General features: G+C 34.3%; 1 protein-coding gene across 1 annotated transcript; it reads left to right on the forward strand.

Moving 5' to 3' along the window:
- Window positions 1-14208: 14208 nt before the first annotated feature.
- On the forward strand, window positions 14209-26438 carry LOC129217646 (uncharacterized). The gene is made up of 3 exons (XM_054851975.1): window positions 14209-14348; window positions 21620-21902; window positions 25713-26438. Exons 1-3 carry the CDS (start codon window positions 14340-14342, stop codon window positions 26054-26056), a joined length of 636 nt encoding a protein of 211 aa, XP_054707950.1. The 5' UTR covers window positions 14209-14339; the 3' UTR covers window positions 26057-26438.
- The last annotated feature ends 45651 nt before the right edge of the window (window positions 26439-72089 follow it).

A 72089-nucleotide genomic window follows, 5' to 3' on the forward strand; every position in this document is an offset into this window, starting at 1 on the left:
CAAATCAAAATAATAATAATAATAATATTTTTGTGACATATTATTTTTTTTTTCTTTTCAATCTTTTTTTTTTTTTTTTTTGCAAAACTATTTTTTTTTTTTTTCAAAAATTTTCAAACTTACAAAATAAAATTTTTTCAGCTGAATCTTTAAACGAAATGATTTAATTAAATTTAAAACTCAATATCACTTTACTCTTAGTATTAATAACCAATAGCACTTAACCATTTACTCTTCGCACTCTAAGTATTAATTAACACACATGCATTACACATAATAATAATAATGTTTAAGATACTTACAAATCATCCACTCAAGCTTTCAAATATCCATCTAGCATGTTATTGTTCATTCGTGTGAGGGAACTTGTAATAAAACTTTACTCATCAACCGAAATTATAAGCGAAAATATCACATTTTTAGCACTTAATATAATCCTACAATTAACAAATTGGTTTTAACTTTGAATTTAAGAAAAATAAAAACTATTACACACTTAGTAACATATCTATCGATGTATATTATTTCATGACAAATCACAAATAGGTGAGGATCTTTTATCGATCATGTGACCAACTAAGTTAAGAAAGAGCTTTCTTATCTCATATGAGAATTTATAAGTCTTTAATATTTCTCTTTAATGTAAGTGTATTGATACGTACGAGTTTGTGTATGTGAATATAACTGTGTATTGTTTTCAAACCATTGACATGTTTAAGCTTTACGGTTCTAATTTTGACTTTCCACTTAGCATTAGTCGAAGTCCTTCGCATGTATTAAACTATAGAAATATCACAAAAATTATATTTTCATTCAGTCTTAATTACAAAACCATACAATAAGATGAAGACAACACCGATAGTATAAAGATTACTTACAATAAAGTGCATATAAAAAATATATGTAAGAGTGATTTCAAAGTATAATCCATCAACCATATTCAACAACTCAATCAAAACACAAGTCTCTTTTAAAATGATAAGCACAATTTATTCGCACACACAGTAAAAGACAATTAAAAAAACTTTTATCTTTAAGTAAAACTCTTCAAAACTTTCAAGCGTATTTTTAACATCGATTGCATCAAATAAATCAGACACATGACATTTTAAACATGGACTTAAGAGTATTGTGACTCTTAATCCTATGAGAGTTAAGAATGACTAAGGCTGGTGAAAATCATTCTGAAACTTTGAAGCCTGAAGATGAACAGATGGGATGCAACGAACATGAAAATGAACACTGAGGCTTCTCCACAGCCTGATGATATGATACACTTGGGTGATTGTATTTTCACTTTAGGTGAATACTTTTCGGAAACGTACACGCGTGCATATTAGAAGATATACGTGTGGGAAAGATGGTATTCTTCGACCAACTAAGGATGGTATTTCCTTAGAACCAGATGTGTGGAGATCACTTATTTCAAGCCTACGTAAAAATATAAATCAAAAATTAATCGAAGACCGTGATTTCGCTTTTGTTATAAAAAAGGAGAGTCGAGTGCGAATGGTAACATCTGTGTTAGTGTGCAAAGATTGTTCAAACTGAAACGAGAAGTGTTCCAGTTGATGCCTGATAGAGTTCTACTTTTGGAAAGCCAGATTGACAAATTGTGCTACGCGTCCCCTTGTATCTCACGTAGTGTCAAAGACAAACTTATGACTTATACTCTAAAAGAGTACATCCTTTCGGAAATTGAGAAAAAATATCCCTGTGATTGTCGATGTGATAAAATCAGCACATATACATCACAAGAAGTTAGTAAACTGGCTGATTCTCTACGTAAGTGACTATTTGATGAGCTCATATGCAACATAAACTACCTTTCTAAAAAAGAATGTGTGGATTGTAAAAATGGATTCATTTTTTACATGAGAGTGCATAAATGTGAATCATTAACAAGGGGTCGAAAGTTCGACACTTTTTTCGAACAGGCTCTTTTTAATGTTAATTGGGAAAACTTGACTCGTGACTTGGTTACTTTGAATGTTGATAGTCCATGTTTAAAATGTCATGTGTCTGATTTATTTGATGCAATCGATGTTAAAAATACGCTTGAAAGTTTTGAAGAGTTTTACTTAAAGATAAAAGTTTTTTTAATTGTCTTTTACTGTGTGTGTGAATAAATTGTGCTTATCATTTTAAAAGAGACTTGTGTTTTGATTGAGTTGTTGAATATGGTTGATGGATTATACTTTGAAATCACTCTTACATATATTTTTTATATGCACTTTATTGTAAGTAATCTTTATACTATCGGTGTTGTCTTCATCTTATTGTATGGTTTTGTAATTAAGACTGAATGAAAATATAATTTTTGTGATATTTCTATAGTTTAATACATGCGAAGGACTTCGACTAATGCTAAGTGGAAAGTCAAAATTAGAACCGTAAAGCTTAAACATGTCAATGGTTTGAAAACAATACACAGTTATATTCACATACACAAACTCGTACGTATCAATACACTTACATTAAAGAGAAATATTAAAGACTTATAAATTCTCATATGAGATAAGAAAGCTCTTTCTTAACTTAGTTGGTCACATGATCGATAAAAGATCCTCACCTATTTGTGATTTGTCATGAAATAATATACATCGATAGATATGTTACTAAGTGTGTAATAGTTTTTATTTTTCTTAAATTCAAAGTTAAAACCAATTTGTTAATTGTAGGATTATATTAAGTGCTAAAAATGTGATATTTTCGCTTATAATTTCGGTTGATGAGTAAAGTTTTATTACAAGTTCCCTCACACGAATGAACAATAACATGCTAGATGGATATTTGAAAGCTTGAGTGGATGATTTGTAAGTATCTTAAACATTATTATTATTATGTGTAATGCATGTGTGTTAATTAATACTTAGAGTGCGAAGAGTAAATGGTTAAGTGCTATTGGTTATTAATACTAAGAGTAAAGTGATATTGAGTTTTAAATTTAATTAAATCATTTCGCTTAAAGATTCAGCTGAAAAAATTTTATTTTGTAAGTTTGAAAATTTTTGAAAAAAAAAAAAATAGTTTTGCGAAAAAAAAAAGATTGAAAAGAAAAAAAAATAATATGTCACAAAAATATTATTATTATTATTATTTTGATTTGAAAAAAATACTTTTGCGGAAAAATTTATTGTTGTAAGATTAAAAATTTATTTTTATATGATTGAAAAAAAAATTGATTTTTTTTTAATTAGTGGAAAAATATTACAAGTTTGAGAAATTATTTCTTAAAAACATTTTATATGATTAAAGAAAACAAAAATTTTTGATTTCATTTTCTAAGTAGAAAAATATTACAAGTTTGAAAAAATACTGTTTTGAATCAAAAATCTGTTTTTGAAAGAAATATTCTTACAAGCTGGAAATTTTTTTTATAAGTTTGAAATGAAAAAGAAATTAATTCGAAATTACGAATTAAAATCTAAAATTTTGTTTGGAAAACCTGACATCAGGCTATTGTCGATCTATGTGCTTGATATTTGAGAAACGTGAACTAATTTTAATTGGTCAGAAACAGTGACATCACTTACAAGACGTGCTTGCTAAGGGGTGAATCATACTCGCACGTGGGGTTTGTTATCTGTTATCGGTAAAGGGTAGATAGAAATATTGATAAAGTCATTTCCTCAATTCGCACCGGTGTGTGTGGACCATCCGAAGTGCTGTAGGATTACGGTAGTTTTTTTCAACAGCCGAGTTGATTTGCGATTTCACGGCATGCCTTCTGCAAATCGACGATGGGCAAACAGCCGTATGCAGCGATTTCAAATAAAACATGCGTGTAGTTGTAATTTGTGAGATTGAGTTATAATTAACAATCCACTTATTACAATTTCATTCACTGTTTTTAAATAACTTCGCGATAGCTGGTACTTGAGGGATTTCACCCCAAAAAGGTTAGTCTTTTGTACTTAATTTTAGTCAGTATTTAGCTTTAACTTAATTTGTCAAATTTTAGATTAAGTTTCTTAATTTAACGTATAGCTGTCCATTTGAATGTATCGTTCGAAAAGGATAAAGACTAAAATAAATGGTATCGATTTTGTTAAAGAAATTAGTTGTTAAAGTAAAATATTATTGGGAAAATGAAATAGTCAAAGTGATTCTAATTCGTGAAGGTTGAAAATTTTGTTTTATTCTAACAAGAGTGCTTGTATGAAAAAAAAATAATAATAAAGTAAACCACTATGCGATAAAATGACTAAGTTAAATACTAATCAAAAAATAATTAATAGAGTTGATTAAATAAAATGTGATAAATTAAATGAAACTCTTGAAAAGCATATAAAGTGATGAAATGTAACTTGAGTGCGAAATTTGCTTACTGGAAAAAAATTAAATAAGTTGATTTTTTTAAAATCGTGAAAATTTGTTAATGATAAGTGTTAATTACTACTAAGAGTAAATTGATTGCAAGTTTTTAAATTAACTTAGTTGGATGAAAATTGTAGACTTGATAATGTTTCGAAAAATTTGTGTGTTCGATTCCTGTTACTAATTGTGAAAAATTTCTAAGTTTAAAAATAACGGAAAAAAAAACGATAAAGTAAAAACAAGCAAGAAAATGATTAAGTTAAATACTAAGCGATAAAATGACTAAGTTTAATACTAATCAAAAATAATTAAATAAAATGTGATAAATTCAATAAAACTCTTGAAAAGCATATGTAGTGATAAAATATAACTTGAGTGCGAAATTTGCTTACTGGAAAAAAATTAAATAAGTTGATTTTTAAAATCCATGAAAATTTCTTAATGATAAGTGTTTATTAATGCTAAGAGTAAATTGATTCCAAGTTTTGAAATGAATTTCAGTAGAAGTTATTTTTCGGTAAGTCTATTTTTAAAATTTGCTGACATGAAGTTTTGATACTCGACTTATAATTTTAACATTTCTTGGGTTCTTCATTGATGTTTAACATTTTTGTGTGATGTGTTTTATTTTACCGTAGGTAAAAATAATTAAATAAAAGTGAAATTTATAAATTGTAATGAAAATTCTGTTAATGAAATTAGTTGGTTGTAAAGTAATATTTTGGAAAAGCTGTAATAAATGATAAATAGTAAAACGCAGTAAGTAAAATAGTAAAGTATGGTAAAGTAAAATAAAATAGTCAGAGGGGATTTAATTCATGAAAGTTGAAAATTTTGTTTTATTCCATCAAGAGTGTTTGCATGAAAAAAAATAAAGAAAGGAAAATATGATTAACTTAAATATCGATGATAAAAAATAATTATTAGAGTTAATTAAATGAAATGCGATAAATTAAGTGAAACTCATGAAAAGCATATGTAGTGATAAAATATAACTTGAGTGGGAAATTTGGTTACAGTAAAAAATTATTTAAGAAGATAATTTTTAAAATTCATGAAAATATTTGATAGTGATAAGTGTTAATTAATACGAAAAGTAAATTGATTGTAGATTTTGGAAAATTAAATGGATAAATGTATAAAAATAATAACGTATGTGATAATGTAAAATATTAACAATGAAAAAGAATCAAAGACGATTAAATGAATCTAAATCGTAAATGAGTTGCTATTTTAGTAAACTCAAACTAGAGTGAAAAGCATTTTAGTAGGAACATGTTAAAATCTCTTGTGCTAAGAAAAATAAATAACTTTTAAGCATAATTTTGTAACTGGAATAAATGTATGATAAAATGATTAAGTTAAGTATTAATGAAAAAGTAAGTATTAGAGTTAATTAAATGGAATGTGATAAATTCAATGAAACTCTTGAAAGGTATATGCAGTGTTGGAATGTAACTTGAGTGCGCAATTTGCTTACTAGAAAAAATTAATTAAGTTGATTTTTTAAAATCCGTGAAAATTCGTTAATGATAAGTGATAATTACTACTACGAGTAAATTGATTGCAAGTTTGACATGATTGCAAAAATTGAAGACATGATAACGTTTCGAAAAATTTGAAGGTTCGATTCCTGTCACTACTTGTGAAAAATTTCTAAGTTTAAAAATATCAGGGCAAAAAAACGATAAAGTAAAAACAAGCGAGAAAATGATCAAACCCTAAAATATACTTAAAAAAAATCGAAATCACGAAAAAATAATCTAAGTCTGAAATGCTTGAAATTAGTTAAAGACTAAAAAGTTAAGAAAATAGTTAAAGACTGAAAATAACTGAAAAACGCTAAAATAGTGAAAAAAAAAAGTAATCAAAGTTCTAAATGACAGGAAAAAACGTTAAAGTTCAAAATGTGTGAAAGTATATTTAAGTTAATTATTTCTTCGAAAATTTAACAAGTAAGAAAAAATATTTTGTTGTATGAAAGTCAAAAAAAAAAAAAAAAATAGTTAAGAAAATTATTTCTTCGAAATTTTTACAAGTTAGAAAAATTATTTGATAATTTGACAAAGAAAAAAGAAATTAGTTAGGAAAATTTAACAAGTTAGAAAAAATAAAAATGATAAAGTTTGAAATGCATTAAAAAGAAAATCAAAATTTAAAATATATTTCAAGTCCACAAAGCATTGAAATAAATCTAAAATCTCGAATGGGTTGTATTTAAATAAATCTTTACTTAAGTGAAAAACATTGTTATTATGAAAAATAATAATAATGCCGATAGTTTCAATTATGAGCTGAAATTTAGTTAATGATATGTCTTGATTAGTACTAAAGAGTAAATTAATTGATGGTTTTAAAATTAATTAAATTGTAATATTCGTTGTCATGGTACAGATTCACATTAAGACTAAAAGAGGGAAATATAGCATAGTGGTTAGCATACGTTTTTGCTAACTCAAAGTTTGGGTGTTCGATTCCCGACACTCTGTAAAATAAAAATAATTAAATTCGCAGAAATATTCTAAGTCCGGAAAAAAATATTCAAAGTCCCGATAGATGGCGCCACGAACGTTCTTAAAAGTAAAAATCGAAAAGTAAAAACATAGCAACAAGTGTTGCCAACCGAAAACTGGTGTTGCCATCCAAAAAGTAAAAAACGACAAAGTCCAAAAACGCGGCCGTGCGAAAACGCGGTCGTGCGAAAACGTGGTCATGCGAAAACCATCGTATAAGGTTAGAAGAAAAAACGACAAAGTCCAGTATGTTTGTAAATAAATAAAAAAAAAAGGCGCGAAAATATTCAAAAACGTGGGAAAAAACCCCGTAACCTTCTAGGAGTCCTCGCGGCGGCCCTGGGAGGCGGCTATCAGGAGGAAGATCAACCCAAGGTCAGAGGCGGTGGGGAGGGGGTGGAGGGGAGGTCAGAGGGGGAGTGGGAGGCGGTGTTACCACCGCCACCGCCTCTTGTTGCAGAACTCTCCTTATCTCCCTACTGGTGTGAACTAATCAAGATAGTGTTCCATGAAACCTGTAAAAAGTCTCCCAAAAAGTGCGCTACAAATTGTTCTAAAAGAAGGGGCGTGTGTCAGTGCTCAAAAAATGTTTTAAAATCTTTCCCAAAAGGTTTTAAAAAGTGTGATTAATCAAACAAGTGTTCGGAAAATTGCTTTAGGAGTGGTTTAATAACTGTCCCAAAAAATGTGCTACAAAGTTATCTAAAAAAGGGGGACAAGTAGTGTTCGCGTTTGAAAAGTCTTCAAAACGTGCTCAAAAAGTATCTGAAGATTCACAGTGTACATTGTGACGAAATGATTGTGACGACAAACATTGACGAAAGCCCATGAATGCTAGTGATACACAGATGTAAAGAGAAATACACCATTTTTTTTCCAGTCACAAGTGCTACATTGTGTGGTTCTTTTGTTACACTATAAACGTCTAATCTGTAATCTACTTCGCTACACACACGCCATGCGCTTTCTTTTTATTGGACTACGTCAAGCAAACGTAACTCCTGATGCTAAAGCCGAAAACGCTACAAAAATTTCTAAACCACATTATTGCAGCATTACGAACTATTGAAGGTGTGATACAGTAAAACCTGTAAAGTTGACCATCCTTGTAAGTGGACCACCTGTCTAAGTTAACCGCTTTTTTCAGGCACAGAATTAGATCTTATCATATAATTCAACCTCTATAAGTTGACCATCTGCTTAAGTTGATCACTAAAATAGTGTACCGCAAGTGGTCACACACACACAACTTACATAAGTTTCACTGTATTTCAAAATGTGTGGAGCTCACCGGATTACTGGTTAGATGTTCTAACGTGCTAAGTACAAAATTCGTATCTGCATTTTCTTGTCAAAATTGAGTTATTGTTGCCAGGTGGTTCTTTGTCTCACATTTTACCCAAATGCAATGTTTTATGGTCATTTGTCAGTGGGAAATATTATTTAAAAAATTCTGAAAAAGATTCATATGAAACAAATGCGCGGAGACACACAACTTTTAAACGGGAGTTTCCCATTTTGAATTCAGCTGCAGATACAGGGAAACCTGTGTAAGTTGACCCCTTGTGATACACTACTTTAGTGGTCAACTTATAGAGGTTGAATTAGATGATATAGATCTAATTCTCTGCCTGAAAATAGCGGTTAACTTAGACAGGTGGAAAATTTACAAGGGTGGTAACTTTACAGGTTTTACTGTACCACTTTTGCGCTTAGCACGGCAATGTTGTCATATAACGAAAGGCTTCAACATTGAGCATTTGTAATTGAATATTTTGCACAAAGCCCCAACATTTCACAGATGTGTTTGGACTTAATTGAAGAAAAAAAAAATGGTATCTTTCTCCTTAAATTCATGTATATCTTTTATTGCAATATGTCTAGTAGTTTATAAATTTCACTGACCAAGTCCATCAGTTTGTGCTCAAGATTCGTTGTCTTGACGTCGACGTCTGAGATGTATTGATTCATGATCCGTCCGTATCGGAAGTAAAAATACATCAAGCACACAGAAACCAAGCCGCATTCCTAAACATAACTAACATAGAACAAAACATCTTGTTGACTGGAAAAATTTGAACTAACTCAAAACAGCTGCATTAAATTATGTTTAACTAATAAGCTTCTAAATAATTTATGTTTTCTTCACGTTTTTAGATTTCTCAAACGAAGCTTAAGCTCGAAAAACTGGCCTCTGAAAAAATAGTTCATTTGTTTATGAAGTTTGTTATTTGTTTCATAGTCTTTTTTTTCCCCGATTAAGAAGGATGAAGTAATTAAAAAAGATAAATGATTTTGATCGACGACATAAATATCGACGACTGCATCCATTTACTGCAGCTAATAGGCGCGGTGATGATTTGTCGTGCTACTGATCTGCATCGCAACATCATTTGTAAGCCCTGCCTGATCGAAATGCTAGTTTTCCACGAAAACCTACATGAAATATCCTCTAACGTCTATTAATTTCTGAATTATATTGCCACCAGAATTTCAGTTCTTTTTACTAACCTAATACCAGTTTCAGAACAGTAATTTCTCAATCAGAACAGTCCGTTGGGAAAGAGTTCCTCCTGCGTGCTTTTGCAAAGTAATTGCTTTTAGACATGCGTAGTTTGACCACCTTTCCATTGTAATCTGTCCTTCTTCGAACATGAAAACAAGCTAATTTTATTCGTAGAGCCCTGTAGAGAACAATCTAAAACCGTGTATGATCGTAAAGTAACATTATCTCGATACTTTTAACCGAAACGTTTTCATTTTTCTATCCTTAAAAATTACCCGCATATAGATACTCTCAACACCCAAGTGAACATAGATACATATCTTATTAACAAGAGGTGATTTTGACGAGTGACATTAAAACTGGTTGAGGAACATATTTCAACCTAAGCTCCAGGCTGTTTTCTGTGACTAGTTGAACCTCGTATTTGCAATGAACAGACAACCCAATCTGCAGAAAATCGTGACACTTGTTTGGGATCGCATTCATTACTCATGAGCGACAGCTTGCAGATGGAAACGTCAACCTGGGACCAGCCCACAAAGAAAACTGACGACTTCGTGGAACTAAATCATTCAGAATATGGTTTCGATACCAGATTCGACACTGGGCAAAAGCGAATGTTCTCGAAAAGGAGGGGGGCATCGGGGTCATCATGTCTGGCACAGAAGAAGGTCGCGCCCCACTTTCACTTGCAGGGGCCGAAAGGGCAACAAGGGCGGCACGCCCTATTCGGACACGTTCTGCATCTGATACGGCAAAGACATACCTCATTCAGTCGAACGCCATCGTCTGACAACTTTTAGGAAAATTGTTTTTTCAAGAATTCTAGTTTTAAGCGTGTAATTAAATCTAGTTGAGCTAATAACTATGTAGAACTCTGTTTCCAAATAAGAAAAACTGTGTGCAATCAGAATATCTTATATTTGATAAATAATATTTTGATTCACAAATGCAAGGGAATACGTTAATTATCCAGAGGAAGTACACCAAGTTATAAATTATAACTTGGATTTCTTCAAAATAGAGCAAAATAAGTAAAATATTTGCGATTGATTGTTATCCTTAAAACATGGTTAGGTTATTAGTTGATTTAATCCTTAGTCGTTGATAGAAAGCTAAGTGCTTTTGGTTGAAAAGTATAACAATATATTTGTGTTTATTAATGCCTAAAAAATATGGTTATGATTTAGCGTATTTAAATAATTTCCAAACTCAAAATATTCCAAGGTCTTAGCGGTGAATTTACCATTTCGTGATTTAGTTTGGACAAATGAGAAAGCAAGTCATAAAAAACCCTGATACAAATAACGTTAACGATGAGAAAAAATTGCAAAATATGGCATACATTTGTTTCGGGTCTAGGAGGACCCCTTTCTCAAATGTTATAGGACGAAGGGATCAGAAAAGAAGTAACTCTTCGAATCACAGATATTTCCTCTTTATGTTAACAGTCCACTTCTTTTTTCCCCTTAAATGCTGTCAAAAAGTTTCTTTACACCAAGCTAAAGGTCTTTCACAACTTCAGCACGCAAAACACTCATGTTTTACACAACAACTATAAATACCCATATATCATTAGAGCTTTGAGATGATTTACGGGGGGGGGGGGGGATTGCTCAAGAGAGAGAAAGAAAGAGAAATATGTGGAAACGATGCTCTAGAAATCAAACGAACCTGACATGAGAATTAAAAATATTCATATTTTCTGCTAAAATAATTAAGGAATGAAGCTTCTTCTTAGGAATTAATTTTTTTCAGCTTAATTTTCAATGACCTAGATCCGTCTAAAGAATAATGTTTATCTAGCCATTGAAATCTGTGTATTAGTAGAACGTTTTGTTTTCCAACTACAGAAATATCATTGATTCAGCAGGGGTGCCCCCCTCCCCAAAGTTCAATGGCGCAAAGTAACTCCCCCCCCAAAAAAAAAATCTCAACCTTTTCCCCTTTTTTTGTTTTTTTATCTCTGTATCTCTTTTTCTTTAATATTATTTATTTATTTTTTTTAAATATTTTTTACTTATTTCTTTGTTTTTAATTATATTATTTTATTAAAAAAGTTTTGTGCTACGCCAATGACATACGCACACACACACACACAAACTAAATAAATAAATGAAGTAAAATACTAACAAAATAAAATAAAATAAAAAATTCAATTTAAAAATAAAATAAATAAATAAATTTCAATAAGTAAAATTTAAAAAGATAAAAAATCCCCCCCCCCCAAAATTGATGGCGCAACTTGCGCCATTATCCCCTCCCCCCTCCTGTGGGCACCCCTGACTGATTCATACTTAAAGAGAAAAAATTGAGTAGGAGTCAACTTAAATTCGTAAATTTCGATTTGGTGACGTCATTCTCCAGTTGAAGTTAAGGTTGGGTCACACATATCCGAAAACCTTCAGAAAACTTATGCAGTGAAACCTGAGCAAGTTAACTACTTACAGCTCAGTACTTTAGTTCTCAACTTAGACAGGTGGCCAATTTATAGAGGTGTATATAAATATGGTACAGGACTAATTTGATGCTTAACAAAAGCGATCAACTCACAAGAGACACAATCTTTACAACGCTGTGCCTCGTACATAAGTCACGTACTACGTAAGTCTCATAGTCGGGGTCCAATTTCCGAATAGGCAGAGTAGGCAACTGACTAGGGCGGCAAATTTTGCTTTAACCACACATTTTTTTAATGATTTTTTTATTCTTGAAAGTAAAATATTAGCATTCTTTCAATTTTTGCAGAGACATTTTTTTCTTTAAATTTAATGATTACTTTCATACATCTTCTGAAAATCAAATGTTTTTCAATCATGGTTATTGGTCAGGGTAAAATAGTAAGTGAAGACGAAACGCGGGTGTCGATTTCTGAAACTGTCGTTGCGTTTACGCAGAAGTCGTAACAAGATTGGAGTTTGACTAAGATTTTTAGTGCCATACTAAAGTTTATTCAGCACTGGTTTCTTGAGTGACTGACATTTATTTTCTTTTTTACATTATTAATATTTTTAAATTGTTTTCTGTTAATATTAAGTCTTGGAGGCAAATGAAAATGAGTGACGAGTGAAAAAGGCTGAATGATTTTAAATAAAGGAAACATGCTAAATTAAACCCCTGGTGACCTCTCACCAGGGAACCCCTGAATATGAAACGTCATCATTTCTTCATAAGCTTGACAGTTTAAATTTCGGGAATACTTTTTGGGTGTTTTTGAGTTTTTGCTTCTATTAGGGGGAGGGTGCAGCAGATTTCAAATTTGCCTAGGGGCGACTTGGAGTTAAATTCGGCCCTGCACATAGTCACTACTTTACAGAAGAGGGAAAAACGGTCGCTTGATACTCGTGCTCATTTAACACTGGTAAGTTATTGAAAAGGTTGTTGTTTTTTTTTCTTTTTTTTCTTTTAGAATTACGTTTGTGTGGCTCGATGCAGGATAGGATTCTTCATACAATTTACTGACAAACGGAAAATCGCAATTCTTGGACTTACGCTACTCTGACTCTAAGGTACTGAACTATAGATAAAAAATGCATAAATTGCTTGGTCTTACGACAGAGACACACACTTTGCGTAAGTAGAGTGATAAAACAATATAGCATCAGTTTCCAGTAGAAGAAAAAGGTGCAAGTGTACACTGCAAACTTTCAAAAACTGGATATATTCCGTTAGTAAGCAAAGGGTTAAAGTCTTATTGCTTCAGTTCAGATAGAAATAACTTTGCTCTTTCGACTGCAACTATGAAAGTGGAGTAGTTTTAAGCATTAAATTATGTCCTGATAGTAGGCAGAGGACTTAAACCACACAGCATCAATTTCTGAAAGCTACATACAGAAGTGAAAAGTTTCCTATGCATACAGCGCATCTTCAAAAAGCAATTATATCCCGACAGTGAGCAACGGCCTAAAACCCCTATAGCATCAGTGTTGTGCAGCTAGTGAAACGCAAAAAGTGACCTAAGTAAACGGAATAACTTCAAAACCCACTTATGTCCCGATAGTAGTCAATGAGTTGAAGCTGTACTGCATTAGAGTTGTATAGTTACTGTTAGAAGCAAAACGTGGCTTAAGCGAACGGAATAATTTCAAAACTTTATTATGACTCGATAGTAATCAATGGACTGAAACCTCATAGCATCAGTTTCCAGCCGAAATCGTCGGTAGCGAAAAGTTGCCTCTGCAAACGATACATCTTCAAAAACTAATCATGCTCCGATAATAGACAAAGAGCTAAAACCTTACAGTATTCTATTGCTGCAGTCAGAAGCAAAAATGGGCCTTAGCAAATAGAATAATTTCAAAAACTGATTATGTCCCTATTGCTGGGAAAAGATTATCACACCTCAGAGCCTCAGTTTCTGATGGTTGCTGTCAGAAGAGTTGTGTATTCAAACGGTACAATTTCAACAGCTGATACTAATTGCCACTTAGGATTCTCGAATATCTCTTTCTAATTGACTTTTCCAACGTCGTGATTCTCAGTGTCAGTTTTCTTCTTCCATTATGAAACCAACAACCCCACTTCCTCAGGGCAACCCACAGATCGTCCTTGGGTAATGGATATAGAACATACGGGGTTGCAAATCGGCTCAAAATTCTACCTTGGCACACATCGAATCTTCGCAATCAACACCGGCAAAACTCTCTGGTGTACAATTCCATCCCAAGCTCACGGCCACCGTTTAAATCGGGAAAAAAATAATGACCTATGTTAAGAGTTAAATGTCGCCACGACGGCCATTACGAGCCAATCATGGTGTGCTTTCCTTCTTGATTTCAAGAAAGGTCAAACCACAGTTCTTGGGTCAGAGCGCCAAGCGGGCGTTGTGTGACGCCAACGGGGTCAGTGGATGGATGGGGGGATGGGGAGGGAAGAGAAACTGAGACGGCCACTGTTCCCAGAGGGCGTCACCGTCTGGTATTCTAATTCCCTATATCTTGACTACACATGATCAAAATTTTGTTCAGATAAATCAGTCTTCTCTACCTGCAGAGAGAAACATGAATAAAGTAAGTGTTTTGCCCTTTTCGAATATTGAACATTATTAATACCTATTTTGGAGAGTCACGCTTTGCTGAAATTTTATATTGGCCCAGTCAAAGCCCCCCTAGAGTCTATATTTAATAATTACTATTATTTTCTATTTCTATGTATCTAATTTAATAAACTACCTATGGTAGTAATCGTTTTCTTTAAATATTATATACATATATATATATATAGGTCATACCAGACACGTAGGTTGTATGAGTATGTATATTTTTATATATACATATACCAGTACACTCTATGTATATGTGCATGAATCAGAAAAAGATAATTTATATTAACTCTCATTATAAGCCTTGTTCACATAATTTTCAATTTATGCTGAATATTCATTTTCATTCAATTTTGATTTCACAAAAAGTTACCCTAGAATTAGTTTATTTATTGACGTAACTAATAAACTTCAACGCCTCCCCCCCCACACCTATAGAAGAACATTTGAGTGTTATGGAAGAATTACGGTGTCCCATTAGAAGAAACAACACAGATCAAGGGTTTAATGATATTACTTTTACAGTAATTCGGTAACATAAAAAAAATTGTGATTTTTACAAACTGAAAATTTTTCACGTTTCTGCATCTTCAAATTTTTACTTACTTCTGATTATAATCATTTTGCTCTCAAATTGTTCGCTGTTACTGAGTTACAAAGAGGAACTGACTCTAAATCGGTAACGGCCAGGGCTGCCGAGTCAGAAATTGGGGTAAATTAATTGAAATCGGGGGTCAAAATTCCAACAGCCGGAGTTGGTCATTTTCAAACAAAGTCCGCAACTCTACCAGAACTTGCGAAATTGGAGTCTGACTGTTTTGGTTTATAGGAGTCACAATTGGAGTTAAAGGCTCCAAAATTCTCGAAGTCGCTCGTCCCCCCCCCCCCCCGATTCAGCTGCCCTGGTAATGACTCTTGTTTTATTCATTTAGTGCTTTAGTTAGGGGGCATGATGGGACGCTGTAATATTTGGTTTTTTATTGTAAAAATATTGCAAATGCAATGAAAATTGCTTTCAAACCCACTTTTCTTTTGGTGAGGTCCCCAAAACCTCAAGATGAGTTCCTCCAAATATATATATTTTTTCAACTACAGTAGCTGCCGCTTATATGAATAAGTTTGTTCTAAACAGTTTTCCTCCGTAAAGCGGCTGATTCAATAAAGCGGCTAATTCAATAAAGGTGGATTTTGTTTGGTTTTTGACGATTTGATTCATTAAAGCGGCTAATTCAATAAAGCTGGATTTTGTTTGGTGTTTGACGATTTGATTCATTAAAGCGGCTGATTCAATAAAGCGGCTAATTCAATTAAGCTGGATTTTGTTTGGTTTTTGACGATTTGATTCATTAAAGCGGCTATATCAATAAAGCTGGGTTTTGTTTGGTTTTTGACGATTTGATTCATTAAAGCGGCTGATTCAATAAAGCGGCTAATTCAATAAAGTTGGATTTTGTTCAAGTTTTTTCGATTTGATTCAATAAAGCGGCTGATTCAATTAACCTTTGATTCAATTAACCGGCGTTCACGGTACAACACTTCTAAAAATATTTTTCCGCATATATAATTTTGTTCCCTAAAGTAACTGAAAATCATTCACTCTGTTAAAAAAATTACAATGTACTAATTTTTAAAAGCTTTTTTTCAAAATGAAAGTGATTCACTCCAGTGAATCTTCAAACTTTATCATTTTTAGTTTGTTCCCTATCTTAATTATTGTGTCCCACTAGGACTGACAGGTCGGAAATCATTAATAGCTCTATTGACATGCACTTCCGAAAACTATTTTCCTGTATTTTAAAATAAATAACGGAACATAACCTTTTCTTTTTGTCAAATCACAATTTTATTAGAAACCTATTTTCAAAATCAAAGTGATTCACTCAATTTTATCTCACAGCTTACCTGTTCTGTAACTTAAAACCTATTTTTGAAATTGAAGTGATTTAATGTCTGAACTTGTTTAAGAACTAAAACAATTGATACAACAATGCTTTTGCTTTTTACTGTGAAATGCGCAAGGAGAAATATATGTTTGAACAATGTGATTAAAAAAAAGTTTGAACATTAATAAATTTATAGTGAAAGGTTATCGTTTTATTATCAACTGTGGCATGAATCTTAGTTAAGACAAACAATTAACTCCTGCTATTGCTTAAAATTTCTAAAAGTTTCCGACATTTAATATGAATAAATGTAAAATAAGAAACAATTCGTAAAAAATGGTCCAAGAATTGACAGAACTCTAGTTCGCTACTTGTGTACGTTTTCCACCAAATTTCCACATTCAAAACTACTTGTCTTCAAAGGCCTACTCTGTAAAAAGTATGCTCTGAAAGAAAAGATAAAATAGCTTAGTTTAAAAAGTTCCTAATAGAAAACCCATTAACGGTTGAAATTTACTGAAAAGTAAACCCTAACATTTTGAAAAACTGAATTTTATCTAAATTTTTCATTATTGATTTGTGTGAATCAATCTCAAACGTCAAAAGGGTATCTTTGACGGAAGTTAAGTTTTCCTTTGCTCTCAAACTAACTCACTCCTTTTAGCATTTCTTTGACTCCCACAAAATGCAAAGATAATAAATTTTTTTTAGCTGTTATTAGATGCACGAGAAATACGCAAAATTATACAATTACGGTAATTTTTCTACACGGATTAATAGTAAACCACATAATATTCTCAGTGTGATTTTTTTTTCTTCTTACACCACCTTTAATAACTACTACTGACCTTTTGACTGACTGCCATAATATATGTAACAGAATCACAAGTTCCCTCTACTTTTCCTTTCTTTTCTTCTCAAGCTTGCTTATTTTAAACTAGCCCCAATTTCTACAAGTTTTTTTTTACTAACTTTTTGGTCACCAGCTATAAAGTGCTATATTTTAACTCTTTTTAGAAACACGTAAATCATACTAAACTAGATACTCGGGCTAACATCTCATCATGGATAATTTGCCAACCGGATAATCAGAAGTGTTTAGAATAATTGTCTTTTCTCCCTAAACTAGCTTCAATCATTAACATTACTTTTTTGGCTAACTGCTATTGAATATGCAATACGATGCCTCAAAAATATTACTTAAAAGTGGAATTTTTAAACCTTAAGATCTTTTTCGAAATTTACAACATAGTCAGGTACACCACGAACCAAATTTTTTGGGAGTGGGAATATTCTCAATTTACAAAATGAACTGATAATTTATCCGAATGATAAAAAAAAAAATAATAACAATAAGTAAATGAATGAAACAAATAAATGTAAGCATGCATACCTAATCTAAAGAGAAAAGACATTAGGTATTATTAAATAAATATTTAAAAAATTGCATTATTGTCTTATTTTCTCCAAATTTTTCAAATCGTCAGTAAAATTTTGCCGAATGAGACCCATTTTGGGAGGTCACAGTGACCTCCCATCGGTGCGCCCCTAAATACTGTTATTCAAGATGAAAGTTAAAGATATGTTAAAATGATGGAACAGGAATGAAATAAACTAAATCAGTGAAAATCCCTTTCTCTCCCGAAATACTGATCAGTGTAGAATAAAGAATTTATTTTCTCCAATTTACGAGTAATATTGTTTTGACAAAATAAGAAATAACAAAGTCAAACAGTTCAAATTGCAGATTACTGCAGACACGTGTTTCAGCGTTACAAGGAACACTTTTTTCAATCCAAAAGAAATGAACTTATGCATGAGCTCATTTCTTTTGCATTGAAAAAGGCGTTCCTTGTAACGCCGAAACACGTGTCTGCAGAAATATGCAGTTTGTGCTTCGGGACTTTGTTATTTCTTATTTTACTTTTTATGCACAAATATATATTTATTTAAGTTATTTGATAGAGATATCAAGGGCGCAGAGGTTAAGAACGTTAATGTTTATTCAACATTTTTTTCCGCACAGGAAAACTAAATATGAGAACAAATTAATATTAAATTTATTTACGTAGTCTTTCAAGCACCATTACAACCATGTAATACAATAACCAATAAAAGTTTACTGTACCACGAAGTAACATGCGAGTTAATTGCAAGTACCGAAACCACTACTCCATGGTTTGATGCATGGTGATGACCAGATGCATATCTTCAACTTTCTAGCCCAGCTGCAAAGTGTCATCTGCAGACAGCACTGACAAACTGTGGACGAAATGAAAAAAAAAATAAATAAATAAAAAAGTATAAACCACTAATAAGAACATTTTTGCATGAAAAATAAAAAGTAGTTTGCTGTCATCATTTTTTACTTCCTTTTACAAAAAAGGAAGTATTGTATTCACGAAAAGATTTTCACTCAAAAATTGAACTTAATTTCCATTTTGCTCACCCCCGAATGAATATTAAGTTTTTTTTTCGATTCGACCACACGTGGATAAGTGCCTAAGAACGTATAGACACGCGAAATAGACATAATGACGATTCCCGAGTTAATTACAACGAATTTTCTCGTGACGTCTGTATGTATGTATGTGCGTATGTATGTTGCTTAACTCAAGAACGGTAAGCCCTAGAAAATTGAAATTTGGTACATAAACTCCTAGCGGGGTCTAGTTATGCACCTCCTCTTTTGGTTGCATTCAGATGTTTCTAAAGGGGTCTTTTGCCCCTTTTTTTGGGGGGGAGTCATTGTTAATTTTGATGTAAACTCAAATGGTGTTATTATTTGGTGAGCACTTCGCGATACATCGCCAGTTTTTTGGTAGCCAAGCTTTGTCGCTAACTTGGCGACAAATTTGGTGGATTTTTTTTTAAAAATCCGTTTTAATTTGGCCACTATTGGTGATATTTAGAGAGTAAATTATTGAATCACATTAAAATTGCCAGTAATGGGGAAATGACGTTAAATTGGAGTAAAAGGAAGTCATGTGATGCACACATCAGCTCGTTTCAGATTGAAAATCAAAACGTATTCCAATGAATTTTCTTAAATCATCGATTTAACTTCTTTTAAATAAATCTCTTCACCAGCGACTTATGAAACAAGCTTGCACAAAACATGTGAGAAAAATGCGCTAAATGACAAAACACTTATGCAATAGCTTCTTTTTTCTGAAACAAAATCTAAACCCCCCGTTATGTCAATAAATTTTCTTTAATCATCAATTTAGTTTTTTTTTATTTTTATTTCTTCACCAGTGATTTATGAAACATGCTTGCAAACCACTTGTTAGAAAAATGTGCTGAATGACAAAAGAGTTATGCAATAGGATCATTTCTCAGAAGCAAAATTTAAACCCGTTATGTCAACGAATTTTCTTAAATCATCGATTTAATTTCTTTTAAATATACTTCATCACCGGTGACTTATAAAACAAGCTTGATGACCGCTTGTGAGAAATTTGCGGTATGACAAAAGAGCTGTGCAATAGCGTCATGTCTCAGAAGCAAAAGAGTCGATGTATGTTCATTGTATGTCGATGTTTTCATCAGTAACTGAAAAATTGGAGTCGAACTATTTTTCTGACTTTTCCAGATTTTGACCCGCCTTATTCCAAAAATTTCATAAGCCGCAATAGGATCATCGTCAAACAGGAGCCATCAATTAGAGGATGTCAACAAGTTTTCTTGCCTTTTATTTTTGTTTTGTTTTGAGCACCTTATTCAAGAAATTTCTTGCAACATAAAATAGGACTACTTTCGGAGAGAATAAAAATTTGCGACGTGGGAACAATCACCACAGAAACAGCACTCTGAGACATTTTAATAGTGTAGCTCGAAGTTACTCAGAGTGAATCGTCAGCATGATATTGCCTAGGCATTTTATAGCAGTAAATGGATTTTTTTTTTTTTTTTTTTTTTTTGCAACTTCTGTCATTTATTGTATTTTTGCTTAATTGTGCAAGCTTACTTGTTTGATCTCTACTAAAAATAAAACACACACACACACACAAAAAAAATTAATATTTCCCTATCATTAATGGAATCCAAAGCGTGTTCCTTCAAATATCTCAAGAACTCACTTCTGCAGATACTGCGCTTTAGCTTCCCACGGCAGAATAAACCAGAAGAATATTTTTCAATTCTGCACAAAAAAATATAATTTAACCTGATCCACTTATTTACACTATAGCCAATAATTTAGTATAGATATACAATGATAACTATACAACATCTTAAGTTTTACTTTTTTTTATTGCTAAACGTGCCTTATCTATTACACTTCTACAAAAGTTGTACTTTTGTTAAAACATAGTAGTTGTTGAAACATAGTAGCTTGCATGAGAAGGCAGGGAGAAGCAAGTTCCATTGAATGCAAGTATTTTACCTCCCCGAAATTTGTGAATGCGAATAAAAAAATGAAATAAGCCAATGATAATTGTTTTAATCATTATATTTGCTTCAACATACTTCCTACCTTTTTGCATAAAATTCTAGCATTGCCAAACACCAGAGATGTGGTGGTTTCTTTTCATGACACATATGCCGGGGATCGAACCCGGCGAAAGAAAGGCTTCCAGCCCTTCCGGCTGAGTGAAAGACAGCCATCCCAACCACTAGATTGAATGGGGACTTTTGTAAACGGTTACCTGTTGAATCTTAATAAGTCATTCGAGAAAACTCTCCTAACTTTACTACATATAATTTTATTTTGAACGTATTCTTATTAGAACATAAGAAATTAAATAACCAAATTCAAATGGGTTTGAAGTAATCTAGGATCTAGGTGGGGTTGGCATGTTATGCCGATCACTTTCACATCAATAGGAGAACAACCACTGTTAGCTCTTGTCAAGTTTTTGAATATGAAGTTATAATTTTGGGAAAAGAGCACTTCCGGTCTTTTTTCCATCATTGCTTGATATTTTGACTTTATGTCCGCTAACTCTGCAAATACTGATTCAAAGGGATATGTGGATGAAAACTGTACAAAAACAAAAACAACGATAATGTTGAGAATATTTTCAAGTGACTTCCAAGATTGAGTAAATTATAGTTACTTTTACTTTTTTGTGTTAAGTTCAATCTTCTTCTGAAATTCTACGCCTTCCTGAGGAGGCATGCCCCCAGATTGGAAATTACTGCCCTAAGCAACGTTTATCGAGCAGTTTCTCTGAGACTGTAAGACACATCAGAATGCGAACCGAACAAAACCGAGCTTTTGCAATATTTTATAATTCACTCGTGAGTGAATTTATCGAAAATACTTTTTTCATACTACTACCTTTTTTTTCGACTACTGCTGATTTGACAAGAATAACAGGTTCCAATTGACTTACAGTATTTCCTTTTGCAGATACTGAGATTAACTTCGCTCTTCAGCGTCTTGACGCTGTCCCTGTGCGCTCTTGCTCCCAACAACAGGTACGCTGGACCACCCCACTCCAGAAATTCCTTGGGACACAGAGCAGGACCACCTTCTTACGGAAGTCCCGTTTATGCCCCACATTCCAGCCCAGTAGCCCCACCTCAACATTACGGCGGAGCTAGACACTACGGAAATAGTGCTCATAGTGCTCCTCGTCACTCCGGACCCGTCAACTACGGACCAGCACCCCGCTACGGAGCCCCCAGTCACGGTGAGTACCAATGGATTTTTGTTGACTTTTGATCGAAACATATATTATTTAAAGTTTTTAATATCTGTTAATGCTTTGACTTCTAACTAAACACATAAAGCCGGCTAGAAAAGTATCCGACCTTTGGCCGAAGCAAAATCAATGGCAAATTTGGCGTGCTGGGGACCTAATATCAATTCCTTTTTGGACTCCTCACACTTCTCCCGATGTTGCTGCCATTTATGGAAACATTCTGAGAAGGCTGGAAACATTTCCTCGAAAGATTGAATATAATTTGATACAACTAGAAATTTGTTTCTGGTGAATGATTGAATATTGCAAAATTGAAAAGGATAGTTAAAGGTTATATTTATTAGATTGTAAAAAATTCAAACTCACCGAGAGAATTTTGTAAAGTAAAACTTCCGGCGTGGAAAGATAGTCCGCTTTGTAAATGAACATTTAAGGTTTTCCCTTTCTGAAACTCACTTGGGCGCCTCGATTAGAGGCAACGGGAGGTTGACCTTCCAAAACTGTCTTTATTCGGAAAAATTTGGAGTTCTATTCGGCGAAATTAGGAGTTCCATTCGGCAAATTGAATTTCCGCCCTCCCAAAAAAAATAAGTTTGGAGTGTCCCTGGAAACTCCTAGCATCGTTGAACACAGTAGCATTTACTACATGACATGGAAACATATTTATTGATATATGTGTAATTGTTAAAAGAAACCTGAGAGAGCCTTTATTGTTTTGTTTCAGACTTATTTGGCGGGATTAAATAAAAAGTCATGCATCAACTCAATAAACGAACAGATCTAACCAGTGAACAAACCCAAAGTTTTCTAGTCCTTTTCTTTTTGAAATTTATAAAAGGAAATTACTATTGTCAATTCATAAGGAAATCTTCGACCAACTTTTTTCTAATACACGAACCCAACTCAAACTCAAAACAACCCCAACTTGAAACTCAAAGTTTTCTAGTCCTTTTTCTTTCATAAATTGTATAAAAGGATTACTGTTGTAACTTCACATGGGAATCTTCTTGCAAACTTGTTTTATAATACACGTAATTATTCATTCACTGGTCTGGCCGTCATATCTTTGAAATGCCATGTTTCATAGGGAATCCTGAAGGTTTATTTTCCAACTAATGCACTTTTATTTTTACATCGATCGGAAATACGTGTCTCGAAATTGATGACGTTCCAAAACGAAAATAATAATAATCATCCAAATTACCAATCAAATCTAACTTAAATTTATTTAGCACAATAATCCTTAATCATTATGCCAGGAAAGATTTGTTGTGTTCGATATAAAGATTTACTAAGATAAGCTTCTTAAACTGTTGATTAGTTTCTTAAGCATTACGTAGTATTGTTTGTTTGCTACCATAGCTCATTTGGGTAATCAATAATCAACACAAACTGGCAATTGCGCAGAGAACAATAACATCAAAATAAGCGCATGCAAAATAATCTTTCATTATTTACCAAAATTAAATAACGCCCTTTAGATTATTGCATTCACTAACGAAGGATGATCGATCAATCGATATCAACTTTGAGCGCAATAGACTACTGGTGAAACTAAGTAAGATTAATTATGATTGAACACTTGATTGATTATGATAATCTTCCTGAAGTTTGATGAGCTCTGAAAGTTGTTCCTAAAACTTTTCCATAGAATGGTTTTCTCAAGGCTTATCGAGAGAACTGTCCTGCCTCTTGATAGTTTGCAGCTTCTTGAATCTTGGTAGGTTTGCATCGTTACGCCTGAAATATTGCCTGGAAAATGGTCAGTGATGGCAAGCTTCCCATAGTTCATCATCAGGACTATCAAGCACACCGTTTTGTCACGAACTCATAAAAAAATAATCCCAGAACTAGTCGCAGAGTAGGTTTACCAATTGATTACTAAAGACCATTTGCTGTTAGGTTGCCTGGCAAACGGTCAACGACGGCAAGCCTCCCATGATTCATCACCAGAACTATCAAGCACAGCGTATTGTCACTAACTCATAAACAGCAATCCCAGAGCTTGTCACAGAATGGATCCACCAAGTGCTAATTGAAGGCCATTCGGTGTAAGGCATGGTGGACGATTGCATATTTTTAAGCAAATCATAATTTTAGACCAATATATCAAAATGATTTTAAACTAGAGTATTTTCCATTTGAAACATATAACTGGGATATGTTACATATTTGCATTTTCAAGAGACAACTGATTGAGATAGTGTAGTTACCATCAGTCATTGAGAGAATTATTCGTTATAAAAACAATTTCTTCTGAATAAAATTTAAAAACAAAAGAAAGTAGTTTAGCTTTTACGTGGTTGTAGAAAATCATAACAAAAGTGATAACATTAACTCTAAGTAACTTGTGTTATTAAGCAGTAAGTTACCACCCTTGAGCAAGCGCTAACGCCCCAGAACTACATGCAATGTACCAGACAATCCGAATATCGCATCCTGAGACTGCAGTTTCATTCTCATTAGAAATCCACAGTCGAGAATTAACCCAGTTATTCACTATTTCTGACTGAGGAGTTCTAATTAAAACGAAACTGCAGTATCAGCATGTGATAACCAAGCTGTTTGGAATATTGCATGTATTTGTGTTATTAATCCACATTGTTGAAAATTGGCACATCAAATGATTCAACAACGTAGTTTTTTTTTTATTTTTAAATATTGTACTTCTTTCTTAAATCTTAACAAGTAACCTAAAATGTTAGAAACCATGCTATAACTGATAAAGACATCAAGTCTCAAAGATTTACGTATGAGAATCAAAAATATAATGTAGCATAGAAACCTGCACCAATACTTTGTTCAAAAGAGATACAAATATCTTACTATCCTGATATGAGATAACTTTGCGCTAGGTGAACCTTTCATCAAACGCTGATACCGAATAAAATGCGTACATTATTCTAGCTAGAAAGTTGTGCTAATAATTACATAGCATATATGCTGTATCTATTACAGCAGTTATTAAACGTAGGAAGAATTTCTTAGCTAGTTAAAGTAGCGGTAGAACTCTGTGGCAACTTTGAAATGTTGTCGTTCAAGAACTTGTACAGTGCTTTTTATAGCAAATGTGTAATATGAGGTAGTTTTCAAAAAAAAAAAAAGCATATGATCTATTAACTTTTTGAATTTCAGAATAGCCATAGGTCGAAACTCCCGAAACTGGGGGTGTCGCATAGGCACCGAATATCATGGATCCCAAGATAACCCAATGCATTTGAAAATGGCACAGTGAGTAGGCAATGCGAGCTACAGGATCAGGCAAATATCTAAATCCACGACGGCTAGAGTCGTAACTGCTTTTGAGCTGTTTCTGAAGGACGAGAGGGACCCTGGCTGTCAGCCCCTGAGAAACCCGAAAAGGGCAGTGCATGGAGGGTTCCTCGTTGTGTACCCCCTTGAAAGCTAATAAGCTTGAACTCAGAGAGTGTGGACAGAATTAGGAAGTAACAGTTGATGTGACGGACAATTGGGTCAATGAGAAAAATACGTAGCTGCGCTGATCGTAGCTTCACTTTTACTTAAAATTTTCAGTGCCACATGGAAAAGGTAGGATAGCTTTCACTTCTGAGTGAGCAGCAAAAAGGGGTAGGATGATTTTACACAAGATTAGCAATTCAGTAATGAAATAAGAGAGGACAAAGGGACAGCAAAGAACTTGAAATTCAGATGCATTCTTGAATTTCTAGGCGTATTGAAAATGGCTGCTCGTTCGGAGGCATAAAGATTTAAGATTCTCGGTGTTATTTGTGCTGATCAAACAGGGCTCATTTGAATTATAATCAATTTTCTCCTTAGGTGCTCCAGCTCCTCACTACGGAGGCCTTCACCAACGATCCGCTCCTGCCTACCAACCTCACTTGGAACAGCCGCGTTCTTATTCCGCCCCTGCACCCTACCGTCAACAGCCAGAGAGTCAACCCCAAGTTAATGGCCGAGAAATGAAGTACACCATCCGGGACCCTCATAACCGGGGAACCACTCACGTGACCGAAACCCACGTAGTCAGCAATAGACAGATGCATGGAGCTGAGGCAGAAGCAGCCATGAAGAAACTCATGGGCTCCATGGGACCCGCCTCCTATGGCAGTGATTCTTCCTTCCAAAACTTCGTCAAAGATATGGGATTGCCTTTCTACTGAAAGTCACGCCCTATTATTTCAAGCCACGCCCAACATTCGGACCTGTATCCCTTCTAGTACTAGTGACTAATAGTACTTCTCAAAGTGCTATTAGTCAGAGGAGGACAGATTTATTTATTTCTCTACACATATATAGCGTTGAAGAAATAGTTCGGCATTACGGAATACCAAGAACAATTTTATTTATTTGTAGTACACATTTTTTAATATAATTGTAGGTATAGTCATTCTTTAGTTTCAAAGATGATGTTTGTACTGTCAGTTATTGTTATACTCATACTGTTTGGCATATTTAATATCATAGATATGTATCTTAAGGATGAGCTAAAAGATGAAAAAACAAAAGCCAAAAAAAAGTATAGAAAACCTTAATTTGAAAATGTGGTGCTTGTTTTTATTTCGTGTATTCAGAACACTACACTTACATCATTATTAGTTTAGGCTTACGTGAGAACCATTATGATTTAAGTTTTTGGGATCATGTCATACGTGAATCACATTATCAGTGAAATACACCTCTTGAAAATTTTTGAAAATTACGAGTTACAAATGTTATGACGAATGGACTTCATTGCAAAATGTTGCGGTACGTACAATTAGTAGTTGCAGAAAATTTTACATTGAATTAAAAGCATTGCTTTTTTACAGTCTAGCATTCTTATAACCAGCCCTTAGTTTTTTTATTGACTCGAATGCCATCTGAACAGGACTACTAGTAAACACAGTGGAAGAATTGATTTGCCTCCGTGTGCTACTCGTTTTGGAAAAAAGTAGGTATAACCATTACGCTCCGTGTATTTAGTGCAAATTCAAGGTTATGCATAATTATTTTTTACTTTACTGAGCAATATTTATACGTTGATTGACGTTTCACTTGATTAAGTAATTTCCTTCTTTTAGTGATATTTCATTCTTTTCGTCCTAACTTAGTTGCTACATTTAGGTGGAAAATTTTGTCCCGAATGTATGGCTACATTTGCCTTCTTTGGTACCAAGTATTAAAACTAATGCATTCATGATTTTGTTTGAACTTTTTCAGTGGTTTCAGTGTGCTATTTCACAGGGTGAGTGCTAATCAACAGCACTGATTTACCAAGCGTTCTTCCTTAGCCAAGTACCAAATCTGTTTCAAAAAATCAGGGTTTGCACACTCTTATGCATTTTGTAAGGACTCTGTTACGAGTATTCGCATCTAATTTAACAATATGAAACAAATCAGTTCAGATAAATTTTGATCTTGACATTTGAATCTTACTGTTTCTCTAATAAATGCGTAAAACACTTGAAGCAAGGTTTTATAAACTTTCTTATTATTATTGAAATTTATGCATGGGTACTACTTTAATACTAATTTCAAAATGCCTACGCAACATGCTTGCCAGAAAACTTTGAACATTTTTTCGTATTTCACTAATTTCCAGAGCAAAGTCAAAGTAAACGTTAAAAGAGAAGATAAACATCTGATTTTCGTTTCACTAAACATTTGATTAACACTTGACTAAAAAAATCTGGGAAAATTTAAAACTCGTGTTTCGACTGGAGAAAGAATTTGAAAGATTAATCTAATTGTTGATCAATTGGTTTTTCTTATTTCGAATCTTGAGACGCACCTCCTTTTGAAAGTTACATCTTTGTTTTAATTTTAATCGGTATTTTTTTTTTTTTTTTAACTTTTTCTTCTAAGTCTGGTGTTGGTATATGAGGATTTTTTTTAATACTAAACTGCCATGCGCGTCCAGCAGCAACCACAGGTATGGAATATGGGCACATATGTGCATGGACGAATACAAATGAGGGGCGATTGCCCCTCCCTTGAGAGGATCTACAGGCATTTTTTCGACATTGAAGTTCCAAAAGCATTTTTTAGACTGTCTGCAAAGAGTTTAAGAGAGCTCTCAACCGAAAACTTATTTGGAATATTTCAAACTTGAGGTCTTAAAAACGCAATTTTCAACCATCTTCGGTGACGTTAGAGCAAGGGTTGAGGTTCAAATTCTTTCCTCTGCTAATATTTCGAAATTGTAGTTCCGGAAATGTAATTTTAAACAATATTCGATTCTTTCAGGGGAAAAGGGTTCGCAAACTGTGAAAAAAGAAAAAAAAAAATAATAATAATGTGAATTTTGTCATCTTGAATTCAAATAGTATGTGTTTGTGTGTATGTGTATAGGCATGTGTGTTTGTGTCTATGTGCAGTCATGAGTGTGTGGGTAGTTGTGTGTATGAGTGTTTGTGTGCGTGGGGGCGGGGTATGTGTGTGTGTGTGTGTAAGCATATGTGTTTGTGTCTGTGTGCAGGCATGAATGTGTGGGCAGTTGTGTGTATTTGTGTGTATGTGTAGGTGTCTGTATGCATGCGTGTGTGTATGTGTTTGTGTATGTGTGTAGGGGTATGTGTGTGTATGTGTTTGCGTATGTGTGTAGGGGTATGTGTGTGTATGGTGGTGTTTGTGTATGTGTGTATATGTGTGTGTGTGTTGGTGCGTGTATGTATGCGTGTGTGTGTAGGATATGGACGCAACCTGGAGACGGTTTTCACTAGAGGAGCAGCATCGTGAGGCCGGCCGACGCGACGGGTGGTGCTGGCAGAGGGTGGCACCGGGACGGTGGGAAAAATGATAGCACGTCAAAAACAGTCAAATAAAAGCAATAAGCAATCGTGATTGCTCAAAAAAAAAATTAAAATTGAAGTTTTAAAAGCGAAGTTTCGCCCCTCCCTTGAAGAAGTTCAGGATTCGTCCTTGCATATGTGTGGCTATCAGTAACCATCAGTGTATCATGTGGGCGTATAAGCGTCCAGTGGAAACCATCAGTACGGAATATAGGCGCATATATGCGTCAAGCAAGAGCCACAAGCGTGGCTTAATATTTAAATATTTAACTCACAGGTGGAAACACGATCTTACTGTCGAGAAAGAAAAACAATCTCGCGACGAGACAACCGAAACGTTACTTTCCTTCTTGTCCAAACGAAATAAAACTATTTCTATACACAGAGCGATCAACTGTTCGTGCAAATACAGATTTAATAAATGATATTTAATTTGAAAAATCTAAGTTTGTGATCGCGGAAGTTAGCTTTCAGTTCACTTCAGTCCAACTTGTCTAAAGTGTCAATCGAAGTTTAATTGTCTATTTATTCATTTATTTATTAAAACCCCACCAATCACCACCGTACCAACCCTGGTGAGGGTTTAACCGGATATGGTGTTTGAGGAACAGGTAACGAGCGACCAAGCACTCGCTTGAACAATTTTGATACATACTAATTCATAATAAATACATAAACACACACAAAGACGTAAAACATTTAAAAACACAGGAATCAAGTGAAATAGAAGTTGGAAAAATCTGGTTGGCTGGAAGTACAATATAAACTACAATAAAAGTTCTTGGAAAGTTTTTAGGCCGGAAATTTGAAGTCATCTGCTTGTGAAATGATTAGGTACATTATTTTACAGAAATTCTTGCGTGAAACTGGATGACATAGAATATGTGAAATAGTTTTGAAAAAAGAACGACTGGAATTGTTGGTGCAATGGAAAGAGCTGGTTAGTGGACAGTTGAATATGTAATGTTCAAGAGTTCCAGGTTGACTGCATACAAACTGTCTGGTACAAACTTTTGTTATTTTTCAGAAGTTGGAAATTTCAGATTTGATGCATGCCGGAGCGAAATATTTATGTCTGAACATATTGCTGAAAGTTTTTAAACAAAAACCACTCAATTCAGCTAATGGATATCAATATAATCTGAACCAGAGGGTCGATTCAGCTATCTGTTAAAACGACCAACTAAACCGATTGAAGTAGCATATTTCAAGAGAGGAGAAAAAATCCGATTCATTAATTAGATTTTTAAAAAAGCAGATGGTTCATCATATGCGTATTTTTTGGTGTCGAAATCACAATATTTTGTGCACTAAAATAATATATTTCAAGAGCAAAACAATCTGATTAGTTACATGAAAAGTAGTCGAAAACTTTGTACTGCATAGTGAATAAAATATGACAACGTGTATAAAGTACAAATTGAGAATGAAAAAAGGTTAAAAAACCAGCAAACAGCTGTTTCAGCACTCTAAAATACAAGTGCCATCATCAGTGCATTAAAAACAGATCAAAAGAAACTAATTGGTTATTCAATTAACTAATCAGAAATCTGATTAGTTAATTGAATAACCAAGGCAAATGGGTCAGCTTGAGCAAATTTATTTGTATCGGTATCGTCCAGTGGCGGCTCGTGCCTTGAAAAAGTGAGGGGGTCAGAAAAGTGAGCCCCCCAAAAAAATATGGGGCGCACCTCCCCCCCCCAGGTTTTTGAACTCTTAAAATATTTTTGCTGAATTTGAACTTTTTAAAAATAATTAATTGTGTTCATCAAATAAAATTAAATTTATTTTAAACACAGGACAAGCTACAAAATACCCAAACTACCAAGTAAAACACAAAAGGTATTAATATCATGTTTATGTCCATGATTGCTGGCAGGGTGGTGCACTTTCACCCCCTGACGTTCAAAAATGAAATTTAATTAATTAGATGGGGAAAAGGTACAAAATACATCACGAAAATTATTAATCACACTTTGATGTCCAGTGCGCTTTCCGGCTCTGCAATCCGCCTCCCTTGAAGTATCGGTAAGTGGCTGCAAGGGAGGCACTTTCACCCCCTGGCTTTTCAAAATAAATAAATAAATTTTTAAAAGTAAAATTGATCTAATAATTTTAATAGTAATATTATTTTTAATCTTTTAACTATTAATTATTTTGAATGAGTAAAATTAATTTTATTTTAAAAATAATACATTTTTTTTTCTTTTTTAAAATATTGTGATCAGAGAAATATGTAAAAATCATAAATTAATAAATATTAACGAAGATGAAAATACATCTCAGTGTTCGCTTTAAAATAAATAAAATAAAAATAGATAAACTAAATTTAAAAAAAAAAAAAAAACTGAAAGTAAATAAATTAAAAAACTAGCAAACATTTCTTTTAGTGATTTACATGCGGGTGTACCCTTCTGCATATGAATTCTACCGACGCCCATGGGCCAGATTCAGAATTACGCAGACAAAGAAAAAAAAAAAAAAAACATCGAACAGTTTTCATTTTCTTCAAATTATTAATAACTTCTATCATTTTCTTTAAAACTAAATGATCAGTAATTTAAAACAAGTAATAACTTTTGTATAACAATGGGAATACATTTAAAAAAAAATAATAATCTTGTTACAATATGCAATACACACACGTACATACACTACAGCACACAACAGTGCCGCAACTAGAAAATTATTTTGCAGGTTGGGAGAAGCACACTATAGGGGGAAAATCTCTTTAATTTGATTGATCTGATTTGCTTATCAAATCTCTCGATATTGAAACTTGTAGTTTTAAAAACGCAATTTTAGACGGTATTTGGAGTTGTTGAGGGAAAGAACGGTACAGGGGATTCCGCGGATATTCGTAGCAATGTGAAGCCTTAAAACACCGTTATAGGCCATATTTATTGACGTTAGGGTAAGGGATGGAGCTCCAAGACTTTCCCCAATCGTTTCCTTTTTTGAAAAATAAATAGAAATAAATTCCTCCTCCTCCAATTTTTCCAAATTGCTGTTCCAAAATCTCAATTTCTGACAAACTTTGAGAGATTTTTACGGGAAGAGGTTCTGAAGCTCTCCCGTGGACTTTTTTTCAAAACTGAAGTCCTAAAATTGACCTGAAGAAAAAAGAAATCTTCGTATAATTCGCGGATAGTACGATGCAAAAGAATGAAGTTTTGATTTAATTATGCAATTTTAGCAACTAAATTAAAAACGCGAAGAAGTAATAACTTTTAAGGTATATTCAAAACTAATATAAAAAATTATCTAAAAAATAATGATTAAAATGCTCTATAAATAATGATATATAATGATAATAATGATAAAATAATGAGATAAATACTCTAAATTGTCATTATAGTACTCTAATTACTTGAAGACAAAGAATCAAGAAAGGAGCAAACGGACTAATATTCTGCAAATGAAAGCTTCTTAATTTACAGTATGTTGTTTATTTTACATAGCCAGAATCGCGAAAGACCATTCACGCTATGTAAAATAAACAACATACAGGTGGGTAATTATCTCAGCGAACCCTGCTGTGAATATTGAGGTTCAATGCATTGGTGTTGAGGGAGAAAAAAACACAGATAATCCGCACTAGCGTATAATCCGCACCTCATAAATTTAACACTTTTTTAACAGATAATACGCGGATTATACGTATGAAAATACGGTACAATCATTTATTTAATTTCAAGCATGTAGTACACACACACACAAAAAAAAAGAAAAGAAAAGCAAAAGAAGGAAAATAAATAGAAAGTTATAAATTATTGTCTGAAAAAAGTGAGGGGCCCGGGCCCCCTCTGGCCCCTCCCACGAGCCGCCACTGGTATCGTGATATTTTACTCTAATTACGTTTTTTAACATAACATATTTCTGTTAAAATTAAAGAAACAGAAGCACACTACTCCATTTCATCAAGCTCTGTAATTACCAATCAGGTATTGAAGATATAGCGAAAAATAGGAAGTCGTTTAAAGTTGCTTCTTAAAGTTTAGAAATAAATAAAAAACCATGAATTATTTCTTTCTCGAATAAGAAAACCTGTTAAACGAAATCGGTATTAATATTTCTTGCTACTTTAATACGAACATTAGTAACAAAAAATACATTATTAATTGAGAAACTTTGTTACACACAATCAATATTAATTACAGCAGTGAGCGGTAATAATGTATGAAATTAATTCTTATCTGATTCCATTAACATGCCAAAGATAAAAGGAAAAACAGTTTTTCGGAAATCATTTTTATACATTTTAATCTCAATTGAATTTTCGTACTCTTAGAACAATAATTTCAGAGACTTGCAATTAAAATGTGGATTTTTATTCTGATATTTTGAGCAATAACGATTGCTTATTGCTTTCATTTGACTGTTTTTGGTGTGCTATCATTTTATTTTCCCACCGCCACCCTTTGCGCCATCGCCGTCGATCGGCTCCTCACGATGCTGCTCCTCTAGCGAAAGCCGTCTCCAGGTTGCGTCCATGCCCTATACACACGCGCATACCTACACACGTACACACACACATACACCTACACACACAAACACATACACACACGCATACATACAGACACCTACACATACAAATACACAAAAGCACACACACACAACTACCCACACATTCATGCCTGCACACAGCCACAAACGCATATGCCTACACACACATACACATACCCCCTCACACACATTCATACACACAACTACCCACACACTTATGCCAGCACACAGATAAACACACATGCCCTGAGTGATGGATGAGCATTCCCCTACACACACATACACTCGTGATTGCGAAAAACATAATTTGAATTCAAGATGTCAAAATTCAAATTAATTTTTCTTTTTTTACTTTCTAGCTCTTGAAACAATTAGACTACAGTGAGTTTAGCTAGGCTTGCCAGACGTCCCGTTTCGACCGGGACAGTCCCGGATTTTAGGCAAAATCCCGGTGTCCCGGTCGGTTAGCTTCAGGTCCTGGAAAAAGAAAAATTTGATTAGATGACCAATAAAGTCTTAAAATAATTAACTGTGAAGAATTACTTTGGAAAATTACTTTGCCATTCGAAACATGGACGTGTTAAATTAATATCGAATCAGATTGTGAGGATTTTTAGGACAACATTAAAACCAAAAAAAGAGTTTTTGGAAAAAAAAAGTCCTCGAATAAAAAATACATGTAAATATTGTTCAAGTTTTTGTTCCTCATTCGAAGTATTTCTTCTTACTAAAGTAACTAATAAATACAGTAACCCCTCGTTATATCGCGCTTTTCGGGGGACAAAGAAAAAGACCGATATATCCGAAAGCGCGATATAACGGAGGGCATTAAAAATAGTTATGTCTAAAACACAAGTAAATTGGCATTCGTTCTTTTAGACACTAGTTTCTAATGGTTTCGATGTGGGTACTATCACACCTATTAAAATTTAAACAAGATTGAAATTTAAGTAAATTTTCACCGTCAGAAAGTTAAAATCATCAAATGGCGAATGAAGACGATCTTTCTGAGCTGTCGCGAGATAAGAATGAGCATTCCAATACCCTCTTATTCCGAGTAGGTTTTCTAATCCGTTTTACTTGCTGTAGAAAGGATGTGAAAAGTAAAAGAAACCAGATTGTTTCCAGGAAACTATTTCGCCCGTCCAGATCATTATTCCCTTCTTTGATGCAAATCCTGGTTTGTGCAACCAAGTACAAATCTTTTCTGTACTAAAAGAAGGGCGTATGTTCTCTTCTACATGGGCTACTATGACGCTTGATGTCTCTCACTTCTTGTAAAGGCAATGTATCAATACAAAAGAAGATGTCAAGTAGTTTACAGACCATCTTAAACTGAAATATACTGTGCGGGTATGTACATTTTGGATGACAGGAATTGCTGCTGCTTTTCCAGCGAATTCAGAAGAATTGCTTCCTTTTGTTCATTGACAAAATAGAGAAGAAAGAGACCTTCTCTGTGCAATACCATATGTTTTCAGAAATGGTTTCAAACTTAAAGCAAAGTTTTTTTCTTATTTTGGGCTTTAATATTTCGGGAGACAGAAGAAAAGAGCGATATATCCGAATGAGCGATATAACGAGGCGCGATATAACGAGGGGCTACTGTATTAACATGCAAGAAATAAAATGTTTAATTTATCTGCATGTCTCATTCATTATTTCCTCTGACTTAGGTTCATAATTAGTATTTATTCTAAGCATTGAGAATGAACTACTTTCTAAAACACACTAAAAACCAGCCAGGGGTGTTTGTGGTCCGAAGTTTCCAAAAATGTTTGACTAACAACACATTCTAAAGCTGAAAAAATATTTTTTAAAAAATAATTAAAATACTTTTTTTTCCAATAGTTTTTGTTATCATATTTCAAAATTTTTTACAGGGTTAGGGGGGGGAGAGGGTGTCGAGCTTCCTCATAGTTTCTGAGAATTTCAGTCTTCATACAGTTTTACTTGAGTCCACTATCACCCCTGGTTCCTTTTTAAATCACGACTGTATCCCATTGTCCCGGTTGAACATTTCAGAAGTCTGGCAAGCCTAAGTTTAGCAAATATTGTCCGTTTTCCACGAGAAGGCAATTGACTCCGCCTTCATCACGTGGTATCTGATGATTCTAATTCACTGTTTTCTTCAGAGGGCACATTCAGATCATAGCATTTTGTGGCCAACGCAGCAGTTTTTAACACGTAAGAATAACGAATGTAGCAACAGAGTTAAGCAAGTGATGTAAAGGACACTAAAACTTTTTTTTGCACACTAAAATGCATGCCCAAGTTAAGATTGTCTCGTTATCTCATTTAAAAGCACGAGGGTATGTTTATCAATCACACTCGAGCACTGTGGTTCGATTAGTACAAACTAGGTAGAAAAAATTCATGTTCAAAATTCTTAACTTTGGTATTGGGATAATACAAACAATTTAAACCAAAACATGATACTTAGTTACATGAAATACACCGCCAGCTCAGTCAATTCCAGCCGAGGACTGCAGTTTCGTGCTTATTAGCACTCTATGCTTCCTTGAGAGGTTTTCCATCTCCAGCTCAGTCACTTTCCTATGCCGGGCTGATGAGTGCTAATAAGCACGAAACTGCAGTCCTCGGCTGGAATTGACTGAGCTGACGGTGTATTTCATGTATTTCTGCCTTAGCCCTGGCTATAGGGCGGTAACTTACTGAATGATACTTAGTTATTTCTTTATGTCTAATTCACTTCCGACACTTGAATTATAAGGTTCAAAGGTACGTATCCGTTTATCTTTACTAAAAATAAAGCTGAAAGTCTCTCTGTACGGAGGATGTCTGGATGTCTGTGACGCGCATAGCGCCTAAACCGTTCGGCCGATTTTCATGAAATTCGGCACAAAGTTAGTATGTAGCATGGGGGTGTGCACCTCGAAGCAATTTTTCGAAAATTCGATGTGGCTCTTTTTATATTCCAATTTTAAGAAAAAAAATATCATAAGATGGACGAGTAAATTACGAAATTATCATAACGTGAAACCGTAACATGGGCACAAGCCAATTGGCGAGATACGAAATTATCATAACGTGGAACCGTAAAATGGGTACAAACCAACTGGCGAGAAAATTCACTATACATTATTTGTAAATATAGAGGCGAACCAAAAGACCTTTTGATTTTTCTATTACGGGCAAAGCCGTGCGGGTACCACTAGTAATTGAATAAATCAGTTGAGTTCCAGACATCACTTCATCACACAAAATTAAAATGTTCCTAATTTCATATGATTTTATTGCTCAATATGGATATTTTTTATACTAGTAAATGCTTTTTTCCCCTAATTTTATTAATCTACTATCTGATAGTTAAACAATATTAAAAATTTTTTTTAAAGATGAACGACGGATTTTTAGCCTGTTTCAAAACTCTCAAGTGATGGCAATGACTTATACCCATTCTTACCCTGGCTAAATTTCCTGTATATAGTAGCTACAGCTTTCCCATTAATAAGACGTAATATAGTCAGCGCACTCGAGTACAACATTTTTTTTTTTTTTTTTACCCAAAGCTTTGGATGCTTCAATCATTCTTCAAAGAAATCCCTACTCGAAAGAAAGTATTCTAGAGAAAAAAAATGTGTTGCACTAGAGTGTGCTGACTATAATACGCCTTGTTAATAAGGAGAAAAGTACAGCTATTATATACAGAAAATTTTACCCGGGTACAGACGAATAAAATTATTGCCATCACTTATAAGGTTTTAAGCGAGTAAAAACTCCTTCGTTTATATTCAAAAAAATTTTTAATATTGTTTAATTATCAGATAGAGTAACTAAATTGGGGGAAAAAAGCACTTACCAGCATAAATAATATCCATCTTGAACAATTAAATCATGTGAATTTAGGAACACTTTAATTTTGTGTGATGAAATCTGAACTTAACTTTTGTCCAGCCAGCTTGTATTAATGGAAACACTGTGCCGCGTAAAATTGAACTCTGCGTTCGAGAAGGCGGGGCGAAGTGCCTTCCCGTGGAAAGCGAACAATAGAAGTAAATCAGAAACTTAATGTTAAACCTGGAGAACAGTTTTCGTCTAACAATGCGAAAAATTTGATTTTTTCATCAAATTTTGCACATTAATTGATCTAACCAAACACACAGGATCAATTCTGAGGTAGCTTATTTTACTCGTTTTTACTCCTTGTTTGAAATAGTTATCATTCTAATTAAAAACAAAAACTATCCTTCTGCTGAAATGTCGTAGCTGTGGAAGCACGAACTCTGAACATACTTTTTATAGTCGGTTAAGGTAGGTAGGCGAACACCCTAATTTTCGAAAAGAATCGATTTTGAGAAATTTAGAGAACCCTGGTGTTCTTCTTTCTAAATCCGCAATTTTTTTTATAAATCGACAAGTAATGGGGTCGTTTCCAATATTTTGAAAGTATTTTTTTTCTGAAAGAACATGCTTAAAAACATAAGATCTAACCATTTTTTAAATAATTTGTTTAAGTTTAATATTTTTAGAAAATTACTTAAATCGGTGATCTTTTATTGTTTACATTTCTTGCCGATGACATCACAAAAGATGAAATGCCATTCAGTGTTGCCATTCACAGAGCAAAATATTTAATTTGCATCTTTACTCACGTGTATTGGCAACGATATGGTTGATAGCAAGCGTAGAGCGCAATGTTTAATTCGCTTCTTGATTAGCATAACGCGGAAACGCGATAGAAAGATGCGCCAAAAAGCATCATTTGTGACGTCACCTAGACCACGCCTTGTTTGAAAAATCGGATTAATAAAAAATAATTGTTGGGAAAATGAAAGAATTTTCTGGGTCCATGTTATTTTTTTCTTATGCTTATTCTACAAATTTCAGTGACTAAAAGTACTACTTTTGACAGAAGGAAACAACCCCATTGAGAAAACTGGAAAAAATTTACTAAACTCAAGTGCACTGCTTATAACTGAAATTTATTTTTCTTTCTCGATTTTCTCGTAACCACGTTTTCAAGTTCATATCAACACCAACAGAGAAAAAAGTAGCAACTTTAAAGATTTGAAACTTTGCAAACATGGTAATTGAACAAATTACTGTGATATATAACCTCGAAAAGTTAATGTACATGCAATATGTGGCTTTGAAACAATGATCAATTAAACTTAGGAAACAGAAAGCACGTTTTTCGGGGGGCATTTTCAAACATTTACCCATAAAACCTGTTTTTAGTTAAAAATTTTCAAAATGGAGTGTCATATCACTCTCTGGTATCTCACAAAGAGATAGACTTAAAAAGTTTTAAAAATTATGAAAAAATAAAGGCAAATAGGAAATGTTAAGGAAATGATAATTTTTTGCTAAAAATATGGCATTAAAAAAAAAAAAAAAAAAACTATCGATTTTTTTTTCAACAGATAAGCAGTCAAAATGTGTTATGTGTTCAATAATCGTATAAAGGTGCAATGAATATTGAGGAAAAAAAATATTTAGGGTGTTCGCCTACCTTAAAAAATAAATTATATCTTTTAAAAAAATGTATTTACTGGCATGTGCCAAAAGCTAGTTTTTAAAGATGTTGTGAATTTTCGAAAATGAAATTACGCTTAAGTGTTTGTTCACTGGTTAGTCTACATTGCAAAGATTCTTCTGTGCATTAAAGTATTATTTTATTGAAAAAAAAGCTCTCAAAGTCCGCATAATATGAATACCAAATTTCAACGAGAAGTGTTTATCGGAACGAGCTCTGCGTAAATCTAATAATGGTAACTTTAATTCAACTAGCGTGCATACTTCTTTCCCCCCTTTTTTCTTCCCCCCCCCCAAAAAAAAAAAACACACAGAACGCACAATTTTACTAACATTTCCTTGACACGCCAAACAATATCCGCATAAGTTTATGTTACTTTCTTTAAAAGGAAAGAAAAAAACACACTTGGTATTATAAAGACGCAGATTACAGCATATGGCATAAGGAAGATAGCATATGACATAATTGGATGGGCTGGAGTGATAGTGGCGTAAGTCACAAATTCATTTTACAAATTGAGTTAAGCATATGTGTGTTATTTTCTCCATTGATAGAACCATTGCGGAAAAAAAGTAATTAAAACAGTTTTACACTAGGAGCTCACAAACATTGTCCAATAACCGAAACTGCTATTCAGGTCAGAGTGACAGTGGTGTAAGTCTTTTTCTGTGCCGTTGATTAAACCAGAAGCTAGAATTTACTACTAGGATGTAGCATCACTCATTCATAATACTGTCGTGGGAAGGTAAAGCACAGTACCTGCAAATTTCATTTTTCTTTTTTGGAAATGTTATTAATTTTTATCATCTATTGCACTTCAGCTTTATTGTACAAGCTTGCTTATTTGGTTTCCGCTCAAACCTAGGTACGAAACGAGCTGATGTGTGCATCACATGACTTCCTTTTACTTCCAATTTAATGTCATTTTCTCATTATTGGCAGTTTGAATGTGATTCAATAATTTACTCTCTAGATATCACCAACATTTGCCAAATTGAAACCAGTTAAAAAAAAAAAAATTTTTTTTAATCGCCTAATTTGTCGCCCAAAAGACTGGCGATATATCGCCAAGTGTCCGCCAAAATATAATACCACGTGAGTTTACATCGAAATTAACAATGATTTACCCCAAAAAGGGGCAAAAGACCCCCTTTGAAGTATACGAATGCAACCAAAAAGGAAGGTGCACAACGTCCCACGTGTAGGACAATTCGGCACGATGATTTCAACAACATTTCGTTGTTATAAATATTAATATTTTAATAAAACAAGGGTAAGCATATTTTTTAATCTTTGCATTTGATGCAAAGATACTCCTGACACAGTATTATTTTTATTAAATAACTTCATTAATTTAATTTATTTGCATGCGTCACGTGCAGGACATCCAAAGTCGAACTCTTGTAGTTTGATATATGCATTACTTAATATTTTTGCGCTATTAATATAGCAATGACGAAACAAATTATTGGTTTTGAATGCTAAGGTTCCAATGTAAAGGAAACATACATCATTTGTGGAGAAATAATAATTTAAACCGCTGAAAATGAATATGCACATTCCACTGAAAACGGTTATTTTGTCCCGCACGCAACGGTTCCTATATTTCATTGAAAAAAAAAATTAAATTTCAATAACGAAATTTTTTAAAGAAGTGACGCATACGCTTGTGATTTCTTAAGCAACAAAATTTTGTTTAATATCCTTTTAAATTATCAGTTTTAATGAAATATTTGAATCGTCTCGTGTGGGACAAAATTACCGTTTTCCGTGGAATGACTCATATACTGGTGTATCACGCGGCAACAAAAACCGCGTGTGCGCATGCACCGTCTTCTGATGCTTCAGTTTACGTAACAACATCTACCGCGTACACTAGACAAAAACTTACCAGCATTTTTGCTGTATTAAAAGTAATAAACGTGTTTTCACCTCTTATTCGTATCTCGTCTTTCTTGTGCTTTGTGTCGTCACTATCTTCTCAGGAAAGCGTTTGCGATCAGGGCCTGATTAACGCACAGGCCAACTAGGCCTGGGCCAGGGGCCTCATCTTTCTAAGGGCCCCGAGTTTTTCAAAAACTTATACATAGCATCTCTTCTCTACATAGTATAAAATGAAGTGTCCAAAAAGCGTCTGTTTGTTTGAACTCGCAAAACTCGAGAACTACCCGGCCGATTTCACTGAAATTTTCACAATTTGTTCCTTTAAGTCCTGAGAAGGTTTGCAGACCAGTTCGAAAAAAATTCAATGAATAGTTCTTTTTTATTCCAATTTAGACCCAATTTTTACATTAATTCCCGAATATGGGGGTAAAAAATTACTCGCAATTTGTAATATTACATATCGTTGGAAAGGGTAGAATTTTCCGCGTTCTACGCAATTTGTTCCAACGCTCTAACTTAATTGCGGCGGGAGTTATTTACGTTTTTAGCTCGAATTTGTTTACACTTAGCTGAAATTTAGGCAATACTTTCTTCATTAAATCCATCAATAAAAGTGAAGGAATTGTCCTACAGTTTTCGTTTTGACACCACTGAAAAGAGCTACCTTTTTTACTTCAGATCTAACTCGACCTATGGTCGGAAGTTTAATTCTCTATCTCCATTAGAAAAAAAGTTACAAGCGAATTAAATGAAGTTCAAAAATCTGTTCTCTATTCAAGTTTTTAACCATTTTATTTTGCGTTTCCACGGTAACGCTTTTTGAATCCATTGTTTCTATCTTTCTCATTTTCAACTCCGAAACTTATTTTATTTTGTGTTTCCATAGTTACGCTTTTTAAATCCATCTTTCTCATTTTATTTTAATTTCTTAAAAGTATTTTAATATCAGTCGTCATTGTTTGGAGTTGAAATTTTGCATGATGATTTTTTTTTCTTTTATTTATGCCTGATTGTTGAATATACGTCACTTGACACAATTTTTGTTTTCAAAATAGACCGGGCAAAGCCGGGCAACGCAGCTAGTTAAAAACTAATGTATTTTTGTAAAAATAACAAAAAATCCTCTTTTAAATAAATGTCAAGCATTATTTTAAAATTATTTTATGTTGACTTAATGTGATAGAATAGAGAGGGGGGCATCCAAAGCATTGTGGGCTTGGGCGTCACTTTCAGTTAGTGAGATCTGTTTCCGATCATGCATTCTATGTGATTTCCCATCGTCTAGGTGTACTCTATCTGCCCTGAAAGTCTGTAAACGCTGTACTGATACGCCCTGTATGTATTTATTTTTTCTTTCTTGAGCCTGCGTTAGAGGCACAACCTTTTGCAGACCTATTGCAATCCCCCAATAAATGTTATCCATTCTTTTACGTGGCACCTCTGTTGGTGGATGCTTTAACCATGAGAAGTTTTGACGCCCAGTTTTCCCACGTGATGGAGACACCTGGGCTCTCTTCGATTCGAAACTGCACTAGGAATTGCATTTTTCCAAGAGCACTCCAAGCCTAACGAGTACTCGAGGATGTTTTAGATGTCGCATAATCCTACGACCTAGACGCTATCAAATTTCTGCAACTTGAAAATCCACCGACTGGAGCCAAGTTCGCACATTCGCCTTTAGGCCTAAGAGACCAGAACCTAACCACTACACCAGAAACATTTATTATTAAAAGCTAAATTTAAAAATTCCGGGAATAACAAGCAATATGCGCAAAAAATACCAAACTTGTGCAAATGGATTGAGCATTACTCAAAACTGCACAAAGATGACTTACGCCACTCTCATTCTAACTAGGACAATTAATGGAAGCAGATTGCAGCATATGGGATAGTGAAATCTGTAAGAATTGATCGATATTACATTTTCACTTCAAAACAAAAGTTGAAAAGGAAAGAAATGAAGGAAAATATGAACCTCTAACGAGACACAAAAAGTCACGAGAATCGACGGAAATAAAAAAAGAAAAGAAATGTTTTATTATGTAATTTTTTCTTCCTGCTGGCAACCACTTAAATAACTGCACCAAAGGAGGTCTCTAATTGAAAACAAGAGAGAGGGTAAACCCATTCCTTTCAATCACCTCGTGTTCAGGAGGAAAGGTTTTACCCCTGCTCAATATTGAATTTGAAACGTTTCTCTGTTGTCGGTTACGGTTTGTTTCCTTTAGTATAACAATGAAAGAGTGGTAAATAATCTTTACGACTCCCTTTCTTTGAAAAGCTGATTGTTCGCCGCGTTGGGCGGAATTTTTTTAATGAAATACATTACCATTAAAATGACTCATTTCAATATGTAAAATAGAACGACTGTGTAAATGAGTCACAAGCTCTAATAAATCTCAACACTTGCGGTGTTTTAAGATTACATCAACCCAACCCATAAAACAAATTAATTTAAGTGTTGCAATTTTATGAGTTACTAGTTGATACGGTTTAGAGAGACTTTTAAATTTAAGTTTACTTATTCGGCAAACGGCTGCCGCATTCCGCAAACTGGCTGTTTGCAAAAATTTCATTCAAGGGCAGCAATGTGGAGATAGATATTTCAAACTTTTATCTGCTTCAGATATAAATTGATGAGAATTTTAATACACCGTGAGCAAGAAAACAATTTTAGCTCTTCGTAATCACAACTCAAAGCAAATTGCATACTCTACAACCTGTTTTCTGCCGTGTCAGAAAGTGAAAGTCAAAAAGCGTAGTTCACGATTGGATTCGTCTGATTTTTCAGATAACCTTTTTCGAAAAAGAAAGGAAAAATTAACCAGATTTGAAAAGGGCAGCGTGAAATGGGGTCATCTTGGTAGCTGACCACTCCCTTCATTTACATAGTTGACCAGTTGGGCGAACAGTGTACCTACCACCTGCTCAAGCTTTCCGATTTGCGCTCCTCCATCGTAATTGGATGTTGCCCAATTTCATACAGTCCAGCAAGTTTTCAAAGAACTACAAATTACTGTAGTTAATTTTTTTTAAAAAAAAGGGGAGGGGACTGATCTTATTTTTTTGTATTTATTTATTTTTATAGAGAAATAGCCATGGTTGACGGATTTTCGTTTAGCCAAAAAAGAAGAGTTTAGATAGGGGAACCCCACCGGTCCGATTATTATACGTATGCCCACCGTTGTTTGACGACGATAAAAAATATTTGTTTAAAAAATGTTAAGTGAAAGTTTTCTAACTTTTAGCGACAAACAGTAAAAACGAGATCCGACACTGATAAAGTCACCAAGCGAAATGCGACCGATCTCTTTTGAAAAAATGAAATGAATGACACTTTTTTTTTTTTTTTTTTTTGTAAATCCTATTACTAAATAAACGTCACCGAACTATCAACATACATTTCTGAGATTGTTTCAGTTAGGACAGAAGAACAGTATATTAAAATATTGGATCTTCAAAACGAGACTGTACCAAAATTACTTGCATCAGATGAGAAGTTTTGGAACATAATCTTGAAAAGTAGCACATGAAAGAAAATCATGTTATGGCTTCCTATACTTGTGCGAATTATTGTTATCGACGACCTCAGGTCGCGCCTTGCAGATGAATACATGGACATTTGCTTACAAGCAGGATTATCACGCATTCTAATTACGATGCAGTGTGCAATAGAATGCAATGACAAGAATTATGCTGACTTAGAGATTTATATTTTTACTAAGAATTTTTTCAACTTTTAGATTTTGTATGTATCTTTTAGTACTTTTCTATTTATAAGAATATTAACAATACTTTTCATTTGTTAAATTTTACTGTAAAACTATTAACTCACCTTGGAAACTAAAATGGCGTCTGCCTTTTCCAACCCGTATTCTTGAATGAGCTCTTGGGCACAAAAAGTTTGGGACCCCGTAGCTTAGATTATTTAACCATCTTCAAGTTTAAAAACAGACATCAATTTTTCTTTTCAAATGGTTTGAGACCCATTTACATTAAATTTGTTTAATTTTTCAATAAAAAACCAAACCAATTTTCAGGGAACTGCGTTATTCCTCAACTGGATTTCAAGAACTATCATTATCGTTAGATTTTTTTCTTTTTTTTTCTTTTACTCTATAAAGTTATTCTTTCTTTTTTGTAGGAGTCAAAAATTAAATCTTAAGTTTTTCCAATGTTCTTAAGAAAAAATGTTGAAAAAGAGAAAAAAGAAGAAACGATAATAGAAAAAACGTTGAGGAGAGGATCGGTGAGAAGAGTGGTGTATTGTGTGTAGACGCATTATCCGCATCCAGCCATGCGAAGAGAATTCTTATAAAAAATCCTTTTCAATTTTTTACAAGGGTTGAAAGAGTGCGTCTCATCCTTTGCAAGCGCCAGACAAGAGTTTTTCCTCTCTTCTATAAAATTATCCTAATGTGACTTACGTCTCTCTGGCTCTGAGATAATGAATTTAACATTTGGACAGAATGTGTTGGATTTTAACTGTAAGCAAACTTTTCGTGATCATTAGTAAATTAACAGGGTTCGGGAAACATTTTGAAATAAAAGTTATTGAACAGTTTAGAGTTTTGAATTTTTTGCACTGATTCACTATCGATTTAATAAGCAAAATCATAACATAAATTTTTTTAAAAAAGAATATTTATATAAATTTGATTTGTTTTTAAAAAATGGTGCTGCTTTGAATCGCTATAACTTAAATTATTTCTTGGTCAATTATCAATTTTTTTCAAAAAATTATGCACAAATATCTAAGCTTTTATTTTTTCTTTGGCGATTTAAAAAATCTCGATTCAATAATAAATCAAAAATATTTGAAGAAAAACTTCGAAAAATTTGAAGATACTTTTATTTTAATCATATTTTTTGCAGTAAGCGTGTTTTTTTTTTTTTTCTTTTTTTTTAATTTGCCAAACAAAAATTAAAATAAACTGTTTGAAAAAAATATGCTCCAAATGTGATTACTTTCTCTTTATCAGTTGACTTATGAGAGTTTGAATGCAAAAAATAGTGAAAACTTGCATCATGGAGAAAAACGCGTTTAAAGTTTTAAAGTTAAATATATTGTTAGTTTAATGCATGCAACAAAAATAATTATACCTTTCGTTCTAATTAAGATAGAAACAAGATTCAAACGTCCTTTTAAGCAAAAAAAGGAGAAGTTTCTTAAATGATAAAAAATTTGCAAAGTTTGATAATTTTTGAGTTCCGGACCCCCTTAAACGCCATTTGTTAAAAAACTAACAGCTACTATTTCTTTGCCATTATTATTTACGCGTCAATGAAACATGCACTTTCATTGCAATAAAATACATATAAAAATAAGAAAAAAAAGGAGGGGGGGGTCCCCATTAGAACTGTCTTATCAGTACCTAATAGATTCAAAGCAAAAAAAAAATCAATTTCTTTGCTCAATGTACATTATAAAAGGAGATAATAAGCGCTCCAGACGTATTTTTGCTAGCTGTTAATGTGCCAAAGTTTTGCTAGTTATTGGCACTTGCACTCACTGCTAATCCGACCTTCCCTGTAAGCACTATTTCATTTTTGAAACAACGATAACAATGTAAAATGTTCCCGCTGCGTCCACCAAGAACGTTTTAGCTATCAATCAAACAACGGGAAAAATAATTCTACAAATTCACAAATATACTGTTCATTAAGCTACATAATACATATCCCTAATTACACCGAAAAGATAAGGACACCATCGTGATGTCCCAATCAACTTTCCAATTTATAAATGAATCTGTTGAACTTGAAACTACCAACCGGGTCCGCACAGCAAGAACAGAAACTGATTCCGTTGCACAATCTGCAATTATTCGATCCCAGTAAGGCCAGCGATGATTACGCCAGAGCATGGATTTAGATCAATACGATACTGATCAATGTCAACCTTTCGATTGACCCCAAACTGTCCGCCGAGATGGCTGAGCTTCGACACAATGCCGTTCGTTAATGAATTGAAACACGACTCTATGTGCTACTGCAAAGGCACGCCTATTAAATTGTGCCGGAAGGCCTTTTACGATATTAGCAAATGCTTGATAAACCTTTGCGCTAATTATTAACTTTACAAAGGGTGGCTTATTAAAGGGTACAAATGAGGAAATTGATGACCTTTGTCTTGTCTCATAGTTATCAATGTGGGGTGCACGTCCCAAGGGAGACAATTCCATTTTTAGGTGGACAAATCGATAATGAGTTTATTTGTGTATTTGCCTTTTGTACTTCTTACGGTATCAGTTTAAGTAATTATTCAGGGAGCTCGTTTGCTGTTTTAAGTACGTACGGTCAAGTGCCCATACTTGGGTAATTTTTGGACTTTTACTTTTAGTGGCATATTAATAATATATTTTCAATTTGAACAAAGTTTTCTGTTTTAAGGAATAGCTTTAGTACTGAACCTCAGAACAAGGTACATATGTGTAGATATGTCCCTTAAAAAAAATCAATGAATATTCATTGTCCCAAATTAGGGATCATGCTCTCTAACTTGAGACTTTAACATTTTGACTTTTCTTTTATGTATGCAGCAACAGATTATAGCTTGGGACACCGACTGTCATTTTCAAAAAGTTAAATAAAGAAAAATAGCATTAGCGAGAAATATAATTCAGGCTTTTAAACTTTCACAGATTTTAGAATGTACACTTGTACCTGAAAATATTGATTGTCTCCCCAACCTTCTTAATTTTTTGGAATGTAATATTTACGCATTCCAGCGTTCTCCTCTACATTTGTTAGCATAAAAGTATTTGTTAAGATCAAATAATTCCTCACCTCATGCAGCTGATTTTTAGCTCTCTATGTTTCTCATTTCACATTCATTTTCATTATTTCATAAGACGCGAAATTCACAACAAATAAATTAGTCTCATTTATACTTTGAGACTCATTTTCATTAGTGGTCCTAACCTTTGTAACACTTTGTCAAAACATCTTTTGTTCAGCGATACATCCCCATTCCTTTCTTTCTTTCTTTTTTTTTTTTTTTTGACAAATTTTTTGCTCTGTAACGATATGACACACTTATTGTCATCAGAATGAGTAACATTTTTAACTATATTTTTGTCTCAATACAATATTTAATTTCTTTAATAAATATTCCTCATAGGCATTTTTTATGTCCTAGTACCCACGCTTAGAACAGTATCCCAAGTTAGAAGCGTACGGCTATTTCTCGTATTTGTTAATAAATAAGGTAAACTGAATTTGTTTAGAGAAAATAAGCCAGCTCGTACAAAGCACAGTACATAGCAGAGATGAAGTGTGAAAATTTTTCACAGTACTGCTGCTCAATTGACGTAGGCAACCGATGTTATTTCTATTCTTAAGGGTCACAAATTTTGACGAAATTTTCAATATAATTAAATTCACACATAAAGCTGAAGCTCTACGGCTAATTTCACATTACTTCGAGAGATAACTATGCATTTACTCTGTAACACCATTTATTTCTTACAGGCGGAGTACTGACAAATGTACAAGCACTCAAACAAAATTTGTCGAAATGTCCCAAGTTAGGATACTGTCCCAAGTATGGGCACTTGAATGTGTACACATTCTGGTAATCACTTTTAAATGTTGTATTGCGGTTATGTTACCGTATAAGTTCAGAGATTTCATAGAAGAACTAGATGTTTCAAGAAATAATTAGGCAGATCAGTCAGTGCCGGATTTGAAGTGTGGAGGCATCGGGGCAACGAAGGAGTGGAGGCCCCTAATCAGGGTTCAAAAAGATCATCATATTTTCGAAAATATCCGATACTTTGATATATATCCGAATATTTTGATATCCGGCCCTGATGGTCAGTTAAAGTATATAATATATTAAAAATTTCATACTTCACCTAGTTATTCAATGAAACAACTGATGGTACACCGTTAAACTTAAAAATAAATTATTTCAAAACTATTGTATAAATTACTTGATCATAAATAGCTAAAATCTCTCAAAAAATGCATGTTATCCCTATTGCGGATGGTAAATTGATAAATAATAAGGAAAAGCAGTTCCAAATGTAAAAAGCTAAAATAAGCACAATATTTAAATTCTACGTCTAAGAGCAACGGAATGAAATGTGTACACACACGTCATGCAATGAGCGGTTTAAAACTGACTGAAAGCAGATAGAACAGAGTTAAAGAACTTCCGAATGTTGTATTTTATACTTGAACGATCAAGTAATCGTTATTCTGTAGAACACCTTGGTGAAATTAAAATTTTTTTTATAATTTATTCTGACTTTCTAATTATTTCATGAAATACCAGATTTCACACTTTAAAGGCAACGTGTGCATAAATTACAAATTGGCAATACATCAGAAGAAAACATGAGAATCATTAATGATCGATACCTAAGAACAAGAAATGAAAGGAAATTTCCCCTTTCCAAACTCCCGCTGCCCTTTCCGCAATCTTTTATCGCTACAAATAGCAACAATATGCCCAGATCGAAGAAGATAAGAGCTGTTTTCTTACATGCCAATATCGATTTTGTAACATCTCAGCTGTATAATAATAACGCAGATTAAAAATTCCTGAAATAGCCTGCAAAGGTAAACCTGCTTTAGATCTGCTATGGGTTTTTTTTTCTTAATCAGCATCAAGTATTGCGTAAAAATACAGGATGCGGCAAAAAAAAAAAAAAAAAAAAAAACTCGGACAAAGTTTGCATCATCGAATGGAAGTGAACTAATTTTAATGAGTGTGTTTATTCCTTTTTGTCTCTCACTTAAGCTAAAAATCAATTTATAATCAATTTCCAAGTTTTTTTTTTTTTTTTTTTTTTGGCATTTTTACAATGTCAAGCAAAAGATCTGGTATTTTAAAGCTGTTTAACCAAAGAGAACGACAGTTTGTTCGCTTGATATACCTCGAAAAACTGTTTGATGCAATATGTCGTTTGAAAAAGCCTGAAAATGATAGTCGACGTCCAAGAAATGTGCAAAAATTCACAAAGAACACTTCTGTTAATCGTCAGGGCAATAAAAAACGAGTTCAATGAAATCCTCGGGTTTCCATGAGAGAAGTCTTTGGTGAAACTGGAATATGTGACCAATCAGTGCGGCTAAGGGCGAATCCAGAGCTCAGACATAAGCTTTACAAGTACCAAAAAATCCAACCTTTTCCTGAAGAAAACAAACTCGTGCTGCTCGAAAGATGCCAAGAACTTTTGAGAGGGGCAGCAAGTCACCGTTGGAGACAGATTCCTTTCACTAATGAGCAGCTCTTCCCCGTTAAATCAGCTCATAACTCTCAGAACTACAGGATTTGGTTTGTAGACACTCTATGCACCTTGGCAAAAGCTGAACATCTTTAAAATCCAGAGTTGGTGTTGGGGTGTGACGGAATTTGCACAAGTAGCAAAAAAAAAAAAAAAAACTCTGATTTTTGTGGATGAGGGCATTAAAATAGATCAAAAAGTGTACTAGAGGGACATTTTAGAAGCTGTTGCACTTCTGTGAGCCAATAAGCACTTTGGCAATGTAGACTGAACGCTTCGTTTAGCTTCATTTAGAAAATCCACACCAGCTTACTTTCCCACAAAGACAAGAGCGCAAGCCAGAAAGTGCAAGATGGATTTCCCAAATATGATCTCTGTACAGTGGGCACCCTACTCGCTAGACCTTAGTACCATGGATTTAAGCGTATGGCCTATTTTAGAGTCTAGGGTCTTCCCTAAATCACACAAAATTTGTGCTCTCTAAATCAATTTCTTTAGGGAAAACGGGATAGGTTAAAGACTTGCGGCCAATAGCTGAAAATTTCAATAAGCGGTTGCGCTTCTGTACAACTGCAAACGGCGGCCAGTTTGAAAACGATTAAATTTCTTGATTACTTAAAGTCTACTCATATCACTATAGGTTGTGTTTAGTCAAGTTATTTATTTTAAATAAAGTTGAAGGAAAAATTGCTCGTCCGGTTTTTTTTGCCGCACCCTGTACAATAGTAAACTAAAATATTACAAGTGAAATGTATTTTTACGTTTAGCGATTAATCGCCTTTTTCCTAACATATTAACTTCTCTGTTTAGGTAGCTGCTGTTCTTCGAAATATTTGGTTGGTGAATGTAAAATTGCAATACATTCTGTTTAAACTATCTTCTTTAAATATAAATTAGTTTCAGCTTTTAAAATTAATGCTGACTAAGTAATCTAAACTAATCTATCGCTAAAAAAACTATCATTAGATTCTCATGATGCATATTTTCTTAAACACACAAAAAATAGGAATAGGGTCAAGATCGCACAGGCCGACCAGGCCTGGGCCTGAGGTCCCATCCTCCTAAGGGGCCCCAAATTACTTGAAGACGTATGCATAGCATTGCAACTATATACGAAAAATGCATGTATTTTTAAAATAATAATAAAATAATGACTTGTCCATTAGAAAAAACTACCTTAAATGAGAATTTTTATTCATTTTGTTAGTAGCAAATTTAACATGTTACAATTATGAGGGACCTCAAAGAGGATTCATAATGCACATGACAAATGATTTACATAGTTCTGTGATAGATTATGAATGACCTCAAAAGTGCATTCAGGCAGGCCGTAAACTTGTAAATCAACCACTGGATTCCGCTATAGAGTCTTCAGGGGGGCCTCCAAATTATTGTGGGCCTAGGGCTTCATTTGAGTTCGTCGGGCCCTGAATAGGATAGGGATTTTCAGCCTAACAAAAATCGGTCAGCCATGATGTCTTTCCGTCAAAAAAGAGTTGAGGTTCCCAAAATATTTTTAACTACAGATTTATCGTAAACTGTAGAAAAATAATAAGAGATTGAAAAAGCAGGGTTGAAGTAAACAAGAAAAAGTCAGATTCTATAAGAAATAAAAATCTGAGTTTGAAAAAAACAACTAGTTCTAAGCAGCTAATGAACTAAGACTGCTTTTTTCATCGAGGAGCTGATTATAGCAGACAAGTTATGTCATATTACTACAACACACGTCTAATGAACTTCCGAAATCACGCTGAGCGGAGAAGAAATATCGGTCAGTGCATTTATACAGTAGGGTGGTTCGAAAAAAAATCGTTTTATTTCGGAATCGCGTTGCCACTCAAAAGTTGCAGTTTTGTGTCCGCAATTGGGGAAAATAATTAAAAATATATCTAAATTGACATCTTCAGTTCGCACATGAGGCTGAAAGTTGGAAAAAATATGCTAAAGATTGACTTTTTAAAAAAATAATCACAATAGTTTTTTTTCACTATATTTTAATAACGCAACAGCCATTAATTTTCAGTATATGGCGTAGATTGAACCTAAAAAAATATTTAATAGCTTTTATATAAGACTACATTTGCTCATACGCCTTAAATTGGGTTAAAATATCCTGCCCAATCGAAGGCGTATGCACGAACTAAAGATCTTATGTAAAAGCTATAAGATATTTTTAAGATTCTAAACTACGCTATATACTGACAATTTATGGCTGTTGCATTATTTTGAATACGAAAACCTTTTTTTTTTTTTAAATTCAATTTTCAGCAAATTTTTTCAAATTTTCATTCTTATGCGCGAATTGAAGATGTCAACCTAGGGTTTTTTTTATTATTTTTTCCCAATTGACGATACCAAACTACAACTTTTGAGAGGTAACGCGATTCCGAAACAAAGAAATCGTTTTTTTTTTTTTTTCGAACCACCCTATTATACAGGCATTAAACAATGACATGAGTGAAGTTTTTTTTCCCTTTCTTTTCAGTCGAATTCTTGATTTTTAATAAGTGTCTTAACGCATTCCTTCGGATGCTTATGCTCGCTGAAAGGAAGCAACTTAGCATAATCTGTGTGAAAATGTCTTCGGACTCTGCCTGTTAAAAGAGCGAGGACAATGGTTTGCACTAGTTATCAAAGTCGGTATTGTTTTAACGTGGATTGCGAAGTTTTGGCAAAATAAGTCCATATTGCGATGGAATAATATAGCTGAAATGATAGAAGAGTTTGAATGATATCATTCGCAAAAATATTTATGAACTGTATGTGTTGATTTTGCATTTCGGAAGCGAATGTACAGGAAAATAGTTCAGTTTTACCACTTTTATTCTTCTCTTATACAGATTAGTCGCAGCGCAGTTTCATTTTCTGAAACTCGTAGTGCCAAAACGTTCGGTACATGGAAGAAAAACCATTAAATTGTTGATAAATGTAACAATTATTAAAAAACAAAAACTAAATTTTTTTTGGATTTAAGGCAGTGCGACTAGTAAATAAACACACTAAAGGAAATGATCAGTTCATATTTCCTTTTTTAAAAACAGGTTTCCAACAAAGTTTTTGTTAAATTCCTTGCATAAATTAAAGAAGGGGATGCATTGGCAGTGTGTGCTTTTTTCTTCACGCACACTGCCAATGCGCACTCTACATTAACTTATGCAAGGAATTTAACAACAATTTAAAGCCCTCTTTTATAATTTATGCAAGGGATTTAACGACAATTCAAAACCATCTTAATTTATGCAAGGGATTCAACAGTTTTTCTTAGATAAATCAGCAAAGGCTACCCACAATACAATTCCAAAAAAAGGAAACAATTTGAAAATTTTGAGTTTGTCCACATGATGGCCATGTTCATTACTATAGCTGAGGCAAACCTAACCTGGCAGCATTGTCAAGGCTACATAAATTCTAATCGCACCATTACGACGCTCCCAGGTAAGGTTCGCCTCAACTGTAGCTAGATAGCTGTACCACTTTTCATTTAAACTCTTAAACAGGCCTTAAAGAAAATCATGCACACATGCAACAAATATTTTTGGTGTCATGAACCAAAAAGCTACAATTTTAATGATGTTATGACTTTACTTTTTTATTTTTCAATTTTTCCAAATCTTTTTTTCCATGGCTATTTTTTCTTTCCATTCACCACTTTCTTTTTTTTTGGAATTGTGTAGAACAAAATTAGTTGCCAGCTCATTTAAGGAAAAACCTTGAAGAAAATTATAAAAGAAAACTACGAATTTGTTCATTCTTTTGGTGTACTATATTTTGCTGGAAGAACATGAATTTGAAATTATGTCTGATGCAAAAACGTTTACTCAAAACGTCATTTCAGCTGTCCAAAATGCAAAACTGTTTCATAAACCGAAGAAAGCAACGTTCCCACTACAGAACAATACTGCGGCCGATTCGAGAAAGAAAGAATAGAAAATAAAGGTTTTATCCTCTCGTTCATATTGAAATTGAAATGAAAATTTCTTCTTTGGTCCATATTGAAATATTATCCCACAATTCTATTCAAACCCAAGTATAGGAAGAACGTCACTCATCTCCCTGGCTATATGGTAAACCACAAGCCTGTACTAAGACATAGTAAGTTGCTTTGAGAAATATGCAGCTGAACTCCTCATTCAAAATCTATACAAATAAAACCTGTGTGCGTCTGTCTACATGTGCGCCTGTAACCCTATTTTCTCTGGACTGGCAATGTCTCCCTGGTACCACTGGATGCAGGACATCCAGATGAAGTCAGTCCGCCCTGTTTGGCCCTTCTACACCTAAAGGAGCCGGACATCCAGTGCTCAGGATGTCCTGGAGACATACAGAGACGTCTTAACAACTGAAAGTAATTAAAATCTTCAATTGTCAACCGTCACAGGTGGCGTTGAGCCATTGCAGCTGGCAAACGGGAGTTTGCGAGCGAAACGAGCAGGACGTGGAGCCCATTAGTGTTTTATTAACGAGTGCATGAGAACACTGCTGTGCTATAAGTACAGAAGTCAAACCTGCATTTTTTGGCAAAATTAAGTCATTGTCATTGGATAGTTATTTGTGAAATATGATACCTAAACACAATGTTTTGTGGTCATTTGTGAATGGGAGATATTAACAAAAATAATGGTAGAGTGGCATCTAAATCAAGTATATGGAGAAGTAAAACGTTTAAAGAAACGTATTATTCCAAGTTCAGCTGCAGATAAACACCTTGTTTGCACGGCGAAACGATATTAAAACGATTCTTAAATTTGCGTTTCAAATACTTTCAGCTTTTTGCTTTCCAAAACTGTTTACCTATTTTTTCCCCATGTACTTCAGATATTGCCATTACAAAACATAATTTCTTCGTGTTTTCCGGTCAACTATGATCTTTAATTGCAATTTTTTCAAAATTTATTTTTTTGTGATACCGATTTACCGTTGATATTCAAAAGGAAAGAACTGAATGAGCAACAATTTTTGATTTAAATGAAATGGTTACTTATGCACAAACGTTTTTAGGGGGACTGATGACACTTCGAAAAATTAAATATCAACATTTTTTTTCTTTTATTTATTTATTTGCTTCATTTATTTTATTTAATTATTTCATTTATTTGTTTGTTTATTCATTTTTTGTAGTTAAACATTTTCTGTCGATTTTAATTTATTTTTAAAGTTATTGTTATTTATAACTTGTTATAGAAATTAAATAGCACTGTGGCAATATTTTTCACGCAACCACCAATAAATTGTGTGTGTTAATCGTTTTGAAATTTGTCAAAAAAGTTCCTCAATTTCCCCCCTTATTCCGAAACGACAAAGCAATTGGCCAAACTTCCAATTTCTAATTTTTGTTAGTAAGTTTTCCGTCAAAGTACTTTGGCAAACATAAAACCGTTTCAAAAATGCTGTTTCTAACGCAGCCGGTCACCTAAAATCCATATTTCGCCAACCAACAATCATCCCCCTATTCCCAGAATATCGAACACAATCACCACCATCATGGTTGGAGTAACTAGCGGAAATTACGTAACTCAAAGGCAACAGGTGATTTAACTACATAACACTGCAAGAAGTCCCGTTTCGAAAATGGACAGAAACGGAATGCATGCTGTTCGCATTCTATGCTGACCCAGAATTTCCAATATCACCTAATGGCATGCCTCAATCAAACAAAAGACTTTTCTCCACGCTGATATTTACAACCCAACAGTGGATATGAAAAAGACTTCTTTTGCTTTTCCTGCTTAAGTCTCCCAAAGCACCATTTATCTGTAACGCAACCCGAGATAATGTTCTCTGGATAAATTTTACAGCGCAAGGTGTTTTAGAAAGGAACACTACTTGTTGACTCTCCCCTTGTTTGAACAATGAAAAGTACCACACCTTTCGGAATCATCAAAAACATAGGCGGACACTTTCGATTTGTTCTAGGCACGGGGTTGGAAATGGAAAGGACACTTAAAAGATTAGAAGTCCATTTCCGTGCCTTGAATTCTATTTCATTTTCGTAATGTTTTCTTAAACCTTCAATTGTTTTAAGGAGGGATTTTTCAGGAATTTGGGGGTTGGAGACAAACTGATCTTTGCATAAAGATATTGTTGTGCCCAATTCAAAAGCTCGAATGAAACGGTATCAACAAAACAGTTCCATGCAAAACAGTTATTTTGTTCCGCGCGTGACAACTCATATGCATTTCATTAAAAATAATTTGAAAAGTCGAGAACAAAATTTTGTTTATTTAAGAAAACTTAAAACAAAACAAATTTCTTAAGTAAATTGTTCATTGTTTATTAAAATTATTACTTTTTGATGAAATATATAAGCTGTCATTAACTGCGCCACGAACTTAAAATTTTTTGGGTTCGCGGAAATTCTCAATTTTGTGAATGGTAGTTCAAATTTTTCTGAATGATGGTATTTTGTCGAATGGAACTCTAAATTTCGCCGAATGATGATGATTTTGCCAAATGAAACGCTAAATTTTACCGAATAATGATAATTTTGTCGGATAGAACTCCAAATTTTATTGAACGATGATTATTTTGCTGAATCATCAGACAAAATTGGCCGAATAAGGACATAGTTTTAAGGTCACAGTGACCTCGAGTGTTACGTGCAAACAAAAACAAATGATTTTTTTTTTTTTTTTTTTGTTTCGTGGAATGACTATACAAGGGTCATTCTACAAAAAAAAAAAAAAAAAAAAACGCACATTTTTGGGTCCAGGGTGATTAGTATCAAAAATATTTAATTTTAAACACTTTTTTATGAGATTTAGAAAAGTATAACAAATTTTGAAAATGATCAGTACAAAATAAATAATGCTACAATTTCATTTTAATGTTTTTTTCACTGAATGGAGGGATATTTGTATGCTTCCGCTACATGTCCCAACAGATTTCCTCACATGTGCTTTTTCATTTATTCACTCAATACAAAAAATATAACATAATTAATAGTGGAATTGGAATCACTTGATGTTTTTTTAAGAGTTAAAAAAAATAATGTTATAAAATAAAAAAATGTATAGCATTTATAATCTTTTGAATCACAGTCACAGTCTTTCTTGTATCCTCCGTTCAGGATCTAATTAAGTATTAGAATTTAATTAGAATTAAACGGCAGTACTGACAGCTCATTACAAAGGTTTGGAATCACAAGTAACCTTTTTCAACTCTGAGTCTTCATAGTGAAGCTAAACAACTTAATGTGAAAGAATTTCAACACTATTCTCTTTGAAGTCAAATAGGTCCTTAACTTTGTGTATCCTCCGTTCTTGAGTTAAAAAGGAAAGAATTGTTTGTGTGCTAAATTTTTTTATAGTTAAAATTGAATCACTTTTTTTAAAATAAATTCTTAATAACTTGTTGCGTTAACCATATATCAACACATTGTGCGTGGCAAAACATATGAATTTGAATCCTCCGTTACAGTATAGATGTAATGGAGGATATACAATGAGAAATGGAGCATTCAACTTAAAAAAAAAAAAAGCATTCTATGAAAGATGCGTAAATTTTAATCAGTTCAAATCGTATTCCTCAAACAAGATGCAAGTAGATTTAAATGAAAAGTTTTAAAATAATACTTTAAATATTTATTAACTATCCGGTACCCTCCGTTCCAGGTCCAAAATTTTAACTACAAGAAAAAGTTACAAAATAATCAATAAAAAATGTGACTAACTATGTGAGAGTAAAAAGAGGCCTAAAAGGACCAATATAAATTAACTTTAGAAAAAATTGAAAATTATTTTTTTACATGAATTTCAACTTCAAAAACCTACGTTTTTTGTACAATGACCCACATAATATTTTCCCAAAGGTTTAAATGTTTCTCTACAAATGAAATGTGTTTCTTTTACATAGGAGCCTTAGCTTTCAAAGCGTACAATTTGTTTCGTCATTATAGCAAGAGTTAATTACTTATTTATATCAGCAAATTATAAGAGGTGGACTTTAGATGTCTCGCACGTAATAAGTCCAAATAAATTAAAGTTTAAAATAAAAAAGTATTTCACAAAAATGTAGCTATGTCAAAAGTATTTCTGTATCATATGTAATGATGAAAAAGCGTGCTTACCTGGTTCAATTAAAATATTAAAATCTATACTACCGTGTGTAGGTATCAAAACGAGTTTCTTTAAATGCCTTGAAAACTCATTTCTGCAGCAACGGCCGTTTACTGGGCTGTGGCAGTATAGCAAACAGTTGATGAAATTATAGAGTCCGATTGTCCCGCACATTTGGTTGAAACAACGTTATTACGTTTAATTTCCAAAGGTATGCTTAAAAAAATGAGAAAATAAATACATGTATGTATACAAAGGTGCCTATATGCAAAATTTTTAGGGGGGGCTCAGATATTTTCCCCGTGGTTTAGCAGGATATTTTCCCCATAGAAACCGATTTCAGTACAGATTAGAGTTATTGAAATTTGACATTTTTAATAACTTATTCATAAATTGCTGAAAGAAGAAATGTTTTTACATTTTTGTAAAGAAAAAAGTGCTAAAAGCAAGGAAGTTCTAATTTCAGAGGGGGGGGGGGCTTGAGTCACCACTTGCACCCCATATGGGCGCCCTTGTATGTATATAATTTAACTGCAGATTCATCTATTCATTGTTTACTCCTAGAGGGGGATTTCGAAATGAAAATCCAGGATTTTCTCCTTCGTGGGAGGTTTTCTCCATAAAATCCTAAACAGGAATACATGTTATCATACGAGAATTAGCAATACAGCATAAAAACAAGGATTTGGGGCAATAATGCACCGATATACAAATTAGCTGCTCACTGATTACCGATTAATCGGCAAAAGATAATCGGCTGCTGAATAGTTTTTAAAAATAATGATTTTAAATAATGAATGAAAAAGCATTACATTTTCAAACAAACTGTAAAGTGTACTTTCTAGCTACGTATATGAACAGTGAATACATTAACAGAAAAACAACGAAGATTTTTTTTTTCGAACTGCAGTAGTGCCTCAAAAGTTTGTGGTAGGGTATGGCGAACCGAGTCTCATAAGAAAACAACCATCTGACAACCACCTAACGTTTTTTTTCATAATTAGTAAAAGAAAAAAAACATTTACTTATTGTTTATAAATTTATGCAGTGCAGTTTCTTGTTCTAGACATACTTAAGAGTAATTTCAATGAAAAGTATAAGAATGTGAGACAAAGTAAAATAGGTGACAAGACTCCTTCAATCAAACAAACACGTCCAGCAACCAGGGCATCGTCTTTGTACCGCACATATGATACTTCCTCGTTGAAACTTGCGCTTATTTTATAACTTGTAATATTACGAAATGTAGTCATCAAAAGTACGATAGTTATACTCATTATTTCCAGTAAAAGTTTCCCACTTCAGAGTCATTTCATATTTGCTATATCTGTTTCCTGTTAATCAGTTCCTCTTACGTACTTTTCATTCGTCCATATGTAATCTACCGCCTTAAACCCTTAAATTTATCCGTGTTGCCATTTGGCAACATACCCCATTTTAATCTTCTAAAAATGTTGTAAGAACAAACTGAAACTCTGTAGTTGCCATGATCCGAGAAAAATCTCACTGAGGATGCTATTAAATCAATTTTGAACTTGTATATGCATCAATCTGAGGGAAAACAAAAATAGATTTCTTTTTCTGGAATTCGCAAATGTAGGACTTTTAGTTGAATGCGCTTAAACTGCCTACTCCTTATAATTCTATGACGACTAAATTTTACTTCTACTTAAATAGTAAGTCATTTTTACAATTATTATCAATAATTTGGGACATTTGAGGGTAAACTATTTGTTGTTTTTTTCTGTTAAAGTCCAATGTTGCTAAGTGGTTGCTTAACCATAAACCATCCCTAAATTAAGCTATGATTTGTTTAAGTATTAATCTCATGATTTGAACACAAGTTCAAAGCCAAAGAACATACAAGCGTTTTTAAAAATCCTGCACTTGAGGGTTAAAAGTTTATCGCTGTATTTTTGAGTTACCCTTTGCATAGGAATATTGTTGCGAATCAAATCACTTCCTTCTCAATTCATTTTGTGTATTCCGTTGGTTCTTTAATGCATAGACTGTTGATGCCAGGGGACTATTAAATGTGAATCGAACTCAATTTGGGAATAATAACTGGACTGTAACATGCATCTTAATGCATCTGCTGCTTTTCTACATAACTGTTATTATCATCATTGTTCCAACAATCAGAATAGACAGCTCCGAGCTTTAGTGGCCTCGTTCCTGGCTCGTTTCATTTTCTCTGACCCATCCTCGTACCAAATGACCCCTGTCTCTCTTCACCTGTTAATAAGCGGACGGAAATGAAGATGGTATCGGTTTTCTTCCATTGAGTCTCGCTTCGGTGAAAGTTGCTTCCGACGAATAAATTAAATGATGCCAAGTAACGGAAGAAGATTCGATTCAGTGCTGTTTTCTTGTGAGAGTTCGGATAGCTTGTTCTTTTCAGGTTTTCTTCAGCCGGTGATGGCATCGATGCCGCTCATTTGGAACGAAATTCTCTTCGGAGAGAGAAAGACCGAAATTTAATTTGTTTATTCGAAAGGTACGGTAAAAATACCACTGTTTGACACTCAAAAAAAAATTTTTTTTTTAATTCAGTCTCCAAAACACAAGTCAATGGGAGGGGCAGATAAAGACCACCATTTTAGTGGGGGTCATGCTGCGCCCCCCCCCCCCCCCCCGCTTTGAACGAACCTACAGTTTCGGACTCGACAGCGGTGCTCACAGGGAGGGATTATGGTGCAAGATACGCCATAAAATGGGGGGGGGGATTGAAATTTTTATTTATTTATTGAGTTATATTTTATTTAAAATACTTATTGATTTATTTTTTATTTGAATTATTTATTTTATTCTGTTCATGTTTTATTTCATCAATTTATTTAGTTTGTGTGTATGTGTATGTATGTCATTGGCGTAGCACAGAACTTTTCTAATAAAATAATACTAATAAATAATTAAAATAAATAAATAAATTTTTAAAAAATTTAAAATAAAATAAAAAAGAGATCTAAAAAATAAAAAAGGGGATGAGATTTGAGAAAAATATTGAGCGGGGGGAGGCAATTTGCGCCATTGAACATGGGGAAGGGGGCACCACCTTGGGGCTCGAAAAATTTCTGAAACTGCTAAGGTGTCAATAAAAAGCACTAAACTCACTAAGTACAATGAGCCTAATAGGGCATAAACCTTACAAATTAATTTTATATGCAATGAAAAGTAGTAGTGTTTCAAATACTTACTTTGGAAAAGAATTAATGAATGAAAATATTACTGAAATCGTTTACATTTTATTCATGAAGTTTTTGAACAAATGTGGGTGGATAATATCGTCGACTGTTTGGGTCATAACACTCATGATCCTCCCATTGTATCCGTCCCTAGTCTGAAGACGGTTATAGATTGTGTTCCGTGTAGAGTAGTCCCTAATTCAGATTTTATTCATTTCGTTCCATTTATTTCCAACAGTAATACACACACAAACGATCATTTCATTATCAGTCTCTTAAACTGTTAGCAGCGTAATTGCAACACGCCTAATTGGAATATGCTTTCGAGACATGTAAAAACTGCTTCAAGGGCTTCTGTGTTCGATCCAGCTCAAGAACACAATCTTAGATGATACATTTTCTATTTCTCTAGTACAGTATAAAACCTGTTAAGTTGACTACCCTTGCCCTTGTAAGTTACCACCTGTCTAAGTTCGAAGCAATGGTCAGGCGTATAGTAAGTCTTGGATCATATACAGGGTGTTCCGTTTTATCCTGCAAGACCTTTATTTTCGCAACCGTTAGTCCTAGATGTATACTTCCAATTGAAAAAATGTTCAAAATCAGATACAGGGTTAATATATTGAAGGTTTGAAGTAAAAATAAAAATAAGTCAAAAAGTGCAAAATTTAATTTTTTATACGGGCCCCAGGTCCCCTAACTTATGTTTAGGGAAATAATCTCCATTAAAAAATAATTCCAACACAAAAAGTTTGAAATTAGTACGACCAATATTCACTGTTCACTCGCCGTCAATAACACCTTTTTGGGGAAAATATAGCGGTCAACAAATGTTTAAAATTATATATGCGCATGAGTGATTTTTCAAATTGTTCGGGGTTTTGTATTGTGTTTTTGCGTATCACGGTATTTCATTTGCATTTGTTTTTGAATAGCGATGAAAAACATAAATAACTAGTTTTTCTTACTTTGACGACCTGTCATTCTTCTGAAAGGGCGATAAGTTCCAATCTCATCTTCAGTATGGTCCCTTAAAACTTTTAACTGGAATATCTCCTTGGGTTTTGGTCGCACAACTGTCAAGTTTTTTGTGTCAGTAATCGTTTCCAATGGAGATTATTTCTCTAAATATTAATTAGGTGACCTAGGGCACGTATAAAAAGTTAAATTTTGTATTTTTCACTCATTCTTATTTTTGCTTCAAACTTTCAATATCTTAACCCTGCATCTGATTTTGAACATTTTCGCAATTGGAAGTATACATCTAGGACTAACAATTTCGAAAATTAAGGTCTTGCAGGTTTAAACGGAACACCCTGTATATCAGCCTCCATAAGTTGACCTCTAAAGTACTGCACCGCAGATGGTCAACTTCACATAGGTCTCACTATTCAATGAAATATGCAGTTTAGAAAATGAACACATGCACAACTAAAATTAAACCCTGAATATCGTAATAAAATCACTTACATTTACAATATCGTCAAAATAACAATTGCGCTTTGATATACACTGGTGTGCAAAAATTAAGGACGAGACGGTTTTTTCAATATAACTTTGTACAAAACCTTTCCAATTTAATACCGTAAGATCCCCAATACGTAAGGACGTGTGTAATGTAAGCAACACTTACTAAAAGAAAAATCAGATGGATAGAAAGAAGCTTTATTGAAAAAGTAGCATGGAGCGCAATGCGACTGAAGGCCGAAACATCCCTCTGATGGGTGTCCAGCAAGAAACATCCGGTCTTTAGTAGGGGATATGATCTCCCCCGACTGCTAAGCAGGTTTCACAGCGTCTGCCCATGCTGAGAATGAGGGTGTCAATGAGTTGTTGAGGCATTGCTGCCCATTCGTCTTGCAGCGCCAATCGCAGCTCCCGAATCGTTACTGGTGGTAAGGTACGAGCTGCCAAGCGTCTGCCTAGAAAATCCCATACATACTCCATGGGATTGAGATCCGGAGATCGTGCCGGCCAATCCATACGTTCAATATCCTCACTCTCTAAGAGCTGCTCGGCAGCTACTGTGCGATGACATGGTGCATTGTCGTCCATGAAAAGGAACTGCGGGACCCATAGCGCCTCTAAAAAGACGCACATATGGAAGAAGAATCTCGTTAAAATAACGGGTTCCGTTGACTGAACCTGCGTCGAAGATGTGAAAGTCTGTACGACTACCAAGCATGATGCCTCCCCAAACGAGAACACTACGACCTCCATACCTGTCCCTTTCAATGATGTTCGAGGGATGATTGCGGCTTCCCCGCACTCTCCAGATGAGTATGCGATGAGAATCGCTACTCAGACTGAATCTGCTCTCATCTGTAAAGAGGCACCACAGAGAACGCCTTCTCCGATGGGCAGGCGTTAGAGGTACACACCCTATAGGGCGTCGTGCAAACAGACCACCACCGTGCTGTCTTCTGACCACGGTAAAACGCGATATAAGTCGTCCAGTCGCCTGTGTCGTGTGTCCAGCGATTTCTCCCGCTGTCTGCCGCCTGTTTCTTCTGGCCTGTAAGACAATATACCGGTCATCTGCGGGTGTGGTTCCTCGTGGACGACCACTACCGACCATGCTTTATACTACTCAGACACTCCCCCATTACGTCTACCTGCATATCTGCGCATGTGCTACCGTACATCACCTTACTTAATCTCCTGATTGGTCTTTCTGTCCGCTCTGCCTCTTCGTTCAGCTGATATGCTAATTTTTCAACTTCGTCCTTAATTTTTGCACACCAGTGTACTATGGTGTCTGGGATAAGTCATTCATTTCATATACCCTTGCAGACGGATGTCTTCGAGATGTTACTCTTACTCGTGTGACATTTTAAACTAATCTTTTCTCAAGAGCCATTTATTTAATTCAAGAGTCATTACACCGTTTGACGTCTCAGAAACATCGTTGCACGTCAAGGGCTGAACATCAATTATTGCAATACAAAAACGATTATGATTTATATAAAGTGCATGTTGACTGGTCAGAGTGGAAATCAGAAAGGCAGCAATGAAACTTTCATAGTATAAGTAATTATTTATAATAGATATGTTGATATAACTAATAAAATGTGTAATAAAAGACGTACATCTAGAAAAGTAATTGTGTTCCTGAAACTTATACTTTTTTGAAGACAAAAAAAGCATTTTTATGTGACACTTTATTAGCAAAATTTAACTCCTCATGAAGGGCTATACTGCCGTCTTAAGCTTCTTATCAAAACTGAATTATTGTCACCAGGTGACTTTGGTCATAAGTGAATGGGAAATACTTTGGAAAACATTTTTCAAAGTAGCTTCTGAATAAAGTACATGGCGACGTAAAACAAGCAAATAGAAGAAAGCAATATCTCATTTTCAGTTCAGCTGCAGATACGACTTTTGTGCTTAGCACTGCGGTACAGCACCCGTATTGTCCCTTGTTGTATACCCTGCGGAGGATAAGAATCAAGGATCGATTGAACCTTAGGTATCCATTTGTTTTCATTTTCAAAACGGAACCTTCAACAAATTTAGACAACCGCAAGCGTATGTTTTTTTTTTTTTTTTAATCGCATTTTTTTTCAGCTCATGCTTATTGCATCAAAGAAATAAACGAATAGTAAAAGAATAATAGAATGCAGTATGATTTTTCTAATGTAAAACTTTGCTTGTGAGCGCATTTGGTACCGATTTTAAATAAGAAAAAAATTCTTTGCGGGACTTCCCTATTTCTACAATCAAGAATGATTAAAGAGCTGAGCTTTGCAGTTGTGCTTTTCCAGAAATCCGTAAATTATTCATAAGCAAGAAAAAGGGCTGTACTATTATAAATTATATTCAACTAGCAGTACCCACACAGCGATGCCTGGTGTAAAAATTTAAAGAAAATCCGTTGATAGCTTTCAAATTTAAAAAATTCCATAATTCATCGCCAAATTCGCCAAGCGACTTTCTAATTAAAAAGAAAATCAATTAACATATGCACAATGAATTTAAAGTAAAGTAATAACAGTAAAATATTCATAAGCAACAAAGGCAACTTCCTCCAAAATATTTAAAAAGAAAGTAATTGAAAAATTGTCTGGAAAATGGACCTAGTGTTATAGTTGAAAATTGTCCGGAAAGTGAACCTAGTGCTATAACAATTTCTCGAAAGAGAAGCCTTGAAAATTGACTCAATTAGAATCGCTTATATCTCCGGTTCTAATTAAGTGAGAGAAATGGAACAAACACCTTCTTATTCAGAAAAAAAAAATCACCTTTTCAACGATATATAATGTTAGGAGGTGGAGGGATTTTTTTCAACTGCCAATTTGGCGATACATGTGAATTTTTAGCTTAATTAATTTAATTAGAAAAAAACTAATTCGAAATTTAGAATTCGGGCTTCGAAGTGCAGACCCCCCGTGGAATTTTGTGCCGAGTTTCAGTGTTGTAGGTGCTATGGGGGCTTCTGGCCCAAACAAAGAAACACCGTCACCTTTATATATATAGACTAGCCGCCTGCGGCGACCAGCTGGTTCGCCTTCTTACGCCATTCGCCTTTCTATGCAAGCAGCCACCTACGGCGGCTGTTTGACTAACTTGTCATTTACTTTTTTGCTAGGCGTTTGCCGCCTTCGTCGGCTGATAAAATAAATTTGGCAGCAATATTAATCAATTCATCTCAATCTTTTTTTTTTTTTTTTTTTTTGTGCCATTCACATTTTTACACCAAGAATGCCGCCTTCTGCGGCTATCTACCTTTACGATCTATCTCTAAATTTTTTTGATCCATCTCTATTTATTTTAACCTCCCCACCCATTTCATAATAAAAACAAAGATCACTCAAAAAACCGCTTTTTTTTATTTAAGTAGAGCAAACAAAAAGTTATCTCCAAAATTCCCCGTAGTGTGCAAAAAGTAGCGTTTGACAAAGAAAAAAAAATCTCGCTGTTTTTATTGAATTAAATGCGCACAACTATGAAATGTAACGTAATATAGATGCAGCACAACGCAACGTCCAGCTTGGGGGGGGGGTGAGATGGGAAAAGAAATAATTGCAATGCCTAAATTTAAAAAACGGAAAGAAAAAAGCAAGCGCTGCCGGAAAAACACGTGGTAATCACGTAGTAAAATGTAGATGTAAACTATATGTAGTAAAAAAAAAAAGATTAACATTGTTTGCGATTAAGATTCCATCGTAAATATGGAATCGAAATCCAAGTAGTGACGTCAGAGGCATAAAAGATTGAAGAACGCTTTTTTCGACCGATGCCTGGAAAGACATGATGTGTTCAGCACTAAAAAAATTATTAAAAAAAAAAGTAATGCATATTTTTAAGAACTTTTTTCTTCTGACGAGGGCGAAATGTTCTTACTATTACCAACTTAAATTTTAGAGATGTGGCTTTGATACTTCTAGCAGGATGACATTAGAAAAAATAAAACTCAGGAAAAAATGCAAATTAAAGGTTTTTCAAAAATTCATAAAAAATACAAAAATTGCTCTCTCTTCGAAATTTTTTCATTAATCATATTTAAAATTCAATTTCCTACACTATAGTATCTATACATATAATAAAATAAGATGTTTGTGTGTGTGTGTGTGTGGCGCGCATCTCGGGAAAACGGTAAGGCCTAGAAAGATGAAATTTGGTATACAGGTACAGTTTCTGCCGAAGAAGTGCACCTCAGGCTTCGATTTTTGATATTTTAATTAGAAAAAAAGTTATTTAATGTTTATGTGTTTTTTTGCACTTTTTAGTACTTTTTACCTCACAGACCCCGAACCAAATGCACCACACAAATATGTTTGTACTATAGTGTTGGAAATTTTAATTTTAAATATGATGAATGAAAAAATTTTGAAGATAGAGCAATTTTTGTATTTTTTCTGAATTTTTGAAAAAACCTTCAATTTGCATTTTTTCCTGGGTTTTACATTTTTCTAATATCATCCTGCGAGAAGTATCAAAGCCTCATTTCTAAAATTTAAGTTGGTAATAGTAAAAACATTTCGCCCTCTTCAGAAGAAAAAAGTTCTTAAGAATACGCAATATTTTTTTTTTTTTTTTTACAATTTTTTTAATGCTGAACACATCATATCTTTCTACGCATCGGTCGAAAAAAGCATTCTTCAATCTTCTATGCTTCTGACGTCACTACTTGGATTTCGATTCGATATTTACGACGGAATCTTAATCGCAAACATTGTTAATCTTTTTTTTTTTACTATATAGCTTACTTCTACATTTTATGACGTGATGATCACGTGTTTTTCCGGCAGCGTTTGCTTTTTTTCTTTCCTTTTTTTTTTGTTTAATTTAGGGAATGCATTTATTTCATTTTCCATCTCCCCTCCCCCTCCCCCCCCAAGCTGGACGTTTTGCTGTTTCGATATTACGTTACATTTCATAGTTGTGCGCATTTAATTCAATAAAAACAGCGAGATTTTTTTTTTTTTTTGCACACTACGGGGAGTTTTGGAGATAACTTTTTTTTTTTGTTCTACTTAAATAAAAAAAAGCGGTTTTTTGAGTGATCTTTGTTTTTATTAGGAAATGAGCGGGGAGATTAAAATAAATAGAGATGTAAAAGAAAATTTAGAGATTGATCGTAAAGGTAGATATCCGCTGAAGGCGGCAATCTTGGCGTAAAAATGTGAATGGTACAAAAAAGGATAGAGATGGATTGATTAATACTGCAGCCAAATTTGTTTAAACAGCCGCCAAAGGCGGCAAACTTGAAGTAAAAAGGTAAATGACAAGTTAGCCAAACAGCCGCCGTAGGTGGCTGCTTGCATAGAAAGCTGAATGGCGTAAGAAGGCGAACCAGCTGGTCGCCGCAGGCGGCTAGTAAGAAATATTTGTGTGGTGCGATTGGTTCGGGGTCTGTGAGGTTAAAAGTACTAAAACTCACATAAAACATTAAATAACTTTTTTTTCTAATTAAAATATCAAAAATCGAAGCCCGAGGTGCACATCTTCAGCAAAAACTGTACCTGTATACCAAATTTCATCCTTCTAGGCCTTACCGTTTGCCCGGGATACGCGCCACACACACACATACACACACACACACAAACATCTTATTATTTTATATGTATAGATAATTATGTGAAAGGTCACATGATTCGAATTATTGGTATGCAACTAAGCAAACAACTCCACCGAACGTCTTTCTGTTGGAACGTTCTCAGTGTTCTATTTTGTCATTTCTAAAAAAGGGACATTTCAGCGTCCTTCGATTATGTGCTGGGACATTGAGACAGGTTACCCGAAAATGACTATCACCAAAATAGAAATTCTAACTTATGGCTGACAGTAAATGCGTTTTCTATATTTACCCATTATGATACTAAAAAAAGACTTACAGTTATAATAACTGTATAATAATTTCAACCTTTTTACACACAAGGACTTCTAGGATACGTCATTTATGTGCTATTGTAGGTTTAGATGTCTCTGAGAACGCATTCATTTCATATGCCAATGTAGAGGTTGACATGCCCCAGATGTCATTTATTTCAATTACCTTTGGAGACTGAAGTGTCTAAGAAGTCATTCCGTTCATATGCATTTGTGCAATTTGACGTTGCCAAGACGTCATGTACCTTTGGAGACAGACGCCTCCAAGGCGTCATTCACTTCATGTGCACTTGTAGAGGTTGATGCCTCCGATACGTCATTCATTCTAAGTACCGCTCGAGACTGGCGTGTCCAAGTCGTTTCTCGTTTCATGTGTCTTTGTAAAGTTTGACGTCTCCACTGCGTATTTTATTTCATGTGTCATAATCGACTTTGACGTCTCCAAGGCTTCATTCATTTTAATTGTAATTGTAGAGTTCGTGACGACGTTTGTTCAGAATTGCCATTGGAAACTGATGTGTCCAAGACGTTACCCATTTTATGAGCTATTGTAATATTCGACGCCTCTAAAACGACTTTCATTTCATGTGCCATCATATACTTTGACATCTTCAATATATCATTCATTTCACGTGCCATTGTAAAATTTGATGTCTCCAGAACGCCATTCATTCATAGTGCCAGTGGAGACTGACGTGTAAAAGATTATATTGATTTCATGTGCCATTGTAAAATTTGATGACTCTGGAACGCCATTCATTCATAGTGCCAGTGGAGACTGACGTGTAAAAGATTATATTGATTTCATGTGCCATTGTAAAATTTGATGGCTCTGGAACGCCATTCATTCATAGTGCCAGTGGAGACTGACGTGTAAAAGATTACTAATTTCATGTGTCATTGTAACTTCAGTGCTGCATCCAACCGGTCGCACCATAGATAGTGGTAAGTACGGGGGACATTGGAGTGTTATGTGCCATTGTAAAAATTGACGTCTCCAAAATGTCTTTCATTTCATGTGCCATTATAAACTTAACCGTCTCAAAAGCGACATTCACTTCATGTATGCTACTGTAAAGTTTGAAGTGCCACTGTAGACTGATATGTCCAAGATGTTACCCATTTCATGTGCCATTGTAAAGTTTGATGTCCTCAAAATGTCTTTCATTCCAAGAGCCACTCGAGACTGACGTGTAAAAGACGTTACTCATTTCATATGCCTTTGTAAAGCTTGACGTCCCCACTGCGTCTTTTATTTCATGTGTCGTTATAGACTTTGACATCTCCAAGACTTCATCCATTTTACGTGTGATGGTAGAGTTTGATGTCTCCGAGACGTCAGACATTCTAAAATGCAACTGGAGACGGAAGTGTCTAAGACGTTACTCATTTCATGTGGCATTATAATTTTTGACGACTCCAAAACGTCCATCGCGTAATGTACCATTATAATCTTTGACGTTTCCAAGGCGCCGTTTATTTCACGAAACATTGCTAAGATTGATGTCTCTGAGACGTCCTTCATTCTACTTGCCTCTCGAGACTAGCGTGCCTAAATCCTTACTCATTTCATGTGTCATTGTAAAGTTTGACGTCTCTACTACGTCTTTCATTTCATGCACCATTATTGACATTATCGTCTCCAAGGCGTCATTCATTTCATGTGCCATTGTAAAGTTTGATGTCTCCAAGACGTGCTTCATTTAAGTGCCATTCAAGACTGACGTGCCCCAAACGTTATTTATTTTTTGTGCCATTGTAAAGTTTAATGTCTCCAAGACGTCATTCATTCCAACTGACCCTGGAGACAGACGTGTCCAAGTTGTCATTCTTTCATGCACTGTTATACAGTCTCTGAGGCCTCCGAGACGTTATTGCACGTAAAGGAATAAACACTAGCGGTGCAGTCCAGGGGTTCACAATTTTTCCAATTCGTGGCACCCTTTGAAGAACTAGAACTATTTCGTGGCACCCTTGTCCGTCTTTATTATGCATGAATATATTGAAACTGCGGGCATTTCACAGCACCCTACGCTTCTCCCAGTGGCACCCCAAGTGCCACAGACCCGCTGTGGAAACTCCAGGTGTAGCCAATTTTTAAGTTGACTCAAACGCACCCGTTTTCAAATTATGTCTTTTTTATTCCAGGTCTGCTTTACGCTCGTGCCTGGCAGCATCCCCCCCCCTCACCCACACAACGGTCTCTCTTTCAGGGCTACGCTGCTAATTAATACCGACGAGATGATCTAACCGAGGCAGTATCAAGGCAAATCTACCCTTCACCGGAACAATTTGCGCATCGTCCCCCGTCCAGCGGAACAAGCAAGAAACCCCCTCATTCCCGAGAAACATTTCATTCCTCCTTGACCCCTCCATTGTACATAAACCGATATCAGACGTAATGGTCAGCGCTGACCCCCTTTGCCGGGAGAGATCGAAATCGGAAGGAAGAACAATTTGTAAAACTCTTAAGGTATTCACTTTCGGGCCACGCCAAGGCACCCATTGTTCGCGATTCTGTTCCGTTACCTGTTGTTTCTACGCTTTTGTTCTCCCGAGACCCCCTTTCGCTTGCTAAGGTGTTCGTATATAAGCGGGGTTAAGCGCCCGAAGCGACTCACTGCGAGGGTGCGCGAGCAAGGGTTTTGTTGTCTCCTTCCTTCTGCTTGGAATTTTTTTAATTCGGTCCAGCATGTGCACGGTGAGTAAAACCGTTTTCACTTCTGTTTTTTGGAGGGAGAAATGTTAATGCGTGGTGATTTGTGAATGTAGCCACACATGTCGGACTTAAAACTGAAAAAATAATAATAATAATAATAATAATAAAATAAAAAAAAAAAAATAATACCAATAAAAAGAAATTTTGCTTTGCACTTTTCACTGCAAATTAATTGAAACTCTCTGGTTACTAGAAACATTTTAACATAATTTTACCATTACTAACGCTTTTGATAAGTCTGGAAATTTTATTTTTAAATAAATATTTAATACCACTCCAAAAAAAAGGCATGGTGTAAAAAACCAACTAATGATCACTGAGTTAAATAACACACCTGGGGGGGGGGAGTTATATTATCATAATACTTTCATACAAAGTGAGTGGTTCGGTGTAAGGAAACTATTCCGCAACGAAACCGAAACTAAAGTGACCTTCCTGCAAGACATCGCGTTTCGTCCATAGAGCGTAATGATGAGTTTTCTTTCGTTAACTCACTTATGATAAAAATTCTCGGCTGCATGTGGACTTTTAGAAAACTGTTAAACACAAAACAATCAGTCACAGTTTGTCAAGTATAACTTTTCATATGATTTAATCAAAGATATTTTATTGATCTGTCAAACTCGTTCGAAGCAAGACGTTTCAATTGTGAACGAGTTTCCCGCCAAACTTATATGCAAAGGTTTTCATTCGTCGTAATTTTTTGAGTTAATGTGCAAAAGGTCTTTTGTACTTAATGTGAAACATTAATAGCGTCCAATACTTGGGAATCTTTACTGCGTGCAGAATTTCTTCTTTTTCTGTTAGAAAATTGTAGCAGACGAAAACGGACTGCTGAATTCCAGTATGTTATGGAGTTCTACTGATGTATTCCCCACATTGTCACTCAGTTTTCTTTTCTATGCCTAGTTTCCGGAAAGATGAATTGGCAACCATCTTAACAGCATTGGTTGTTCTCAGTCCCAAACAATAAACATTTTCCCTAAGGTCTGAATTTCAATGCTTTC

This window comes from Uloborus diversus, chromosome 2, assembly GCF_026930045.1.
Source record: "Uloborus diversus isolate 005 chromosome 2, Udiv.v.3.1, whole genome shotgun sequence".
NCBI lineage: Eukaryota > Metazoa > Arthropoda > Arachnida > Araneae > Uloboridae > Uloborus > Uloborus diversus.

What these genes read in the sequence shown, in the direction of transcription:
- LOC129217646 (XM_054851975.1), top strand. An exon ending in CTACGGAGCCCCCAGTCACG is followed by an intron (nt 21,903 to 25,712) that starts GTGAGTACCAAT and finishes TTTTCTCCTTAG; the next exon opens with GTGCTCCAGCTCCTCACTAC.